Source organism: Oncorhynchus masou, chromosome 31 (genome assembly GCF_036934945.1).
Source record: "Oncorhynchus masou masou isolate Uvic2021 chromosome 31, UVic_Omas_1.1, whole genome shotgun sequence".
NCBI lineage: Eukaryota > Metazoa > Chordata > Actinopteri > Salmoniformes > Salmonidae > Oncorhynchus > Oncorhynchus masou.
The window spans coordinates 11,223,924-11,296,012 of NC_088242.1; the positions used below are offsets into that span (position 1 = coordinate 11,223,924).

Sequence of the window (72,089 nt, forward strand, 5' to 3'; positions counted from 1 at the left end):
GAAAAAAGGTTCAGTTGCCAGGACAATAAATACAAATTCCACCTAGACAATGTTGCCCTTGAGTACTCTTTACGGTTGTGAGGTCTGGGGTCCACTCACCAACGAAGAATTCACCAAATGGGACAAACATCAAATTGAGACTCTGCATGCAGAATTCTACAAAAACATCCTCTGTGTACAACTTAAAACAGAAAATAATGCCGAGCAGGATTAGGATGATTCCCACTAATTATGAGAATCCAGAAAAAGAGCCATTAGTTTCCACAACCATCTAAAAAGAAGCGATTTCAAACCATCCATTACAAACCCCTTATCTACAGAGAGGTGAAACTGGAGCTGTCATAGTGACTCCCCATCCCGCATGAGGGAGCGTAATCATCGACTGACACAAATTAGCATAACGCAACGGACATAAATATTCCTAGAAAATATTCCTATTCATGAAAATCACAAGTGAAATATATTGAGACACAGCTTAGCCTTTTGTTAATCACCCTGTCATCTCAGATTTTCAAAATAAGCTTGACAGCCAAAGCTAGACAAGCATTTGTGTAAGTTTATCGATAGCCTAGCATAGCATTTTTTCCAGCGAGCAGCAGGTAACTTGGTCATGGAAATCAGAAAAGCAATCAAATTAAATCGTTTACCTTTGATGAGCTTCAGATGTTTTCACTCACGAGACTCCCAGTTAGATAGCAAATGTTCCTTTTTTCCAAAAATATTATTTTTGTTGGCGAAATAGCTCCGTTTGTTATTCACGTTTGGCTGAGAAATCGCCCGGAAAATGCAGTCACGAAAACGGCAAAAAATATTCCAAATTAGCTCCTTAATATCGACAGAAACATGGCAAACGTTGTTTATAATCAGTCCTCAAGGTGTTTTTCAAATATCTATTCGATAATATATCAACTGGGACAGTTGGCTTCTTAGTAGGAAAGAGAGAAACAATGGCCGCATTTGTCCCTTACACACAAAACACTGAGAGACTTCAGCTGACCACTGACGCAATGTTGACGTTCAGGCTCATTTTTCAAAATAAAAGCCTGAAACTATGTATTGTGACACTAGGCACATTAGGGAAGCCATAGAAAAAGTAATCTGGTTGATAGCCCATTCACTGCTCAATAGGGACGCATAGGAACGCAGAGCCTTCTAAATAAGAGTCACTTCCTGTTTGGATTTTTCTCAGGCTTTCGCCTGCAATATCAGTTCTGTCATACTCATAGACAATATTTTTACAGTTTTGGAAACTTTAGAGTGTTTTCTATCCTAAGCTGTCAATTATATGCATATTCTAGCATCTTGTCCTGACAAAATATCCCGTTTACTACGGGAATGTTATTTTTCCAAAAGAAGTCCCTGGCCAGCATGTAAAACGTTGCCTGTACAGGATGGGAAGTCCCTGGCCAGCATGTAAAATTGCTGACAGGCAGATGGTTTAAAAAGTCCCTGGCCAGCATGTAAGAAGCGTGCCTGTACAGGATGGTAAATGTGGCCCATGAGAAAAGGTGCCTGTACAGTTATGGGAAAGTCCTGGCCAGCATGTAAAAAGGTGCCTGTACAGTATGGGGAAGTCCCTGGCCAGCATGTAAAAAGGTGCCTATACAGGATGGGAAGTCCCTGGCCAGCATGTAACAAGTTGCCTGTACAGTATGGGGGAGTCCCTGGCCAGCATGTAAAAAGTACTATGGGAAAGTCCCTGGGCAGCATGTAAAAAGTTGCCTATGGATGGGAAGTCCCTGGCCGTTGCCTGTACAGTATGGGAAGTCCCTGGCCAGCATGTAAAAAGGTGCCAGCATGGAAAGTGCCTGTAAGTATGGGAAGTCCCTGTACAGTGTGGAAGTCCCTGGCCAGCATGTAGATGGGAAGTCCCTGGTGCCTATACTCTATGGGAAGCCCCTGGCCAGCATGCAAGTTGCCTGTACAGTATGGTGGAGGGAAGTCCCTGGGGCCAGCAGTTGCCTGTGTGTAGGGGCGTGCTGCCACAGGTGTATGGGAAGTCCCTGGCCAGCATGTAAAAAGTTGCCTGTACAGTATGGGAAGTCCCTGGCCAGCATGTAAAAAGTTGCCTGTACAGTATGGGAAGTCCTGGCCAGCATGTGGAAAGTGAAGTCCCTGGCCAATGTAATTAAATATGGAAGTTGCCTGTACAGTATGGGAAAGTCCCTGGCCAGCATGTAAAAACTGTACAGATGGGAAGTCCCTGTACAGTATGGGGAAGTCCCTGGCCAGCTGGCCAGTTGGCCAGCATGTAAAAGCATGTATGGGAAGTCCCTGGCCAATGTAAAAGGTTGCCTGTACAGTATGGGAAGTCCCTGGCCCAGTAACAATACAAATGGGAAAACATAAAAGTTGCCTACAGTATGGGAACATGGGAAAGTCCCTGGCCAGCATGTAACAAGTTGCCTGTACAGTATGTTGGGAAGTCCCTGGCCAGCATACAGTATAAAAGAAAAAGTTGCCTGTACAGTTATGCCAGGTGCCTATACAGGATGGGAAAGAACGTTGCCTGTACAGTATGAAAGTCCCTGGCCAGCAGCATGTAAAACGTTGCCTGTACAGTATGGGAAAGTCCCTGGCCAGCATGCCTATACAGTATGGGAGTCCCTCCAGCATGTAAAAGTTGCCTGTACATATGGGAAAGTCCCTGCCAGCATGTAAAAAGTTGCCTGTACAGTATGGGAAAAGCATCCTAGAAAATATGCCTATTCATGGGAAAGTCCCTGGCCAGCATGTGAAATAATTGCCAGCTTAGCCTTTTGTTAAGTCCCTGGCCAGCATGTCAAAAGTTGCCTGTACAGTATGGGAAGTCCCTGGCCAGCATGTAAAAAGTTGCCTGTCAGTATGGGAAGTCCCTGGCCAGCATGCAGCAACAAGTTGCCTGTACAGTATGGGAAAGTCCCTGGCCAGCATGTAAAATCGTTGCCTGTACAGTATGGGAAGTCCCTGGCCAGCATGTAAAAAGTTGCCTGTACATTATTTTGTTGCCTGTAAAAAGGCCGCATTTGTTATTCAGGAAAGTCCCTGGCCAGCATGTAAAAAGTTGCCTGTACAGTATGGGAAAGTCCCTGGCCAGCATGTAAAAGTTGCCTGTACAGTATCTGGCCAGCATGAAAGTTGCCTGTACAGTATGGAAAGTCCCTGGCCAAGTCCCTGGCAGTATGGGAAAGTCCCTGGCCAGCATGTAAAAAAGTTGGGAAAGCCTTACAGTATGGGAAGTCCTGGCCAGCATGTGTTGCCTGTACAGTATGGGAAAGTCCCTGGCCAGCATATATCTGTAACTGGGCCACAGTTGCCTGTACAGTATGGGAAAAACCCTGGCCCATTTGCATGTAAAAAGTTGCCTGTACAGTATGGGAAAGTCCCTGGCCAGCATATAAAAGTCCCTGGCCAGCATGTAAAAAGTTGCCTGTACAGTATGGGAAGTCCCTGGCCAGCATGTAAGCCAAGTTGCCTGTATGGGAAGTATGTTGGTACAGTAAGTCCCTGGCCAGCATGTAAAAAGTTGCCTGTACAGGTATGGGAAAGTCCCTGGCCAGCATGTAAAAAGTTGCCTGTACAGGATGGGAAAGTCCCTGGCCAGCATGTAAAACGTTGCCTGTACAGTATGGGAAAGTCCCTGGCCAGCATGTAACAAGTTGCCTGTACAGGATGGGAAAGTCCCTGGCCAGCATGTAGTATGGGACAAGTTGCCTGTACAGTATGGGAAGTCCCTGGCCAGCATGTAAAACGTTGCCTGTACATTATGGGAAGTCCCTGGCCAGCATGTAAAACGTTGCCTGTACATTATGGGGGAGTCCCTGGCCAGCATGTAACAAGTTGCCTGTACAGTATGGGAAGTCCCTGGCCAGCATGCATGTACAGTATGGGAAGTCCCTGGCCAGCATGTAAAAAGTTGCCTGTACAGGAATGGCCAGCATGTAAAACGTTGCCTGTACAGTATGGGAAGTCCCTGGCCAGCATGTAAAACGTTGCCTGTACAGTATGGGAAAGTCCCTGGCCAGCATGTAAAAGTTGCCTGTACAGTATGGGAAGTCCCTGGCCAGCAGCATGTAAAAAGTGCCATACAGTATGGGAAGTCCCTGGCCAGCATGTAAAAGTTGCCTGTACAGTATGGGAAGTCCCTGGCCAGCATGTAAAACGTTGCCTGTACAGCATGTAACAAGTTGCCTATACAGTATGGGAAGTCCCTGGCCAGCATGTAAAACGTTGCCTGTACAGTATGGGAAAGTCCCTGGCCAGCATGTAAAAAGGTGCCTATACAGGATGGGAAGTCCCTGGCCAGCATGTAACAAGTTGCCTGTACAGGATGGGAAGTCCCTGGCCAGCATGTAAATACAGATGGGAAGTCCCTGGCCAGCATGTACAGTATGGGAAGTCCCTGGCCACATGTAAAAAGTTGCCTGTACAGTATGGGAAGTCCCTGGCCAGCATGTAAAAAGTTGCCTGTACAGTTGCCTGTACAGTATGGGAAGTCCCTGGCCAGCATGTAAAACAAGTTGCCTGTACATTAAGTCCCTGGCCAGCATGTAAAATGTAAAAAGTTGCCTGTACAGTATGGGAAAGTCCCTGGCCCATGTAAAAGTTGCCTGTACAGGATGGGAAAGTCCCTGGCCAGCATGTAAAACGTTGCCTGTACAGTATGGGAAAGTCCCTGGCCAGCATGTAAAAGTTGCCTGTACAGGATGGGAAAGTCCCAGTATGGGGAGTCCCTGGCCAGCATGTAAAAAGTTGCCTGTACAGTATGGGAAAGTCCCTGGCCAGCATGTAACAAGTTGCATACAGGATGGGAAAGTCCCTGGCCAGCAAAGTTGCTGTACAGTATGGGAAGTCCCTGGCCAGCATGTAAAAGTTGCCTGTACAGTATGGGAAAGTCCCTGGCCAGCATGCATGGAAAAGTTGCCTGTACAGTATGGGAAGTCCCTGGCCAGCATGTAAACTATAAAAGTATGGGAAAGTCCCTGGCCAGCATGTAACAAGTTGCCTGTACAGTATGGGAAGTCCCTGGCCAGCATGTAACACGTTGCCTGTACAGTATGGGAAGTCCCTGGCCAGCATGTAAAAAGGTGCCTGTACAGTATGGGAAAGTCCCTGGCCAGCATGTAAAAAGTTGCCTGTACAGTATGGGAAGTCCCTGGCCAGCATGTAAAAAGTTGCCTGTACAGTATGGGAAAGTCCCTGGCCAGCATGTAAAACGTTGCCTGTACAGTATGGGAAAGTCCCTGGCCAGCATGTAGTTGCCTGGGATGGGAAGTCCCTGGCCAGCATGTAACAAGTTGCCTGTACAGGATGGGAAGTCCCTGGCCAGCATGTAACAAGTTGCCTATACAGTATGGGGGAGTCCCTGGCCAGCATGCCTGTACAGTATGGGAAGTCCCTGGCCAGCATGTAAAAAGTTGTCCCTGGCCAGCATGTAAAACGTTGCCTGTACAGTATGGGAAGTCCCTGGCCAGCATGTAACAAGTTGCCTATACAGTATGGGAAGTCCCTGGCCAGCATGTAAAACGTTGCTTGTACAGTATGGGAAGTCCCTGGCCAGCATGTAAAAACGTTGCTTGTACAGTATTGTAAGTCCCTGGCCAGCATGTAAAACGTTGCTTGTACAGTATTGTAAGTCCCTGGCCAGCATGTAAAAAGTTGCCTGTACAGTATGGGAAGTCCCTGGCCAGCATGTAAAAAGTTGCCTGTACAGTATGGGAAGTCCCTGGCCAGCATGTAAAAAGTTGCCTGTACAGTATGGGAAGTCCCTGGCCAGCATGTAAAAAGGTGCCTATACAGTATGGGAAGTCCCTGGCCAGCGTGTAAAAAGTTGCCTGTACAGTATGTCAAGTCCCTGGCCAGCAAAAGTTTCAAACTACATCACAGAATTGGAAAAGGCTTATAGCTGTATCTTGTATGAAGAAGGAAACGAGCTGGGTTACTGCTACTAAAACACAAGGGATCCAGTGACTAGCTCCAGTCAAGACAATATGCCTGCATGCCATAGGAAAATAGTATTTTCTCTCCTCTCATTTTCATTTCCACCATCTTTAATTAGCCTACTGTACTTTCCTCCATAGAACACGACATGGGTCGCTATATAGTCCCCATTTGTGTCCCGCTTCAACGGGAAATACGCTTCTACACAGCATTCTTGCAGGACAGTTTGCGAGATGTTTACGAGTTACCGTCTTTGTTTCTTTCCCCATGAAATCTTAGTTCTGAGTTTCTGAACAAAAAACATCTGTTCTCCCGAAGCAGTCCTTCTTCTCGTTTGGTCCCTGTGTCTTTCTCTTGCTGATATCATCTTGAGTTTGCTGGCACCTATGAATGCGATGGATGCATAAAATACATCCTACAACGGCAGAGAATAATGAACGGTAGGCATGCAATTAGGCTCCATCTATTCTACATTGTAACAATCTGGATCATACTCTTGGTGTTGATGTAATTTACCTGACCACATACATGAAAGAGCCTCATTAACATGCAGTCTCATTTTAAAGGAGCTCGACGACTGCTGGAAAACCGGGTTCCGTGTATTGTAGATGTACTGTAATGAAACAGGCAGAACCCTCGACCTTTGAGCCCGAGGTCCGACAGTGCCGCAAAAGCATGCTCGTGCGGCAGAGTCGATTTCCGCGCTTATAAACCCAGGGTCTTTACAGCATTTTGTCCCCCCACACCAAACGCAATCATGACACGCGGGTTAAAATATCAGAGCAAACTCTGAACCAATTACATGAATATGGGGATAAGTTGAAAAGCATTAAATATGTATGGCAATTTAGCTAGTTATGCTTGCACTTGCAAGCTAATTTGTTCTATTTAGCTAGCTTGCTGTTGCGAGCTAATTTCTCATGGGATATAAACATTGAGTTGTTATTTTACCTGAAATGCACAAGGTCTTCTACTCCGACAATTAATCCACACATAAAATGGGCAACCAAATCGTTTCTAGTCATCTCTCCTCCTTCCAGGCTTTTTCATCTTTGAATTTATATGGTGATCCATCTACACTTTCATAGTATTACCACGACAACCGGCAAAACATTTCGTCTTTCAATCACCCACGTGGGTATCTGCTTCTATAAACCAATGAGGAGATGTCCAATGCATTTCAATCACTTCAAAGCATAGTTAATTTAGACTGAAATTTGTCATTACCTGATTTGATACCCACATCATTACCTGAGTGGCTTGGTGGTTATTTCCCTGAATGCTGATTGGCTGACAGCCGTGGTATATCAGACTGTATATGACAAAACATTAATTTTACTGCTCTAATTACATTGGTAGCCAGTTTATAATAGCAATAAGGCACCTCTGCTGCCCATGACTGGAACGAATTGCAAAAATCTCTGAAGCTGGAGACTCACATCTCCCTCACTAGCTTTAAGCACCAGCTGTCAGAGCATTTTACAGATCACTGCACCTGTACTTAGCCTATCTGTAAACAGCCCATCTATCTACCTACCTTATCCCCATACTGGTATTTATTTATTTTACTCCTTTGCACCCCAGTATCTCTACCTGCACATTCATCTTCTACCGATCTACCATTCCAGTGTTTAATTGCTATATTGTAATGACTTCGCCACCATGGCCTATTTATTTCCTTAACTTACCTCATTTGCACTCACTGTATATAGACTTTTTGTTTTATTTTGTTCTACTGTATTATTGACTGTATGTTTTGTTTATTCCATGTGTAACTCTATGTTGTTGTATGTGTCGAATTGCTACGCTTTATCTTGGCCAGGTCGCAGTTGCAATTGAGAACTTGTTCTCAAATAACCTACCTGGTTAAATAAAGGTGTTCTCAACTGGCCTACCTGGTTAAATAAAGGTGTTCTCAACTAGCCTACCTGGTTAAATAAAGGTGTTCTCAACTAGCCTACTTGGTTAAATAAAGGTCTTCTCAACTGGCCTACCAGGTTAAATAAAGGTGTTCTCAACTAGCCTACCTGGTTAAATAAAGGTGTTCTCAACTAGCCTACCTGGTTAAATAAAGGTGTTCTCAACTAGCCTACCTGGTTAAATAAAGGTGTTCTCAACTAGCCTACCTGGTTAAATAAAGGTGTTCTCAACTAGCCTACCTGGTTAAATAAAGGTGTTCTCAACTAGCCTACCTGGTTAAATAAAGGTGTTCTCAACTAGCCTACCTGGTTAAATAAAGGTGTTCTCAACTAGCCTACCTGGTTAAATAAAGGTGTTCTCAACTAGCCTACCTGGTTAAATAAAAGTGTTCTCAACTGGCCTACCTGGTTAAATAAAGGTGTTCTCAACTGGCCTACCTGGTTAAATAAAGGTGTTCTCAACTAGCCTACCTGGTTAAATAAAGGTGTTCTCAACTAGCCTACCTGGTTAAATAAAGGTGTTCTCAACTGGCCTACCTGGTTAAATAAAGGTGTTCTCAACTAGCCTACCTGGTTAAATAAAGGTGAAATAAAAATACATTTTAAAAAACCTTGGGGATTTGTGTTATATGGCCAATATACCACGGCTAAGGGCTGTATCCAGGCACTCCGCGATGCGTTGCACTTAAGAACAGCCCTTAGCCGTGGTATATTGGCCCTATACCACACCCTCTCATGCCTTATTGCTTAAATATGCTATTGTCACAAGATGGATCGGTAGATAAGTGGGTGGTGGGGCTGGTGTGATCAGAAGCACCTGCAGCGATTTAGCTAATCAGACAGGTAGCAGGGGATTGGCTGTAATTTCCTTTAAAAGGCCTGTGTTTTGGTGGTGTTTGGGGCTGGGAGTTGAGAATGTCTCTCCATGGGGCTTGGTCACCTATGCAAGTGCTCACTGCTGTCGCAGCACCAGAGTGAGATTGTAGTCGCAGCACCAGAGTGCGGTTGTAGTCGCAGCACCAGAGTGCGGTTGTAGTCGCAGCACCAGAGTGCGGTTGTAGTCGCAGCACCAGAGTGCGGTTGTAGTCGCAGCACCAGAGTGCTCACTGCTGTCGCAGCACCAGAGTGCGGTTGTAGTCGCAGCACCAGAGTGCGGTTGTAGTCGCAGCACCAGAGTGCGGTTGTAGTCGCAGCACCAGAGTGCGGTTGTAGTCGCAGCACGAGAGTGCGGTTGTAGTCGCAGCACCAGAGTGCTCACTGCTGTCGCAGCACCAGAGTGCGGTTGTAGTCGCAGCACCAGAGTGCAGTTGTAGTCGCAGCACCAGAGTGCTCACTGCTGTCGCAGCACCAGAGTGCTCACTGCTGTCGCAGCACCAGAGTGCGGTTGTAGTCGCAGCACCAGAGTGCGGTTGTAGTCGCAGCACCAGAGTGCTCACTGCTGTCGCAGCACCAGAGTGCGGTTGTAGTCGCAGCACCAGAGTGCGGTTGTAGTCGCAGCACCAGAGTGCGATTGTAGTCGCAGCACCAGAGTGCGGTTGTAGTCGCAGCACCAGAGTGCGGTTGTAGTGCCTTTTACCATATTTTTTGCAGTGCCATATCAGAATAATTCAGTGTGTCACTTTGCATCTCTGATATTTACCTGGGGGGAGGGGGGGTGTCTGTGAAATCAAACCGTCTGCTGTGAGAGGTGGGGAAAAGGGATCTAATTCATTTTAACCCATGAATTTAAAACAAAACTTACCTTGAGCATACTTACCTGTCCCGGTCTTCTGTGTTGGTTGTGTGCTGGAGAACATGACATCTTGTGTTGGATGGAGTAAAAAGGGGTTCACACTAAACTGTGACATTATCACTATCTTAAAGCCAATGTATGTTAATAAGGTATTCGTATAATGCAGAAAACACTTCATTTTCAGAGGAATTCACTGTACTTCAGCATTTTAATGGTCTGCCACATCTGACTCTTGCTTTTACCATCCCTAAAAAGTGATTATCAATCAGAGCCCTAATAAAGGTGCTTGTCAAACCAATGCCGGCCCAGAACTCCTTCTGATAAAGGCTTATGTAACTCCTGATCTGAGCAGATGATTTGATCAAATGCTGAGGGTATGAAACTACAGTATAGCTCTCACCATGTTCATAATTGCATGAAAAATCAACTCAAAGACTTGGTTGGAAGTTACTTCGAGGTCATTTGACCACAACTTTTGAAAATCACAAGCTTGCTATCACTCCAATTGTTTGTTTGTTTTTTGGCTAGTTCACTCAAGTTGGGAGTTGCTTTTGAAACAAATCTGAACCATGGATGTCTCTCTCCTGGCCTCATAGATGACATTCCGGGTAAATTACAAAAGAGTTTGAAATGAAGATTTCCTTTTACTATGTATTCATAGAAACTTGAAATATTGTCTGACTAAGTTTGAGGTTTTATATTAGAGGAATTTATAAAAACCAAAAGTGAAGTATTTGTACTTAGAAACATCATATTGATGATTGAATTTCCTTTGCTCCAGGCTTTTATCAACCACTTAGACATGTTTAATATAATTATCTCTTATCTAGCTTGTTGACTGTGGCCCTTTCTGCTTCGTTTTGCTCTTCTAAAATAAACAAGGAAGAAGGGCCATGGGTCATGTTAAATTGTGTAGAAATGCAAGAAATTAGCTATGGGTGGCAACAACAAAAAATCTGGGGGAAGACCCCCAGATCACCGCAAGGTTCTGAACCTCCCACATCTAAAACCGAAGTTGTGCCCTTGATTTAAAAGTAATAATAATGTTTAAACCGTTTACACGCTTTGCAAGGACAATATCCCTAAAAAATCTGTGTACATTGACACATCTGAAAGCAGGCTACCTGGTGGCACTCTGATAATTACAGAAAATCTCCAATCTACCACAGCGACGATTATATTTTCGGAATAATATTTGACTCTGGGTTTGGACATATAACGTTTGTATGTGAAAACTACTTCGCAAACATTTAGTTGTTCCGAAATCACTCGCGCTAAAGAGTGAGGCTCGCTCGGCTTGAATGTGTTTATCCTCCTGCAGACTTTAGACCATGCATATGCACAGTTTCTAGTGGTTAAACTTGTTTTCATAACAACAAAACAGGTAACTAAAGATAACATGATGCAATCATTTGCTTTTAGTGAAAATCGATTTATTTGATCCGTGACTTCTAAAACAATTACAAATCTATTCCCGACTATTAATTTAATTCCCATAATCATTGCAGAATAAATTCCACACGTTTTCTGACTGATGGTTTTAAGTCGCGAAATCGCTCATTTAATTGGGCCCACCGCACAGTAGTAATAGATAAACTACCGGTATTCACAATATGTTTGCTCTATGTGGTCGAAGCTACGTTTAATGGTAGAACGCTGATGTTTGTAGGCTACGTCTGAATACTGTGATGTCACATTTCTCGAGTTGCTTCGACAACATTTATAAACCTAATACATGTCATTAACATTGCATCTTTTCTGGCCACGATACATTCATAATCCCGCAGTAACCATACAACAAATTACCATGCGCATTTCTCATTTAATTGGGCTTATAAAATGGGCTATTATAATTTCAAGTTTTTGCTATATGCTATATGCATATTTTGCACTGAAGTGTGTAGGCTGCCACTATAAATAGGCCTAGGCCCTACTATGGTTTTACATGTTTTATTCAGAGTAGACAATGTTTGAGAATTTTCCGGGCAGTGCAGCATATTTTGGTTAGGGAGAAAGTAAATGCTCATAACAATTTGCTAATGTTTTTGTGTTTCAGAAACATTTTGCTACAGCAAATGTCACTGCAAAAATAAATACATTCTGCCAACAACTCCAACGACATTTGATCAAGTTCGTCATTGATATTTCCTTCAGATATACCGCATTGAGTTAATTCCAATACTTGCAAAGTATACAGCAAATAAGGGTGTTATTGTCACATTAAAAGATGAATGAATGATGGGCGTTATTGTCACATTAAAAGATGAATGAATGATGGGCGTTATTGTCACATTAAAAGATGAATGAATGATGGGCGTTATTGTCACATTAAAATATGAATGAATTGCAGGTCTGATTTATAACGGGAAACATGCGTATGTATGGCGTGAGCCAAATTTATAAATATAAATATGTTTTGTGGGTGTGCAGTCTTTTCAGAAATAGCACACGCAGATATTTAGTGGAACATTTACACAACGGGTTTAAATGAGGCTACAGGTGTTTCAATCGGCCTATGCTTAATTCAATTTTGCCATGATGTCCTATTAAGATAAGCAGAGTAAGGTATTTACATGACTATTGAAGAATCTTCCTACTGCCATAGTCAGTTTGTTATCTAATTATTAGTGTGCATGTAAACCTACTCAGTGGAAGGCCTTATCTATCTCATGCTATCTATGACATTGCGGTTGTTGTAACTTCATCATTGCCCTTGAAAGGAAAGTTGACTTGCATATAAAAACAGGGGTTGCCGTATAGACTGTCCAAAAACAAACAATCTGCCTACATCAGAATGCATAGACCTACAGGGTTGCCGTAGAGACTGTCCAAAGACTGCCTACATCAGAATTCATAGACCTACAGGGTTGCCATATAGACTCTCCAAAAACAAACGATCTGCCTACATCAGAATACATAGACCTACAGGGTTGTCCGGTGTATCTGGTATACATGAGACACGTAACAGTGGTAACAGTGGTGTGTTTGCGTGTGGATGGCCCCAGTGGTGATGTTGGGATATATAAAAACACATTCATCATTCAATAAGATTCATTTCAGGGTGTGTATCCCAAATTGTGCCCTATTAATGGAAGAAGAAAAAAAAGGCCTTTAGGCTACAGTGCAAGGGCCCATAGGCCTCTGGTCAAATGTAATGCGCTACAGTATATAGCTAGGCAATAGGATGCCATTTGGCACAGACACGTTTGGCCAGAGCTTTTAGACTCAGTAGGACGAACACATTAGGGAAATATTACATTCTCGGAACGGCAGATGTTTTATATAATATCATACAGTTATTTTTCTCTCTCACTTTTTGCCCCACTTTTTGGCTCCTTATGGCGGACATTAGTGTTAATTCCCACCAAGACCAGTAGAGAGTGCTACAGCCATTTAAACATGTCAATGATTATTTTTTTAAAGATTTAACCTTTATTTAACTAGGCAAGTCAGTTCAAATTCTTATTTACAATGACGACCTACCCCTGCCAAACCCGGACGATGCTGGGCCAATTGTGCTCCACACCATACCTGTGTGTGTGTGTGTGTCGAAACATACTGTAGCACAACATACTGTTAGTTGAATAAGCAATGATCCACTGTAGGCACTGTACTCATCGTACCCAGTTGATGCAGTGCTCCCATCCTGAATTGAATGAATTGAAATGGTATTGACCCTAACTCTGACAGTATGATCTGTATGTGTCCAGGAAACATCTGTTAGATGCTCCCGTTCTTAAACAGGTCACACAATATTCAATAAGTCACTCCAATGACCTGATGAAAGGGGAGGAGGGGGGTGGGAGGAAGAGGATAAGAGAGATGTGTGTGTGTGTGTGTGTGTGTGTGTGTGTGTGTGTGTGTGTGTGTGTGTGTGTGTGTGTGTGTGTGTGTGTGTGTGTGTGTGTGTGTGTGTGTGTGTGTGTGTGTGTGTGTGTGTGTGTGTGTGTGTGTGTATATAGATAGAGAGAGAGAGCGAGAGAGAGAGAGAGAGAGAGGATAAGAGAGAGAAAGAGAGGAAGAGGGGTAGAGGCTAAGAGAGAGAGAGGCACAGGATAAGAGAATGAGAGAGAGAGAGGGGGGAAAGGAGAGGGAGAGGGGGAAGGGAGAGGTAGAGGGAGGATAAGAGAGAGGAAGAGGGGTAGAGGATAAGAGAGAGAGAGGCACAAGATAAGAGAATGACAGAGAGAGAGGGGGGAAGGAAGAGGGAGAGAGGGAGAGGGGGAAGGGAGAGGGAGAGTGAGAGGGAGAGGGGGGAAGGGAGAGGGAGACATAGGAGGTTCCTGTAGGTGTAAATTAAGGGTTGACCAGAGACAGAGAGTCAAGGTCCAATGCAGAGGATGAAAAAGAGGGAGGAGTGGAAAGTGAGACGAAAAGGGAAAAAAGAGGGAAGGTTATAGGGAGTAGCTCCGATTTCACTGGTGAGCCTCAGAACTCTGAAGTGAAGACAGTAGAGGAAACATCCCTGTAATTCACTGTTTCCATTGGGGTTCCTCCACAGTAACCAGGGATTACCTCATTTCCTGCCTAAATATACCATGACCGGCAGTCCCGGAGAACAGACAGGAATGAGTTCAGGGTCAAAGGTTACTGTGCCAAAGAGAAGCCAGTGAACGGAGGTAGACCCCTACCCAGACCACTAAGTGTATCCCAAATGGCAACGTTTTCCTTACATAGTGCACTATATTTGACTAGATCAGATAGGCCCAGGTCAAAATTAGTGCACTGACTATAAAGGGAAAAGAGGCAAAAATGGTTACCAAACATTTCTATCAGGCTCCCTCTCCTATTGACTGTATATGAACAGAGAGGAAGACACAAAGCGAGAGGGTTTACACTGCCCAAAATCTTACTACGAAAATAAGACCATGAAGTGAGGAATTTTGGTATGGAGGTCAATGATAGAGTGTCAAATCAAATTCAAAAAATTGAATTGCTAATTTGCTACATGAGGCTTGTTTGATCGAATGTAAATTTTGCAATGGTTAGGTTGTTACGAATGCACTCATAATAGTGGACGCATGTGGCATTTCGGCCATTTTGAAAAAAAAATCAGAGTTGTGCCTGTCGTTCAGACGCGTATCTGCTCTCTCATTGGCTGCTCTATAACAGGACTGGAGAACAGTTACAATGCTTCTAAAACACATGCAGAGCTACAGCTTTAAAAAAAAAAATGTTAGACGGTACATTTATCTCCATAACAGCCTTGTGTATTTGACAGTATATTAAGATAAACACTCCACTGATCTTAGTGAGCTGCTGTGGTATGAAGATGCATCCCTCCTAATCCCCTGATAAATGAATGGTGATGATGCTAAGAAGGGTATAGTGTACTTTCCTCTAGTTGGTAGCTCCCCCTCATCTCTACACTAGACAGGGAAGGAAAATCAATCTGTGTGCATTCATTTAACATCCCTGTGAGTCCAAAATGGCATGCTATTATTTATAGTGCACTACTTTTGACCAGGCCTCGTATGGGCTCTGGTCAAAAGTAGTGCACTCTGTACAGAATAGAGTGGCATTTGGGATACCTGCTGTGTGCATGCATTTAACATCCAGTCTCAGGTCTTTGGGTTTCGAGAGCTGCACTCCACTTCAAATTAGAACAATCCTTTTGGGAAATATGCGACAAAGCTCGAGTCGAGTAAATAAAATCCCTAGGGACCTCCGTCTGTCTGTTCTTATCGATATACTGTTACCTGGATTCATGGCAGCTTATTGTTATGGATTTCTGAGAACTCTCTCTGAGCTAATACCCAGAAGATCATTCAAACGAAGGGAATATTGGTAAACTTCCTACAAATTGCTCAACATGTTCACTGTCAATACAAAGCAGCTGTTGCAATGTTCACGTGGAGGAACCATACAGCACTTCAGTTCTTGTCTGTAAATTGTTTATCTTTTGGACATCTTGGAGGAAATCTCTGGTAATCTGAACCCCTGAGAGGAGAATAAGTGGACCTCTAACCTCAATACGTGCACATCCACATTGATATACTATAGGCCGATGTTGTCCAGCTACATGGGCTTGCATCATCCTTCAAAAGGAACCACAGCCCCAGAAAGGCTGTCTCTGCCTCTCTCAGGGCACATAACAGAGCCAGGCTGTAGGGGAGAGACCCCAGCAGTGGGACTTCTGCCCTGGATCAAAGGAAAGTGTAGGGAGCCATCTATGTGAGTGGACCCCAGGCAGGGCCTGAACTCTGTGGGGAGAGTTGACCCCCCACTGGGCCCTGATGGTCCTATCTCCACAGGCAGGTCCTGGGTCTGTTTAGAATATCACAGATGTGCCTGGTTGAAGCTCAGACATTACAATACAAACACAATGTATGATACAACAATAAGCCAAAATCATTCACACAACCTCATATCATCCCAAAAGGCAACCGATTCCCCTACATAGTGCACTACCTTTGAGACGTATGTACCCTGGTCAAAAATAGTGCACTATATAGGAAATGGTATGCCATTGCAGACAGAGTCCATGACTCCCACTGTGTTCCTGTCTGACTAATCATCTACACCTAAACACATTCACATTCTTTACAACAGTCATAAGACCACTGCAGAGGCGTGAGGATGCAGGGATCATGTTTCATTTTGATTTAGGTTCCCTATTCCCAAAGTAGTGCACTACTTTTGACCAGGACCTATAGAGCTTTGGTTTAAAGTAGTGCACTATATAAGGATTTAGGGTGCCATTTGGGATGTATTCTTAGACTTGAGTATCCTGCTCTAAATGGACTATAGGCAGACAGTAAGGCGCAGTGGAGGTTGCTGAGGGGACAACGACTCATAATAACGGCCGGGAACAATGCAAATGTATGGCATTAAACAACTGGAAACCATGGAAACCATGCGTTTGATGTGTTTGATACCATTCTACTGATTCTGCTCCAGTCATTACCACGAGCCTGTCCTCCCTAATCAACCTGCTGTGCAGCAGGGTAAAGACAACAAACACACCAACAGACTGTTGAACCTGACTAACTCTCTGCAGATGTCAAAGCCAAGCTGGACCATTATTCTCACACTCTGCAGATCAGAGAAACACCCATCATTAAAAACAGGGTACTTCTTTGAGGACACAGATTTTGAGGTACACCACAGAAGGTTAGGTTCGTGGATAAATGGTAAAGCAGTCTGGTATGGCCTCTCGCTCACTTTTCTCTGTGACAATTCTCTGGGGGATAATGGTGGGAACAGTAGGAAGCCAGCCTGTGTGTGTGTGTGTGTGTGTGCGTGTGTGTGTGTGTGTGTGTGTGTGTGTGTGTGTGTGTGTGTGTGTGTGTGTGTGTGCGTGCGTGCGCGCGCGTGCGCGCGCGTGCGCGTGTGCGTGCGTGCGTGTGCGTGTGCATTCCTGCATGTGTGTGTGTGTGTGTGTTTAAGTAATGGTTCGATAGTATTGCAGTCATTTGTAAGTGACTAATGCAAAGTGGAAGAAAATAGCGTTTTGTCATTGATTTGAAGAATCCTCATTTGAGAGAATCCAACAGGAAAGGCTTGAGTCCAGAAACAGGCGCACAATGTTTAGAACTGTAACTTTATCAATCATTTGTGTAAATGTAAATATATATATATATATGGGAATTCAGAGTCAGAGTGACTAAATGGCTATTTTCTTCCACAGTGCATTAGTCACCTACAAATGACTGCAACTGCAGGCAAATCCCCGACATCGCAGCCGTTAGTTGGCATTTATACAGTAAATCGGTGAAGCAATGGTGCAGTGGCATTGTGCAACAATGGAGAGTAAGAGTTTGTTGCATCCCTGTGTGGAAATATTGAGTGTCAGTAAGGAAAGCAGTCAGGACTACTCCCCATGTGAACAAGAACCAGACCCCGAAACAAGGGGTTAAAATAATACCGAGCCATTACTTAAACACACACACACGCACACACACACACACACACACAGCACACACACGCACACACACACACACACACACACACACACACACACACACACACACACACACACACACACACACACACACACACACACACACACACACACACACACACACACACACACACACACACACACACAGACACACGTACACACAGAGAGAACCATTACATGCTAGGGTTACCAGCCCTTATACAAACTTGGTGTAAATGCCATACCTTAGTTGGCATATAAAGCACAGGCAGTGTCATGGGTGAGTCTTGACACATTGAAACACAAGTAGAAATTAACAACATAGATGAGACAACGCATTATATCATCACAGTAGACATTTTTAAATTGTTGAGGTTATGTGATATAAGCTACTGGTAAAACAATGAAGAAGAACGTAATTGTTGTTTAAATACATAATTCGATGTGATGCTATGGGTCATTAAACACATTGAAAATGCGTTTGCTGTATACTTTGACATAAATAATAATAGACTTAGCAGTCTTATCAGTTCAGCTGTGTCCCTGTCTTCCCGAGTGGGAAGGGTTAAAAGTTTCCTTGCTCGTTTACTAGGTGAGGGGGAGAGGAGAGTCTCACAGCCCCTCCCCTCTTTAGCTATTGATATCCTCAGCATGATTCTCCAAGACGTTGTAGACCAGATCATGGAAAAGAGACACAGCTTTCTAGACATGACTGCGCTCGTTTAGAACATCCGCTGCCTGCACCGTACACGGACACCGTACAGAGAGATTAGAAGTTGAGTGAAATAAACGGTGCTAGGCTATATAATATATCTAATTCTGGGAAAACCTCTTGCGCATATAACACATTTCCATGCGCTCGTGTGAAAGGTAAACAGGAGAGTCGTATATTATATCTGTATTTGGAGGGGAAAAAACTAACTAATAATGGTCAAAAAACGAACGGATGACATGACAGACAACTTCAAAAACGAGATGAGAGTGAACAGGCTGACGGTCGCATTCCGTTACTCCAAAGACGCACTCGAGAACGTCAGAGAATGAACAGAGCTCCAGAATACAGTAAGTTTAACTGATTTATTTGACTTTAAATGGTGACATTCACAGTTATTACTTGCATTGAATATCATATCCCTGAAACTACAATATGTGCATGGGTTATGTGTCAAATATGGGAACAGTCGGCATCTAAATGTTGATAAAGAGATTCATTTTTATCGACAGACCCCAAAAAATCTCCATAACGCGCGTGCTCGAGCAAGACTTCGATATATTGCATCGCATCTCAGTGGACATCGACAGAGAAGTTAAGGGTTGATGACATATGCTACATCATAGATGTTTTAATGGATTTTAACATCTTCCATTTCATCATTAGAGCAGACTGTTCATGAAATTGACCGGCTCTGGTTTCACGGAGGTCGCCTAACGTTGCCCGCAGTTCTCCGGGGAATTTGACAGTTATGTTGCACATTGTAAAGGCCTCAAGTTCAACTGCCAACGATGCATCCGGTGGAAATATTACTGCCAGGGCATAGGCTATGCATAAGCACAGAGACAGGCCTAGACCTGGCCATTCTACCACCCAAGGCGAGACACACAAAAAATCCCGCCCTCCTATACTTAGAATAGTCCCAGTAAGCAAAATGACGTTGAAAAGACATCTAAAATACATATTTTTCCAGACATTGAAGTTAGGTTCATTTTAGGATCTGAATGAAAGGTGAAAATAAAGGTCATTAGAGTAAAGTAGTGTACAATACAGTACATTATACTCTAATACTCTACTGTGCTGTACTATTGTACTGTACTGAACTATACTTTAACTTCTATTTACTGTACTGTTTAAGTTTAATTTATTTGCACCAAAGAAAACAAGTGATAAAACAAAAATACATATACCTTTTTTTTGCTGTAGTATAGAGTTAGGAAGCAAGCCTGATGAACCAAACCACTAATCTTTCTGAGGACACCAGCCAATTTCATAACTTTGCTGCAGACAAATTGAATATGATCTTTACAGGAAAACTTTTCATCAATTAGAAAACAAAGGAATCTAGTGGATGTGACCCACAATTGAGATTCTGTCTCTCTTTTTTTTTACAATATTTATTATTCTTACTAGTGAAAATAAGGAAATTTGATTTTTTGTTTTTACATTTAAAGATAATTTGTTAATCTGGAACCATTCAGAAAATTCAGAGTTGGCTTCATTAATTAGTGAATCAATCAATTGGTATCATCAGCAAAGAAAATGTTAAGTGATATAGATTCGGAATTAACAAAGGTCCAATTATCCAACCCTGTGGGATGCCACAGAATATCTTGGCTCTTGCAGATGCACATATGATTGCATTAAAAATTGTTCTCTATCATAAACATAACTATATAACCAATTATATGTATAATCATGAAAACCATAATAATGCAATCATGATCAACCGTGCCAAACTGTTTGGATAAATCTAAAAACATGCCAAGAGCGTATAGAGGGGTTGGGTTAAACGCAGAAGACACAGTTGAATAGATTCAGTTGGACAACTGACAAGGTATCCCCCTTTTCCTTTCACTTTGCTTTCCCTTTTATTGTTGTTCAGGACTGTAAAGATTGTATCCACAAGTTGCAAAAGAGACATATATCTGTGGAGTAGTTTTTATGAAAACCATATTGGTGAGCAATCCAAATCAAATCTTATTTGTCACATGCGCCGAATACAACAGGTGTAGACCTGTGAAATGCATACTCACAAGCCCTTCACCCTTCACCCTTCATAACAATAGCATGGCTATATACACTGGGTACTGGTACAGAGTCAATGTGGAGGCTATATACAGGGGGTACTGGTACAGAGTCAATGTGGAGGCTATATACAGGGGGTACTGGTACAGAGTCAATGTGGAGGCTATATACAGGGGGTACTGGTACAGAGTCAATGTGGAGGCTATATACAGGGGTACTGGTACAGAGTCAATGTGGAGGCTATATACAGGGAGGGTACAGAGTCAATGTGGAGGCTATATACAGAGTCAATGTGGAGGCTATATACAGGGGGTACTGGTAGAGAGTCAATGTGGAGGCTATATACAGGGGGTACTGGTACAGAGTCAATGTGGAGGCTATATACAGGGGGTACTGGTAGAGAGTCAATGTGGAGGCTATATACAGGGGGTACTGGTACAGAGTCAATGTGGAGGCTATATACAGGGGTACTGGTACAGAGTCAATGTGGAGGCTATATATACAGAGTCAATGTGGAGGCTATATACACGGGGTACCGGTACAGAGTCAATGTGGAGGCTATATACACGGGGTACTGGTACAGAGTCAATGTGGAGGCTATATACAGGGGGTACTGGTACAGAGTCAATGTGGAGGCTATACAGAGTCAATGTGGAGGCTATATACAGGGAGGTACAGAGTCAATGTGGAGGCTATATACAGGGGGTACTGGTACAGAGTCAATGTGGAGGCTATATACAGGGGGGTACAGAGTCAATGTGGAGGCTATATACAGGGGTACAGTACAGAGTCAATGTGGAGGCTATATACAGGGGGTACTGGTAGAGAGTCAATGTGGAGGCTATATCAATGTAGAGAGTCAATGTGGAGGCTATATACAGGGGGTACTGGTACAGAGTCAATGTGGAGGCTATATACAGGGGGTACTGGTACAGAGTCAATGTGGAGGCTATATACAGGGTGTACTGGTACAGAGTCAATGTGGAGGCTATATACAGGGGGTACCGGTAGAGAGTCAATGTGGAGGCTATATACAGGGGGTACTGGTACAGAGTCAATGTGGAGGCTATATACAGGGGGTACTGGTACAGAGTCAATGTGGAGGCTATATTCAGTGGGTACTCGTAAAGAGTCAATGTGGAGGCTATATACAGGGGTTACTGGTACAGAGTCAATGTGGAGGCTATGTACAGGAGGTTCCAGTACAGAGTCAATGTGGAGGCTATATACAGGGGTACTGGTACAGAGTCAATGTGGAGGCTATATACAGGGGGTACCGGTAGAGAGTCAATGTGGAGGCTATATACAGGGGTACCGGTACAGAGTCAATGTGGAGGCTATATACATACCTGGTACAGAGTCAATGTGGAGGCTATATACAGGGGGTACCGGTACAGAGTCAATGTGGAGGCTATATACAGGGGTACTGGTACAGAGTCAATGTGGAGGCTATATACACGGGGTGGTACAGAGTCAATGTGGAGGCTATATACAGGGGGTACCGGTACAGAGTCAATGTGGAGGCTATATACAGGGGGTACCGGTACAGAGTCAATGTGGAGGCTATATACAGGGGGTAACGGTACAGAGTCAATGTGGAGGCTATATACAGGGGTTACTGGTACAGAGTCAATGTGGAGGCTATATACAGGGGGTACCGGACAGAGTCAATGTGAGGCTATATACAGGGGGTACCGGTACAGAGTCAATGTGGAGGCTATATACAGGGGGTACCGGTACAGAGTCAATGTGGAGGCTATATACAGGGGTACTGGTACAGAGTCAATGTGGAGGCTATATACAGGAGGTACTGGTACAGAGTCAATGTGGAGGCTATATACAGGGGGGTACAGAGTCAATGTGGAGGCTATATACAGGGGGTAACGGTACAGAGTCAATGTGGAGACTATATACAGGGGGTAACGGTACAGAGTCAATGTGGATGCTATATACAGGGGGTACCGGTACAGAGTCAATGTGGAGGCTATATACAGGGGTTACTGGTACAGAGTCAATGTGGAGGCTATATACAGGGGGTACCGGTACAGAGTCAATGTGGAGGCACAGGGGGTACCGGTACAGAGTCAATGTGGAGGCTATATACAGAGTCAATGGAGGTACTGGTACAGAGAGTCAGGGTTTACTGGTACAGAGTCAATGTGGAGGCTATATACAGGGGTTACTGGTACAGAGTCAATGTGGAGGCTATATACAGGGGTACTGGTACAGAGTCAATGTGGAGGCTATATACAGGGGTACTGGTACAGAGTCAATGTGGAGGCTATATACAGGGGGTACCGGTACAGAGTCAATGTGGAGGCTATATACAGGGGGTACCGGTACAGAGTCAATGTGGAGGCTATATACAGGGGGTACTGGTACAGAGTCAATGTGGAGGCTATATACAGGGGGTACTGGTACAGAGTCAATGTGGAGGCTATATACAGGGGGTACCGGTACAGAGTCAATGTGGAGGCTATATACAGAGTCAATGTGGAGGCTATATACAGGGGGTACCGGTACAGAGTCAATGTGGAGGCTATATACAGGGGGTACTGGTACAGAGTCAATGTGGAGGCTATATAGGGGGTACTGGTACAGAGTCAATGTGGAGGTACAGGGGGTACTGGTACAGAGTCAATGTGGAGGCTATATACAGGGGGTACTGGTACAGAGTCAATGTGGAGGTACAGAGTCAATGTGGAGGCTATATACAGGGGTACTGGTACAGAGTCAATGTGGAGGCTATATACACGGGGTACCGGTACAGAGTCAATGTGGAGGCTATATACATGGGGTACCGGTACAGAGTCAATGTGGAGGCTATATACAGGGGGTACCGGTACAGAGTCAATGTGGAGGCTATATACAGGGGGTACCGGTACAGAGTCAATGTGGAGGCTATATACAGGGGGTACTGGTACAGAGTCAATGTGGAGGCTATATACAGGGGGTACTGGTACAGAGTCAATGTGGAGGCTATATACAGGGGGTACCGGTACAGAGTCAATGTGGAGGCTATATACAGGGGGTACCGGTACAGAGTCAATGTGGAGGCTATATACAGGGGTACCGGTACAGAGTCAATGTGGAGGCTATATACAGGGGTATACAGAGTCAATGTGGGGTACCGGTACAGAGTCAATGTGGAGGCTATATACAGGGGGTACTGGTACAGAGTCAATGTGGAGGCTATATACAGGGGGTACCGGTACAGAGTCAATGTGGAGGCAGGGGTACCGGTACAGAGTCAATGTGGAGGCTATATACAGGGGTACCGGTACAGAGTCAATGTGGAGGCTATATACAGGGGGTACCGGTACAGAGTCAATGTGGAGGCTATATACAGGGGGTACTGGTACAGAGTCAATGTGGAGGCTATATACAGGGGGTACCGGTACAGAGTCAATGTGGAGGCTGTATTCAGGGGGTAACGGTACAGAGTCATTGTGGAGGCTATATACAGGGGTACTGGTACAGAGTCATTGTGGAGGCTGTATTCAGGGGGTACTGGTACAGAGTCAATGTGGAGGCTATATACAGGGGGTACTGGTACAGAGTCATTGTGGAGGCTATATACAGGGGGTACTGGTACAGAGTCATTGTGGAGGCTATATACAGGGGGTACTGGTACAGAGTCATTGTGGAGGCTATATACAGGGGGTACTGGTACAGAGTCAATGTGGAGGCTATATACAGGGGGGTACAGAGTCAATGTGGAGGCTATATACACCGGTACAGAGTCAATGTGGAGGCTATATACAGGGGGTACTGGTACAGAGTCAATGTGGAGGCTATATACAGGGGGGTACAGAGTCAATGTGGAGGCTATATACAGGGGGTACCGGTACAGAGTCAATGTGGAGGCTATATACAGGGGTACCGGTACAGAGTCAATGTGGAGGCTATATACAGGGGTTACTGGTACAGAGTCAATGTGGAGGCTATATACAGGGGGTACTGGTACAGAGTCAATGTGGAGGCTATATACAGGGGTACTGGTACAGAGTCAATGTGGAGGCTATATACAGGGGGTACCGGTACAGAGTCAATGTGGAGGGGGGCTACAGATTCAATGTGGAGGCTATATACAGGGGGTACCGGTACAGAGTCAATGTGGAGGCTATATACAGGGGGTACCGGTACAGAGTCAATGTGGAGGCTATATACAGGGGTACTGGTACAGAGTCAATGTGGAGGCTATATACAGGGGGTACTGGTACAGAGTCAATGTGGAGGCTATATACAGGGGGTACCGGTACAGAGTCAATGTGGAGGCTATATACAGGGGGTACTGGTACAGAGTCAATGTGGAGGCTATATACAGGAGGTACTGGTACAGAGTCAATGTGGAGACTATATACAGGGGGTACTGGTACAGAGTCAATGTGGAGACTATATACAGGGGGTACTGGTACAGAGTCAATGTGCGGGGCACCGGTTAGTGGAGGTAAATGAGGTGATATATACATGTGGGTAGAGTTATTAAAGTGACTTATGCATAGATAATAACAGAGATAACAGCAGCAAGTAGTCTGGGTTTTCACTTTGACCTTTACTGTCTGTAAACATGTCATATTCATATCGAAGGCCATTTGTTATTTGATGGGGAGACATTTAGATTAGGCTATTTGATCATAGAAACGATGTAAAACGTGTCTGTCTCATGACGTTGTCGTACATTTTTATCTCCTCTCCAGCCTGTAGAAAGAAAAGGCCCATATACTCGTTATGTTCCATTATTTTTTGATATGAACTTTGGTGGAGCGTCACAGCGGTGCGTCTCTCCAACAGCACTCTGGAGAGGCACGCTCAGCATGCACAAGCAAAATATTTCATACCCCTACTTTTGACAATGTGGGCACTGCTTATCACACTGCTTATCAGCGCTCACCTATAGCCCATATGCTACTGGGTGAGAGAAATTGACATTCTTTCTGGGCATACAGTGCATTTGAAAAGTATTCAGACCCCTTGGCTTTTTACTAATTTTGTTACGTTACAGCCTTATTCTAAAATTGATTGCAATTTTATTTTTCCTCAACTATCTACACATAATACCAATAACGACAAAGCAAAAACAGTTTTTTTTTGTTTTTTTTGTGCACGTTTATATAAAAAATATTTAAAAATAAATAAATTAACATAAGTATTCAGGCCCTTCACTCATTATTTTGTTGAAGCACCTTTGGCAGCAATTACAGCCTTGAGTGTTCCTGGGTATGACGGCACAAGCTTGACACACCTGTATTTGGGGAGTTTCTCCCATTCTCAAGCTTTGTTTCAGGTTGGATGGGGAGTATTGCTGCACAGCTATTCTCAGGTCTCTCCAGAGATGTTCGATCAGGTTCAAGTCCAGGCTCTGGCTGGGCCACTCAAGGACATTCAGAGACTTGTCCTGAAGCCACTCCTGCATTGTCTTGGCTGTGTGCTTAGGGTCGTTGGCCTGTTGGGAGATGAACCTTTGCCCCAGTCTGAGGTCCTGAGTGCTCTGGAGCAGGTTTTCATCAAGCATCTCTCTGTAATTTGTTCCATTTATCTTTCCCTCGATCCTGACTAGTCTCCCAGTCCCTGCCGCTGAAAAACATGCCCACAGCATGATGCTGCCACGGCCACGCTTCACCGGAGGGACGGTGCCAGGATTCTTCCAGACGTGACACTTGGCATTCAGGCCAAAGAGTTCAATCTTGGTTTAATCAGACCAGAGAATCTTGTTTCTCATGGTCTGAGAGTCCTTTAGGTGCCTTTTGGCAAACTCCATGCAGGCTGTCATGTGCCATTTACTGAGGAGTGGCTTCCGTCTGGCCACTCTACCATAAAGGCCTGATTCGTGGAGTGCTGCAGAGATGGTTGTCCTTCTGGAAGGTTCTCCCATCTCCACAGAGGAACTTTGGGTTCTTGTTCACCTCCCTGACCAAGGCCCTTCTCCCCCAGTTGCTCAGTTTGGCCGGGCAGACAGCTCTAGGAAAAGTCTTAGTGGTTCTAAACTTCTTCCAAATACATAGGTCTTGTCCAGAAGGGATAGGGCAGTGTGCAGTGTGATGGCGATTGCATTGAGGCAGTACGCAAATTGAAGTGGGTCTATGTTGTCAGGTAAGGTAGAGGTGATATGATCATTGACTAGTCTCTCAAAGCACTTCATGATGACAGAAGTGAGTGCTACGGCATCTATGCCTCGACACAATCCTGTCTCGAGGGCTCTACAGACAATTCCATCCACCTCATGGCTTGGTTTTTGCTCTGACATGCACTGTCAACTGTCGGACGTTATATAGACAGGTGTGTGCCTTTCCAAATTATGTCCAATCAATTGAATTCCAATCAAGTTGTAGAAACATCTCAAGGATGATCAATAGAAACAGGATGCATTTGAGCTTAATTTTGAGTCTCACAGCAAAGGGTCTGAATACTTAAGGTATTAATAAGATATTATTATTATTATTATTTGTTATTTTTCGCAAAAATGTATAAAAACCTGTTTTTGCTTAGTCATCATTGGGTATCGTGTGTAGATTAATGAGGAGAATATATTTTTTGTAATTGATTTTAGAATAAGTCTGAAAAGTAGCAAGATGTGGAAAAGGGGAAGGGTTTTGAATACTTTCTGAATGCACTGTAATTATGTGAGGTTTTATGTATTTTTGGAGGTGCGTCTTGGTCAGTTTAGCAAAATGCCGCCCTTGTCAAGCAGCCGCGATAGGCAGCCGCGATAGGCAGCCGCGATAGGCAGCCGCGATAGGCAGCCGCTATAGGCAGCCTTCAATTAATTAATTTCAATGTGCACAGGCTTCAATTCAGTAAATTGTGCTCTGTTCACATCCTTTATAGTTGTCCTATGTCATAAAGTATTTTCTGGGTGCTCTGTTTTGTTTTCAATATGACTAAAATGTCTTTTTCTCTCTGTAGGCCACACAGATTGACAGGTTGACCACTGAAAGTCAAGATGGCCCACCTTTTCCTAGCCAGCAAAATCTCTATTCCAGATGACTCTATCAATAAAAATGCACCGAAAGTCCCCAAAAGCGCCATGAAGATGTCCACATCTACCTCTGAGAAAGTCACTACAGAGAAATCCAACAACAACAACCACAACAAGAAGGACCGTAGCGTTGTTGTGACGACCGTCCCATTAATCAACGAGGTGCAGCTGACAGCGGCCACTGGCGGGGCAGAGATGTCGTGCTACCGGTGCACCGTGCCATTTGGCGTGGTGGTCCTTATCGCCGGTATTGTGGTAACGGCCGTGGCGTACACGTTCAACTCCCACGGCTCCACCATCTCGGTGCTGGGGCTGGTTCTGCTGTCGGCTGGGCTAGCCCTCCTGGGGTCCAGTGCTGTCTGCTGGAGGGTCCGGCTGGGGAGGAAGAAGGACCGGAGGAGGGAGAGTCAGACGGCCCTCATGGCCAACCATGGACTATGCGTGGTCTGAGCCCTGAGGGAAGAGAGGGACTGTTAAAGTTTGAAGTTTCAACAATTTGTAGTCAAGGTGGCGCTGTGGCCTGAGGGGACGACATGGACAGTGGGACTGTTTAATGGAAAAATTTGAAGTTTGAACAAAAAAGGTATCGAATGACAAGAGACTGGAGAGAGTTGAGGGATGTCTGAGCTGGTTGGGTATGAAGGACTCACACATTATCGAAAACAGATGCTTAGCTGAAGGACTAGAATGGGCTAGAAAGTCTAGCTGCTTTGTAGGTGAGATACTATCCGTAGGGACTATATGCCTAGAAAGCAGGAGTTGGAACTGAAATTGATTTCCAAATGTTGACCCATGTTTTTTTCATTCTGTTCCGCTGTTACGACCAGCAAAATAAAGTTCTGAACTGGTTTGAACCCCAAAAAAGTACAGTTTTATATCGTTCCTTTCTGTTCCTTTAAATCAACAGTTGTTTACATTTAGCTCATTAAATTACTTTACCAATCAGTGTGGATAGAGCAGGCAAGCTAGGTGACAAACAAGTGGCGTAAAATGCGACTGAAATATTGCGGAGAGAGCGACAGAGGGTTGAGGAAGAGGCTTAAAGTGCTAGGCATCTTGTTATGACATGCATGATCTGAATTTAGGTCCACAGAATTATACCTATGAGGAGCGGCTTCTATGGAGGAACATTGAATGCCGTTTGAGCTAGTTAGCTAACAAGTTTGAGCTAGCTATCTAACAAGCTTATATATGCACCAGAATTAAAAAATATGTCTTACCTTTTTGTAGTTAATAAATCCAATGTGAAACGTGATAACTAGGCATTGAGTATCAAGCATTGAACAAGTTCATCCATTCTTCTCTAACTGATTAAAAATCTCTCTCCCTATCTTCTGAATTCCGCTTGTAATGTCAGTCAGTAGCCTATGCTAATGTCAGTACAGTAGCCTATGCTTCGGAGGGGGGAGGGGCAGATAGCCTAAACACACACACGGGCAAATTTTCAGTTTGCAGGCAGACACTGGAATAGGTTTCTGAGTGACAGAGTGAGGGCTTTGCATAGGTGCTTTGTTGTGTTTAGAAAAAACTTTTAAAAAAATGCTTGGAACATAAAATAACGTTATTAACCGGTTCCCATGCTTTTAAAATAACGGTTCTGTTCCGGAACTGTATGGATCCCTTTCATTCCCGGTTCTGTTTTTGTTCCTTGTAATATTACGTTATTTTCCATTTTTTTCAGTTCTGTTCCCTGAACCGGTTCCAAACCCTGCTAGAAAGACTAGCTGTTCTGTAGCTAAAATATACTATCTGAAAATCTGGTGGTTTGTTCTCCCTGGACATTTGAAAAGACCAGGATCAAGATCATGGAGGTAAATAGGGAGTATCCAGAGATGAGTTATTGGAAAGTAAGGATGAAGTAGTGTGAAGTTGCCCCTAGATTCTAATCTTGAGTCATTTTTTGCATTTTCCTCACTAATGGTTAAGGTTAGATTGGGGGAGGAGATGCTGATCCTAGATCTGTACCTAGGAAAAACTTCCTCCTGGAGCAGAAAGGATTGTTACACGGTGAACCATGATTCTCCATTCTACTATTCTCATGCACATCACGTGATGTATCTGTGACTCTATTGCTGCTCTGTTGATGTTTCAAGTGAAAATGTAATAGGTACTCAATGTTAATGTTTTAGATAAGTAGTAGACTGGATGACTTTTCACGGTCAAAGCTCACTATGACAATGTAAAGTGAACTTGTAGGAAGTGATTGCCTAATGAAGTCAAAGTATCTCTCTCAAGTTCGATATGCACAGCTTTTAATGCTTCCTTTTAAAACAGTGCTCATAATTTTAAATAACAATACAATATACCTTTGTAACTGCCTAGTATGCATAAAATCGATTCATTTAATACATGTTGTGCCAAATGTGCAGTTTTTCATTGTTAGGCCAGAGCTGTGGTTAAGCAAGTTGTGGTTTTGAAAATAGTTAACAAATATAGCATTGTACTCTGGTAAAGTTGTATTTTCATGCTATTTATGCCATATACATTGACATATATTTGGAATATTTGTGCCAATAAACTTAAGACACAAAATTAATGTGGCAATCATCAATCAATCAATTAACTAATCATATTATATTTTATTTGGATGTCTCTTTTAACAAAAATGTCAGTATCAAACGGACATTTTGCTTTACTTTCTAGGTTTTGTAAATGTAAGTCATGTTTGGGGAGTGGGAAGGGACTAGACAGTGGGGAAGTGGGAAGGGACTGGACAGTGGGGAAGTGGGAAGGGACTGGACAGTGGGGAAGTGGGAGGGACTGGACAGTGGGGAAGTGGGAGGGGCTGGACAGTGGGGAAGTGGGAGGGGCTGGACAGTGGGGAAGTGGGAGGGGCTGGACAGTGGGGGAGTGGGAAGGGGCTGGACAGTGGGGAAGTGGGAGGGGCTGGACAGTGGGGAAGTGGGAGGGGCTGGACAGTGGGGGAGTGGGAGGGGCTGGACATTCAATGGGGAAGTGGGAGGGGCTGGACAGTGGGGGAGTGGGAGGGGCTGGACAGTAAAGTGGGAGGGGCATGGACAGTGGGGGATGTGGGGGGGCTGGACAGTGGGGAAGTGGGGGGCTGGACAGTGGGGAAGTGGGAAGGCTTAACAGTGGAAAGTGGGAGGGGCTGGACAGTGGGGGAGTGGGAGGGGCTGGACAGTGGGGAAGTGGGAGGGGCTGGACAGTGGGGAAGTGGGACGGGCTTAACAGTGGAGAAGTGGGAGGGGCTGGACAGTGGGGGGTGGGAGGGGGAGGGGACTGGACAGTGGGAAGTGGGAGGGGGCTGGAAGTGGGTTAGGGGAGGGGGCTGGACAGTGGGGAAGTGGGAGGGGCTGGACAGTGGGGAAGTGGGAGGGGCTGGACAGTGGGTTAGTGGGGAGGGGGCTGGACAGTGGGGGAGTGGGAGGGAGCTGGACAGTGGGGGAGTGGAAGGGGCTGGACAGTGGGGGGGGGTTGGACTGTGGGGGAGTGGGAGGGGCTGGACATAGGTATAATTCTGTGGACCTAAATTCAGATCATGCATGTCATAACAAGATGCCTGGGGGGGAGCTGGACAGTGGGGTAGGGGGCTGGACAGTAGGGAAGTGGGAAGGGCTGGAAAGTAGTGGAGGGGGCTGGACAGTGGGAAAGGCTGGAAAGTAGGGGAGGGGGCTGGACAGTGGGGGAGTGGAAGGGGGCTGGACAGTGGGGAAGGGGAGTGGGCTGGACAGAGTGGGAGTGGGAGGGGGCTGGACAGTGGCTTAGTGGGAGGGGGCTGGACAGTGGGTTAGTGGGAGGGGGCTGGACAGTGGGGAAGTGGGAGGGGCTGGACAGTGGCTTAGTGGGAGGGGCTGGACAGTGGGGGAGGGGGCTGGACAGTGGGGGAGTGGGAGGGGGCTGGACAGTGGGTTAGTGGGAGGGAGCTGGACAGTGGGAGAGTGGAAGGGGCTGGACAGTGGGTTGGACTGTGGGGGAGGGGAGGGGCTGGACAGTGGGGGAGTGGGAGTGGGCTGGACAGTGAGTAAGTGGGAGGGGGCTGGACAGTGGGGAGTGGGGGGGCTGGACAGTGGGGGAGTGGGAGGGGGCTGTACAGTGGGGGAGTGGGAGGGGCTGGACAGTGGGAGGGGGCTGGACAGAGGGGGGTGGGAGTGGGCTGGACAGTGGGGGGAGTGGAGGGGGCTGGACAGTGGAAGTGGGAGGGGCTGGACAGTGGGGTTGGGGGCTGGACAGTGGGGAAGTGGGAGGGGCTGGACAGTGGGGGAGTGGGAGGGGCTGGACAGTGGGGGGGGATTGGACAGTGGGGGAGTGGGAGGGGACTGGACAGTGGGGAGTGGGAGGGGACTGGACAGTGGGGACTGGGAGGGGCTGGACAGTGGGGAAGGGGACTGGACAGTGGGGGCTAGTGGGTGGGGGGCTGGACAGTGGGGGTGGGGGCTGGACAGTGGGGGAGTGGGAGTGGGCTGGACAGTGGGGGAGTGGGAGGGCTGGACAGTGGGGAGTGGGGGGGCTGGACAGTGGGGGAGTGGGGACAGGGGCTGGACAGTGGGGGGTGGGATGGTGGCTGGGAGTGGGGAGCGGGCTGGACAGTGGGGAAGTGGAAGGGGTTGGACAGTGGGGGAGTGGGAGGGGCTGGACAGTGGGAAAGTGGAAGGGGTTGGACAGTGGGGGAGTGGAAGGGGTTGGACAGTGGGGGAGTGGAAGGGGTTGGACAGTGGGGGGGGAGGGGCTGGACAGTGGGGGGGGGTGGAGTGGGCTGGACAGTGGGAAAGTGGAAGGGGTTGGACAGTGGGGGAGTGGAAGGGGTTGGACAGTGGGGGAGTGGAATGGGTTGGACAGTGAGGAAGTGGAAGGGACTGGACAGTGGGGGAGTGGGAGGGGCTGGACAGTGGGAAAGTGGGACGGGCTGGACAGTGGGAAATTGGAAGGGGTTGGACAGTGGGGGAGTGGGAGGGGCTGGACAGTGGGGGGGGGGGGTGGAGTGGGCTGGACAGTGAGGAAGTGGATGGGTGCTGGACAGTGAGGGGGTTGGAGTGGGCTGGACAGTGGGGAAGTAGGAGGGGACTGGACAGTGGGGGAGTGGAGAAGGGGGTTGGATGGGCTGGACAGTGGGGAAGTGGGAGGGGCTGGACAGTGGGGGAGTGGGAGGGGCTGGACAGTGGGGGAGTGGGAGGGGCTGGACAGTGGGGGAGTGGGAGGGGCTGGACAGTGGGAAAGTGGAAGGGGTTGGACAGTGGGGGAGTGGAGGGGTTGGACAGTGGGGGAGTGGGAGGGGCTGGACAGGGGGGGGTGGAGTGGGCTGGACAGTGTTAGGAAGTGGATGGGGCTGGACAGTGAGGGGGGGAGTGGGCTGGACAGTGGGTTAGGAGGGGCTGGAGGGTAGGGGAGGGGGCTGGACAGAAGGGGGGTTGGATGGGCTGGACAGAGGGGAAGTGGGAGGGGCTGGACAGTGGCTTAGTGGGAGGGGCTGGACAGTGGGGAGTGGGAGGGGCTGGGAGCGGGGCTGGACAGAGCGGGGCTGGAGGGGGCTGGACAGAGTGGGAGTGGAAGGGGGCTGGACAGAGGGGGGTTGGAAGTGGGCTGGACAGTGGGAGGGGTTGGACAGTGGGGGAGTGGAGGGGGCTGGACAGAGGGGGGGGGGGGGGTGGAGGGGGCTGGGCAGTGGGTGAGGGGGAGGGAGCTGGATAGTGGGGAGGAGGCTGGACAGTGGGGGAGTGGGAAGAAGCTGGACAGTAGGGGAGTGGAAGGGGGCTGGCCAGTGGGGGAGGGGGCTAGACAGTGGGGAAGTGGGAGGGGACTGGACAGTGGGGGAGTGGGAGGGCACTGGACAGTGGGGGACTGGGAGGTGGCTGGACAGTGGGCAAGGGGACTGGACAGTGGGGTAGTGGGAGGGGACTGGACAGTGGGGGAGGGCGCTGGACAGTGGGGAGGGGAAGGGGGCTGGACAGTAGGGGAGGAGGGAGCTTGATTTATATAGCCCTTCGTACATCAGCTGATATCTCAAAGTGCTATACAGAAACCCAGCCTAAAACCCCAAACAGCAAGCAATGCAGGTGTGGAAGCACGGTGGCTAGGAAAAACTCCCTAGAAAGGCCAAAACCTAGGAAGAAACCTAGAGAGGAACCAGGCTATGTGGGGTGGCCAGTCCTCTTCTGGCTGTGCCGGGTGGAGATTATAACAGAACATGGCGAAGATGTTCAAATGTTCATAAGTGACCAGCATGTTCCAATAATAATAAGGCAGAACAGTTGAAACTGGAGCAGCAGCACGGCCAGGTGGACTGGGGACAGCAAGGAGTCATCATGTCAGGTAGTCCTGAGGCATGGTCCTAGGGCTCAGGTCCTCCGAGAGTGACAAAGAAAGAGAGAAAGAGAGAATTATAGAGAGCACACTTAAATTCACACAGGACACCGAATAGGACAGGAGAAGTAATCCAGATATAACAAACTGACCCTAGCCCCCGACACATAAACTACTGCAGCATAAATACTGGAGGCTGAGACAGGAGGCATCAGGAGACACTGTGGCTCCATCTGAGGACACCCCCGGACAGGGCCAAACAGGAAGGATATAACCCCACTCACTTTGCCAAAGCACAGCCCCCACACCACTAGAGGGATATCTTCAACCACCAACTTACCATCCTGAGACAAGGCCGAGTATAGCCCACAAAGATCTCCGCCACGGCACAACCCAAGGGGGGGCGCCAACCCAGACAGGAAGATCACATCAGTGACTCAACCCACTCAAGTGACGCACCCCTCCTAGGGACGGTCTGAAAGAGCCCCAGTAAGCCAGTGACTCAAGTGGGAGGGGACTGGACAGTGGGGGACTGGGAAGCAGCTGTTACTGCAGGGTAATGTTACTGTATGGTAATGTACCTGGAGGGTAATGTAACTGGAGGGCAATGTTACTGGAGGGTAATGTAACTGGAGGGTAATGTTACTGGAGGGTAATGTTAGTGGACGGTAATGTAACAGGGGGGTAATGTTACTGGAGGGTAATGTTACTGGAGGGTAATGTTACTGGAGGGTAACGTTACTGTATGGTAACATAACTGGAGGGTAATGTTACTGGATGGTAATGTTACTGGAGGGTAATGTAACTGGATGGTATTGTTACTGGATGGTAATGTAACTGGAGGGTAATGTAACTGGGGGGTAATGTTACTGGAGGGTAATGTTACTGGAGGGTAATGTTACTGGATGGTAATGTTACTGTATGGTAATATAACTGGAGGGTAATGTTACTGGAGGGGAATGTTACTGGAATGTAATGTTACTGGAGGGTAATGTAACTGGATGGTATTGTTACTGGATGGTAATATAACTGGAGGGTAATGTTACTGTATGGTCATGTAACTGCAGGGCAATGTTACTGGAGGGTAATGTTACTGTAGGGTAATGTTACTGTATGGTAATGTAACTGCAGGGCAATGTTACTGGAGGGTAATGTTACTGTATGGTAATGTAACTGCAGGGCAATGTTACTGGAGGGTAATGTTGCTGGAGGGTAATGTTACTGTATGGTAATGTAACTGCAGGGTAATGTTACTGGAGGGTAATGCAACTGGAGGGTAATGTTACTGGAGGGTAATGTTACTGGAGGGTAATGTAACTAGAGGGTAATGTTACTGGAGGGTAATGTAACTGGAGGGTAATGTAACTGGAGGGTAATGTAACTAGAGGGTAATGTTACTGGAGGGTAATGTAACTGGAGGGCAATGTAACTGGAGGGTAATGTTACTGGATGGTAATGTTACTGGAGGGTAATGTTACTGGAGGGTAATGTAACTGGAGGGTAATGTAACTGGAGGGTAATGTAACTAGAGGGTAATGTTACTGGAGGGTAATGTAACTGGAGGGTAATGTTACTGGAGGGTAACAAAACATTGATTAAATGTGAAGTGATACAGTTGTAGGTAAGTCCTGATGTCATCTGTAGCCCTGGGTGAACCCTAAGGGTCTATCCCAAATTCCACCCTATTCCCAATATAGTGCAGTACTTTTGACCTGGAGTGCACTACATTGGGGGGGGGGCAATTTGGGATGTACACTAATACCAAAAGTGTGATAGTCAGATACAGTATAACCCTATATATTCACGCTAGCCTGAGTTCCAGTCTGCTTGTGCTATTATGCCAACTGCCCGTCACTCATTGTCATGACAATGACAACAATGGAGTACACAAGAGCACAAACTGATCTGGGACCAGGCTATAACCCTGCTGGTCTCTCTAAAGAAGATCATGACTATGAAAAGTACAGCCAAGACACAAACGACTTGACCCGCTCTTCAGAGGTACTCGTTTCAAAGCGAATCCATTGCAGAGTATCGGTTTTTCAAACCGCTTTTAAATTCATTGCGTACTCCTTTTACAAGGTACAAATGAACATAGGAAAACAGGAAACTCCTGGCCTTTTCCCAGAGGCGTGGTGTGAAGTTCCTCGATATGAGTGACAGATATACTGTCTGACTTGAGTTGAGTTGTCATTCTTGATTGACCCATTGTATTTTTGTTGGAGAATAAGTGTGTGTGTGTGTGTGTGTGTGTGTGCGTGTGTGTGCGTGTGTGTGTGTGCGCGTGTGCGTGTGTGTGTGTGTGTGCGTGTGTGTGCGTGTGTGTGTGCGCGTGTGTGTGTGCGTGTGTGTGTGTGTGTGTGTGTGTGTGTGTGTGTGTGTGTGTGTGTGTGTGTGTGTGTGTGTGTGTGTGTGCGTGTGTGTGTGTGTGTGTGTGTGTGTGTGTGGGAGGGAGGGAGGGGATATCCCTGTTCCCTCCCTTTACTGAGAACCTTGTTGGTGTCGGATTCAGGAGACAGAGGTGTGGCAGCAGCGTTCCCCATCCCTATCACACACACCTCGTTCGCTGGGAAAGGGCCTGGCACATTACAACAGGGAAATGGAAAAGGGTTTGATGGGGGACTAACTATTAAAAGGGCTGAGGGATCAGAAAGAGAACAGGAAGTAGGTTAGTGAGACTGTGAGACTATACACCCTTTACCAAAACTTTGAACAATGCCCCTCCGCTCCACCCCAAGGCCCTACCCCTCTACCCCAAGGCCCCACCCCTCCGCCCCAAGGCCCCCAGATGCCCATTGTCAGCGCTGGGCACTGCCGGGAAGCCCTCTATTTATTTAAGTGAATACGATCCTTAATAAATCGCTTCACACCTCTGCAAAGGGATTTAAAATAACCCCGTTCTCAGTCAGCATTGGTTATATAAGTATAGTTATATCAGTGGAGGAGGACTATGACACAGTGCTATTCGCAATCTGACGTTTGCTGCAATTCGACAAAAGTCTAGATTCGACGTGAGTTTGTGAGAAGATGCATTTATAGTGTTATTATAAAGTATTCCGTTAGTTACATGTTTGCAATATTACACAGCAAACCAGATTCTGTGTATCTGAGTTTTCCCATTGCTTGTCTCCGGCAAGTCCAGTTGCTATGAAGTAAGAACACACCTGCTCCTCTCCTCTGCCAGGGTCAAGGCAACCATGTCATAATAGGAACACAGTGTCTGACCAATTAACTGTGTGTGAGTGTGTAAGTGTGTGTGGGAGTGTGTACGTGTGTGTGTGTGTGAGTGTGTAAGTGTGTGTGTGAGTGTGTACATGTGTGTGTGTGAGTGTGTAAGTGTGTACGTGTGTGTGTAAGTGTGTGTGTGAGTGTGTAAGTGTGTGTGGGAGTGTGTACGTGTGTGTGTGAGTGTGTAAGTGTGTGTGTGAGTGTGTAAGTGTGTACGTGTGTGTGAGTGTGTAAGTGTGTGTGTGAGTGTGTAAGTGTGTGTGTGTGTGTGTGTGTGTGTAAGTGTGTGTGTGAGTGTGTAAGTGTGTGTGTGAGTGTGTGTGTGTGTGTGTTTGAGTGTGTAAATGTGTGTGTGTGTGTGTGTGTGTGTGTGTGTGTGTGTGTGTGTGTGTGAGTGTGTGTGTGTGTGTGTGTGTGTGTGTGTGTGTGTGTGTGTGTGTGTGTGAGTGTGTGTGTGTGTGTGTGTGTGTGTGTGTGTGTAAGTGTGTGTGTGAGTGTGTAAGTGTGTGTGTGAGTGTGTGTGTGTGTTTGAGTGTGTAAGTGTGTGTGTGTGTGTGTAAGCGTGTGTGTGTGAGTGTGTAAGTGTGTGAGTGTGTGTGTGTGTGTGTGGTGTGTGTGTGAGTGTGTGTGTGTGTGTGTGTGTGTGTGTGTGTGTGTAAGTGTGTGTGTGAGTGTGTAAGTGTGTGTGTGTGTGTGTGTAAGTGTGTGTGTGAGTGTGTAAGTGTGTGTGTGTGTGTGTGTGTAAGTGTGTGTAAGTGTGTGTAAGTGTGTGTGTGTGTGTGTGTAAGTGTGTGTGTAAGTGTGTGTGTAAGTGTGTGTGTGAGTGTGTAAGTGTGTGTGTGAGTGTGTAAGTGTGTGTGTGAGTGTGTGTGTGTGTTTGAGTGTGTAAGTGTGTGTGTGTAAGCGTGTGTGTGTGAGTGTGTAAGTGTGTGTGTGTGTGTGTGTGTGTAAGTGTGTGTGTGAGTGTGGCGATTGTCCTATGATCTCTTTCACATAATGTAAAGACATGCTTTACAGTATATCAAGTCAGTGTACAGGGATAGCAGAAGTTTCTTATCTCGGGTGGACGTACTTGTTCATATTTAAAAAAAAAAATGTTTATATTTTGTATTGGTTGTATTGATGCTAAAGCATGGTTACACTGTTATTTATTGGTGTGTTTAAGGTTATTCATGAGTGTGTGTGTAGCATCCGAAGATGTTTATATGTAAACTCATGCTGTTGAATGTTAATTGAACAGGATGTGAAAGGGCTTCTTCCCATTGGTCAGACGCATGATGATGGGTATTGGTATTGAAGACACAGACAGAGACAGACAGGGTTGGTGTGCTACTGGGTACAGGAATGATTGAAGCCTGGCTTTTCGTTTGAGTTGATGAGGCTTTCAGTTCATCGTCCTGTTTGTTTGTTTTTGTAACTTCTTCTACAGTCACCGCCTATAATAATAATAATTCTTCACCTGCAAATAAAAAGCCTCACTTTGGCAAGAAAAAAAATCTTCCTCATCTGCATCCTCACTGTTCCAATCCAACCGCATGGTCAACCCCACAGTGTGTATGCCTGCGTGCCTGCCTGCCTGCCTGCCTGCGTGCCTGCCTGCCTGCGATCCTGCGTGCCTGCTTGCCTGCGATCCTGCGTGCCTGCCTGCCTGCCTGCCTGCCTGCCTGCCTGCGTGCCTGCCTGCCTGCCTGCGTGCCTGCGTGCGTGCCTGCGTGCGTGCCTGCGTGCGTGCCTGCCTGCCTGCCTTCCTGCGTGCCTGTGTGCGTGCCTGTGTGACAGCGGCTCAGTGTAATGGTTGCTGATGGTAATCCATCCTATCACAGGGAATCAGCGGGGGGACATCCTGAGTTGGAGGTCATTCTCATTAACTTCCTGTTCCTGTTTTCAAACTTCAGTCACCATGGCGATACAGACCCCTCAAATTACACCACTATCCCAGAATTCATTCAGTGGTGATTTGGAAGAGAATAACACAGATTAAGTTCACTTAGGCACATAAGCCTAAAGGAGAAACATTATAACGATGCTGTTAAAGACGGGGGGGGGGATACTATAATGAAAGTAGCAGTTTGGTGTTGTGTACTTGTGTAACGTTAACCAGAGTTCACCAGATGTTCGTCACCGACTGTTCACAACATGTTCACAGGAGGATTGCCGGCTTGCTGATTTCTGTTTATAAAATGCATTAGTACTTTTTTTTAATGTCAAAGCACATCAAAAGTGAGAGCATTTGAGAGCATGAGAGAACTCTCAACGGTTGTGCCAAAAATTCCTTTTAACTTTTGAGATTTCCTCACATCTGCACTTGAGCTGCAACCTTGTTTGTGGGTTTTCTTTCAACAGCTTTTTATTTTGGGCCGAGCAGGGAGGGATGTAGGCATTGCTCGTTCTCCAAGACAGAGGAGGTCTGTGGCTGTGTATCCCAAATGGTTTGTCCCAAAGGGCTCTCTGGTCAAAAGTCGTGCACTATATAGGGAATATGGTGCCATTTGTGATGTACACCAAGTCTGTAAGTTCAGCTGTGACCTCCAGAATTGTAATTAAATGTATTTAACCTTGAGTTAGCCAGACGAGACCGTTTAAGTTAAGAACAGTCTTGAAAAAGGATTGCTTGTTAATGTTTCGGACGATTGGACAGCCAGGGTTCAAATTGACATTTCCGTCTTTTGATTAAAACGTTTGTAAAGGGTCTGTTTCCACAAGGCTTCTCTGATTCAGACAAACTAAACAATCTGAGATACAAACAGTACAAGGAAATAGAAAGTACACAGAATCCTTATTGGCATGATCTGATTCTTTAGGGACATGGGCCAATATTCATAAAGCATCTCCAAGTAGGAGTGCTGATCCAGGATCAGGTTCTCCATGTCTGTGTAATGTTATCCATTATGATCTAAAATCCCAAACTGATTCTACATCAGCCCTCTACTCCAAGACTCTTTGTGAATACGGGCCCAGATGCTTAGCTTCCAAGCTTTTTACTACAGTAATGGCCTTCACGGGGGGGGGGGGGGTTAAAGTATGTCCAATTCCAGCAGTTCACATAGACAAAAACTTGTTCATATGCTTTTGCTTCAAGCTAAACTGTGACGTAAACTGCTAAGGACCATGCAGTGAAGACCTGCAGAAATGCTTTTGGCCTGATCATGTAAAGCTGCACATATCTGGGTCTCCCTGCCTGGCAACAAGAGATCTATAGGGGAAATGATCCAGACGCTGATAGAAATAGACAAAGCCTCTTCAGTGGACCAGCCCAGACCAGCACAGACCCAGAACCTGTCTGATCTGATACTACCACGGAAGGGTTGAACTCCAAACCCAACAATAGCCAGACCCACCATAGAAACTCCTATTCACAAGAGAGTGGTCTTTCCCTTACTAACATTATTTTTCGTGTTAAAGGTCCAATGCAGCAGTTTTGTTCTCAATATCAAATCATTTCTGGGTAACATTTAAGTGCCTAACTGCGATTATTTTCAATAAAAATTGTCAAAAATAATCAAAAATAGCTTTTTAGCAAAGAGCAAAGCAAGAATTTAGCTAGCACTGTCTGAGTGAGAGTGGTTTGATTGGGGAGGGGAAACAGAAAATTTAGCTGTTATTGGCAGAGAGGTTTGGAACTCTCTTATTGGTCTATTAGCTAAATTACCGCATGTTACCATGAAAGTCCAAAACTCACTCCCACCAAAACAGGTTGAAATATCAGGGGGTCTTTTCAAACAGCTCTTACACTAAAAGGGCTCGATCATCATTTTCATAATTTCACACTATTATTCCCAACTTCACAGTGAAGAAATATATTTAAAACATAGGAAAAAAATCACATTTTTGACTGCACTTGGCCTTTAACATTTTTACATCTCTTTCTTTTCTTTCATTTATCGGTGTAGTGATTTACTGTGAACTGTGAACTCTAAGGTGTATTGTATCTGGGACAGCATTATGGGTGGAGTTTGTGGTTGGCACTGTGGTGCCACCTGGTATCAGGAAATTCACATTGTGTTAGGAAAGAATGGCAGGTCCATTAAACATGTGATTACCATCAGTTACATTGTCATTCTCCCGTGCTTCACCGTAGAGGAAGGATCATTCACAATAGAAACAACTTGGACTGTGCCAGTCTGGTCTAATGGTAGCCGACTATGAAACCTCATACATGCCACTTGTGACGGGGCTACGAATCTCGCCTTGAGCCCTAATCTCTGTCTCCTTCTGTATTTGTCTCCTTCTCTACCTTCCGACCATAAACAGTCAAATAGAAACAACAAAAAATTGCTTTGACTCACACGCCTCGTGCTCCTATGGCTGGGCACACTCTACCTCTGCTTAAGTCAGCTCTTATGTTGATGTCTTGCCAAAGAACACAACACTTTTATTAATTTGCGTGTTTATCATGCAGTCGGGCAGTCGCCCTCATAAATTCAAGGCCTATAAAGCACTAATTTCATGCATTATCAACTCAATTGTCCACCAGTTGCAGAACTCGGCGAAGCGAAGGTCTGTGCCATGTATAATCCCCTTAAAAGACCTTTGCTTGAAAAACAAGAAAGAACAGGCAATATTACTGTTCGTCCCTCTTGAGACGCCGTAACAACGACACAGCTAACAGAGCCTTCAGAATGTATTCACATCCATTGACTTTCTCCACATTTTGTTGTGTTACAGCCTGAATTTGAAATTGATTCAATTGAGATATTGACTCCCTAACCTACACACAATGCCCCATTATGTGAAAGTGGAATAAAGTTTTTCGAAATGTTTTCTAATTTATAAAAAATGTATTGAGTCAATAAGTATTCAACCACATTGTTATGGTAAGCATAAATAAATTCAGTAATATAAATGTGCTTAAACAAGTCACATAATATGTTGCATGGACTCACTCGGTGTGCAATAATAGTGTTTAACATGATTTTTGAATGATTACCTCGTCTCTGTACCCCGCACAAACAATTATCTGTAAGGTCCCTCAGTCGAGCTGTGAATTTCAAACACAGATTCAACCACAAGACCAGCGAGGTTTTCCAATGCTTTGCAAAGAAGGGCACCTATTAGTAGATGTGTAAAAAAAAGAATTAAAAGCAGACCTTGAATATCACGTTGAGCATGGTAAAGTTATTAATTACACTTTGGATGGTGTTTCACCAAGTCATTACAAAGATACGGACGTCTTTCCTAACTCAGTTGCCAGAGAGGAAGGAAACTATGAGGCCAGTGATGCCATGAGGTCAAGGGTGACATTAAAACAGTTCCAGAGTTTAATGGCTGTGACAGGAAAAAACTGAGGATGGATCAACAACATTGTAGTTACTTCACAATGCTAACCTAATTGACGGAGGGACAAGAAGGACGTCTGTACAGAATAAACATATTCCAAAACATGCATCCTGCTTGCAACAAGACACTAAAAAAATTAACAAAGTGTTATGTTTGGGGAATATTCAATACAACACATTACAGAGTACCACTGTCCATATTTTCAAGCATAGTGGTGGCTGTATCATGTTATGGGTATGCTTGTAATCATTAAGGACTGGGGAGGTTTTTAAGGATAAAAAATAAACGGAATGGAGATAAGCACGGGCAAAATCCTAGAGAAAAACCTGTTTCAGTCTGCATTCCTCCAGATGCTGGAAGATGAATTCACCTGTCAAGCAGGACAATAACCTAAAACATGAGGCCAAATCTGCACTGAAGTTAATACCAAGAAGACAGTGAATGTTCCTGAGTGGCCGAGTTACAGTTTTGACTTAAATCTACTTGAAAATCTATGGCAATACTTGAAAATGGTTGTCAAACAATGATGAACAACCAATTTGACAGATATTGAAGAATTTTTAGAAGAATAATGGTCAAATGTTGCACAATCCAGGTGTGGAAAGCTCAGCTGTAATCACTGCCAAAGCTGCTTCTGCAAAGTATCGACTCAGGGGTGTAAATACTTGAATTAGATAATGTTGTGTTTAATTTTTAATACATTTGCAAAAATGTCTCAAAACATTTTTCATTTTGTCATTAGGGGGTATTGTGTGTTGATGTGTGATACATTTTTTTAAATACATTTTTAAATCAGGCTGTAACAACAAAATGTGAAATAAGTTAAGTGTTAAAGAATACTTTCTGAAGGCACTGCACATTTCCTCAATAATCTAAGATAAATCAAGAAACCTGTAATTAATTATGACGTTTTTACAGAGGAGGTCTTAGTTGTGCAATTTTACACCTAAGATGTTTGGTGCAATATTTCTCAAGTAATGTGCATGAAAACTAGTAATCTCTCATTTAAAAATAACAAAAACTGAATTGAAGAATCCCATCCATGGTTCCCACTCCTCCAGTAGTACAATCACCAACGAAGAGGTGTAGACTTCGGCTACTAATCTTTGACGTGCCTCAAGAAAAATGTTGTATGCGTGAACAAACAAAAACCTGCTAAACACCAAAACGAACAAAAACGTCACAAAATGGGTATCATGCTACAAGCATTATGATCCAGGAGGGACTTCCATCAAAGTGCTTTTGGTACTTTCTGTCCCCAATAGGCATCAGTCCAGTGATCTCTTCCTTCCAGACATGATTTCCGTTCTATAATCCCTTGTGGTCGTCATCACAGCTCACGGTCAACACAGCAGAGTGTTTTGGCCTGGTGGTCCAGTCCACACTACATATGCACACACTCACTTTTGCAATAAGCCTAAAATGTTTGCCCTTAAACTGTGTGTGTATTTGTCACACTGGGATGTGAAACTCTACAGATGGTCCCAACACAGATTACAAGTCTCCACTTTCACTCTATTTTTTATTTTTTGTAAATTTAACCTTTATTTAACTAAGCAAGTTATTTAAGAACAAATTCTAATTTACAATGATGGCCTAGGAACAGTGGGTTAACTGCCTTGTTCAGGGCCAGAATGACATATTTTTACCTTGTCAGCTCAGGGATACAATCTAGCAACCTTTCGGTTAGTGGCCCAACGCTCTAACCACTAGGCTACCTGCCACCCCTATTACACCAAACACATATGTTTTTCTCACACACACAAACCACTTTAAGTCTCAGTGTTCAGAGGGAACACCATACAAGGAGAACAGGTCAGAAGAGGACAAGTTATTTTGTTCCAGGTTTTCTAAAGTTGATTAGATTGAAAATAACGCTTTTGTAAAGTCACTAAGTAAGTCACTATGATTCGATGGCGATATATTGGGTTGGCCTTCGATCCAAAATAGAGATTTGGCTTCATGTTCACAGTTTGCCTTTACACCGAACAAAAAATATAAATGTAACATGTAACAATTTCTACAATTTTATTTACAGACCATATAAGGTTACAGACCATATAAGGTTACAGACCATATAAGGTTACAGATCATATAAGGTTACAGACCATGTAAGGTTACAGACCATATAAGGTTACAGATCATATAAGGTTACACACCATATAAGGTTACAGGTCATGTAATGAAATCAGTCAATTTAAATCAATTCCTTAGGCTCTAATTTATGGATTGCACATGACTGGGAATACAGATAGGCATCTGTTGGCCACAGATACCTTAAAAAATGGTAGATCAGAAAACCAGTCAGTATCTGGTGTGACCACCATTTGCCTCATGCAGTGCGACACATCTCCTTCGCATAGAGTTGATCAGGCTGTTGATTGTGGCCTATGGATTGTTGTCCCAATGGCTGTGCAAAGTTGCTAGGTGTAGGCGGGAAGTGGAACACACTGTCGTACACGTTGATCCAGAGCATCCCAAACATGCTCAATAGGTGACATGTCTGGTGATTATGCAGACCATGGAAGAACTGGAACATTTTTAGCTTCCAGGAATTGTATACAGATCCTCATGACATTGGGCCCGTGCAGGGTAGCCTAGTGGTTAGAGTGTTGGACTAGTAACCGAAAGGTTGCAAGTTCAAATCCCCAAGCTGACAAGATACAAATCTGTCATTCTGCCCCTGAAAAGGCAGTTACCCCACTGTTCCCAGGCTGTCATTGAAAATAAGAATTTGTTCTTAACTGACTTGCCTAGTTAAATAAAGGAAAAAATAATAATAATTATCATGCTGAAACATGATGTAATGGCGGCAGATGAATGACACGACAATGGGTCTCAGGATATGGTCACAGTATTTCTGTGCATTCAAATTGCCATTGATAAAATGCAATTGTGTTTGTTGTCTGTAGCTTATGACTGCCTATACTATAACCCCACTGCCACCATGGGGCACTGTGTTCACAACGTTGACATCAGCAAACCACTCACCCACACAACGCTGTATCTGCGCAGAAACTCTTCAGTTGTGTAAACCCACAGTTGCATCAGCTGTCCGGGTGGCTGGTCTCAAACAATCCCGCAGGTGAAGAAGCTGGGTGTGGAGGTCCTGGACTGGTGTGGTTACAAGTGGTCTGCGGTTGTGAGGCCGGTTGGACGTACTGCCAAATTCTCTAAAACGACGTTGGAGGCATTGTGTTGTGTGACAAGACTGCACATTTTAGAGTGGCCTTTTATTGTCCCCAGCATAAGGTGCACCTGTGTAATGATCATGGTTTTTAATCAGATTCTTGGTTTGCCACACCTTTCAGGTGGAAGGATTATCTTGGAAAAAGAAAAATGCTCATTAGCTCGGATGTAAACAAATTTGTGCAAACAATTTGAGAGAAATATGCTTTTTGTGCATATGGACAATTTCTGGGATCTTTTAATTCAGCTCATGAAACATGGGACCAACACTTGTGTTTATATTTGTGTTCAGTATAAGTTCATTCAAATTCTATATCCAAATATTAATCACTGCTAGCGACATAATAAATCCATAAATCCATTTTTTTAACACATTACATGAGCCCCAAAATCCCCCAAATCCCCATTGGCATGTTCATGGCAAGCTGACCGGTTTGTGTGTGTGTGTGTGTGTGTTGACAGTCTAAAAACCATCATCTCTTCCATTGAACCCAATTTAGCTTCCAGCCCTGCTATGGTATGTGAAGTTGGCAAAATGGTGGCTTAAGTTATTAAACTGAGCAGTTTTAATCATTGGTTGCAGGAATTCAAGGTTGGCAGAGAGGAGTGGATTAACACGATGCACAAAGCCTTCATATCCTTTCTGATCTGTGGGCCAGAGCCTGATGTCACCCACAGCCTGCCTCGCTCTCTCTCTCTCTCTCTCTCTCTCTGTCTCGTTCTCTCTCTTGCTCTCTCTCTCTCTCTCTCTCTCGTGATCCCTTCCTTGCTCTTTCTCCCTGCTGCCATCGTCTACTAGCTGTTGCTCTCCCTCTCCAGCTATCTAACTGTCTTCCTGTCCATCTCTCTCTATTTCTTTGGATCTCAATGGGATGGTGCAGGCTATAGCTGTCGCTCTCTCCCTCTCTGATTCTCTTCATCCCTTCATCCTAAGGCTCTGGCTCCTCCAGCCGGTGCCCCGTCATTTTCCCGTGGGCGGCAGCGAGATATGAAGCGTCGTCATGGGTTTCATGGAATTCTACTTGGAGATTGACCCCGTGACCCTGAACCTCATCATCCTGGTGGCCAGCTATGCCATCCTCCTCCTTGTCTTCCTCATCTCCTGCATCCTGTACGACTGCCAGGGGAAGGACCCCACCAAGGAGTACGCCCCCGCACCCCCCGCACCCCCCAGCCAGTCGCCCATACGCCTTGTGGTCATGCAAAACTCTCCTGCCTCGTCTCGCTATGAGCAGCAGAACCAGAACAACATGGCTGCTCCAGAACCCAGCAGAAAGCCAGAACCCAGCAGGAACCCAGAACCCAACAGGAAGCCAGAACCCAGCAGGAACTTGGAACCTAGCAGGAACCCAGAACCCAACAGGAAGCCAGAACCCAGCAGGAACTTGGAATCTAGCAGGAACCCAGAACCCAGCAGGAAGCCAGAACCCAGCAGGAACTTGGAACCCAGCAGGTACCCAGACCCGAGCAGGAAGCCAGAACTCAGTAGGAACCACTACGAGCACAGCAGGAACCACTATGAGCACAGCAGGAACCACTTCGAGACGCCAGCGCTGACGCCCACCCCCGACCTGGGGAGGGAGAAGAGGAGCACCCTGGTCTGATAAGGAGAAAGGGAGGAGGTGGGGGGGGTCCATGACTTAAGAGAAGAGAGATGCTAAGTGCTGGATTTGACACCGTGGAGGAGAGAGGGAGGAGGTGGGGGAGTCCATGACTTAAGAGAAGAGAGATGCTAAGTGCTGGATTTGACACCTAAGTGTGGAGACACCGTGGAGGAGAGAGGGAGGAGGTGGGGGAGTCCATGACTTAAGAGAAGAGAGATGCTAAGTGCTGGATTTGACACCGTGGAGGAGAGAGGGAGGAGGTGGGGGAGTCCATGACTTAAGAGAAGAGAGATGATAAGTGCTGGATTTGACACCGTGGAGGAGAGAGGGAGGAGGTGGGGGAGTCCATGACTTAAGAGAAGAGAGATGCTAAGTGCTGGATTTGACACCGTGGAGGAGAGAGGGAGGAGGTGGGGGAGTCCATGACTTAAGAGAAGAGAGATGCTAAGTGCTGGATTTGACACCGTGGAGGAGAGAGGGAGATGGTGGGGGGGGGTCCATGATTGAAGAGAGATACTAATTTCTGGATTTGACACTGTGGAGGAGAGATGGAGGAGAGGGGAGATTTGGTTGTATAGAAAAGGCCTGGCCTGGACTGGACTGGACTGGATGTAAATTGCTGCTGTTTTGTTTAGTATTTTGTTTTTGCTCTGTAGATGTTTTTTATTTTGATCGTTATGTATGATGTTGGTATCTATATCGCTGAGAAGGTAAGTCGGCAGGGGTTATTGGTGTGTGTGTGTGTGTGTGTGTGTGTGTGTGTGTGTGTGTGTGTGTGTGTGTGTGTGTGTGTGTGTGTGTGTGTGTGTGTGTGTGTGTGTGTGTGTGCGCGTGCGGGTGCGTGTGTGCGCGCGTGCGCGTGAGCGTGCGGGTGTGTGTGTGTGCGTGTGCGTGTGTGTGTGTGCGTGCGCGCGTCTGTACATTTCAAGGACATCTATCCACTACATGTCAAACTATACATGTCACAATGTATGAATTGGTGAATGCATGTAATCACAACACAGAAATCAGTGTCTAAATACAGATGTTTCCACTGGGTTTTCATGTCAAATCAATCCAGACTGTTACCACAGTGCGTGAGTCATCAATGTGATTGGTTAATTGAACACATTAGTTTATTGGAAGGAGACATGCATGAATTCAATAACCCAATTCCCTTTGTAGGATGTTTTAAATATGTAACTAGAATATCAGCACTAAACAGTAAGGTGCTTTTAACATTGAGTCTTGCATGTAGGCGAAGATGTCCTCATGATGTGAATGACTTCAGCAGAGGTTCATATGAACCTCTGTGTTTTCTGCAGGTGGGACCTGGCAGGCAGGGAGGCTGCTGTAAGGGAATCTCCCACCCACATGCTCGCAGAAAGATAAACAGGAACACACTCGCATGTACTTGCACACACACTTACACTTGCACACTTGCACACTTGCACACACACACACACACACACACACACACACACACACACACACACACACACACACACACGTAAACACGCACGCACACACACACACGCACACACACACTCACAAAAACACTCGCACACACACACACACTCACACAAACACTTGCACATGCACACACACACACAAACACGCACACACACACAGACACGAACACTCTCACACACACTAACAAACACTCGCACACACACACACACACACACACACACACACACACACACACACACACTCGCACACACTCAAACTCGCAAACACCCACACACACTCGCATCCCACCCACACACACCCACACAGACACACCGATTGGCACGCAAAAGGTAATAAATGAATGAATGATGGAATAGACACATGATGAATGCTTTAAAGTGATCTAAGGAGAGCAGGTGGACAGTCAGACACTCCCCTATGATAAGAACATTCACTGACCACCAGACCCTACTAACATCCCCAACCCCCACTACTATACCAAGCCTCAGTCGCGTATCACTCTGCTTCTGTTTAAACCTCTGTCTATCCTCTGCCTTTTAAATCCCTCTTTATCCCGCAGGCACGAACTCCATCAGTAAAAATGAATGTGGCCCAAGAGCACAAAGCCTCCCAGTCAATGAATGAATGCATGCTGGCTTCACTCTGTCCATGATTGACATATATTAGGCTTTGACATATTGAATATGAGTGGGATGTGAAAGCACGGTGAAAACATTGGCTGCCATTGTGATAGAGTTAAAGCCAGACACAGGCTCTTATCTAGAGTGTTGTAGAATACGTGTGTTTATATGAGGAGGCTAAAAACCAGACAGGTTGTGTCCCAAATGGCACCCTATTCTCTACATAGTGCCCTACTTTTGACCAGCGCTGTGTCGGTGCCATTTGGGAAACAGTTAATGTCACTGGTGAAAAAGTGAATAACGAGCTTTCCACAAATGCAACCTTGCAAATTTGAAAGCATCTGTTTTAGTGATCAAAAGAGAGAGCCGACATCACAGATGAGTAGTTATAAACCCTCTGTTGTGTCGTGTTGAATTGAACGTTTCCTCCGTCTTTATCTCTCCCCAAGGCATCAGCAGCAGTCTGGTGACAGCTGGGACGGATGTGCATATCTTTAGTATATAGAAAGGTTTCATTTACACCAATATATGTGCCACAATGGAGCCTCAGTTCCATCATAACTGTCTGGTGTTGAAGGTAACGTCTCCTCCCACTGTCTTTCCCCAGGGCAGCGGATCAGTATGGAGTCGCCACCATTCAGAAACCACCTCTGGCATTATGGAATCACCCTCCTCTCTCTCCTGATCACCCCATCGCTACATCGTTGGGCGTGACGATGCCAAAGGACCAATAGACGACACCCTGCCACACCTCACTAAGAATGATCCACATTGGGATCAGGTTCTACATGTATAATGCTGGAACTATGAACTAATGGAGAACTGCAATACCCAATAGCTTCCATGTAGTCCACACTACTTCATAGAAACTGGAGGAGACATCCAAGCCACAATGGTACAACAACTATCATTAAGACCAGCTACTTCAATGAAGAGACTGGCGGTTGATTGGAGCAGGATGTCCTGTGACCACATCAAGCCTCAGTCATGTCAAGTCACCTGCTCTGTTCTCCACTCAGCCACATCAAGCCTCAGTCACGTCAAGTCACCTGCTCTGTTCTCCACTCAGCCACATCAAGCCTCAGTCACGTCAAGTCACCTGCTCTGTTCTCCACTCGGCCACATCAAGCCTCAGTCACGTCAAGTCACCTGCTCTGTTCTCCACTCAGCCACATCAAGCCTCAGTCACGTCAAGTCACCTGCTCTGCCACGACTTTGAATCAACCAACAGTCAGAGAGTTGTGATACCGAGGGACTTGACATGCTAAAGCCTCTTATGTAAAAAAAAAAACAAGGGCCTTGTCAGCTCAGTGCCCATCGAGACCAACCAATGACTTGACCAATCACAGAGCCCCATTTGCAATATGAATAGCAGCAAATGATACATCCCCCATGTTTCATGTTAGAGGGATTAGAGTCCAACTCAAGTATTATGGGAGAGCGAGGGTTACATATTCTTTCTGGTGTTTGCTCTGCTTTGCTTTGGTCCTCTCTGCAGGGTAACATACGTTTCTTCTTGTTAACAGACCAAAAACATTTTGGTCATATTCTGGATTTGACGTAGGTGGTAGTGGGACTAATAAGGAGTGGACATCAGTTAAGGGACTTAGTCTCGGGATGGAGATATTTGTGGCACGCAAGGATTTAAAGGAGGGAGGATTTAAAATCAAACTTGACTTGAGCCAACGTTCAAGTGAACTTGTAAGCCTGGGGCATATTCATGAGTTCTGAAATAGAAACAAACAGGTTGAAACAGGGTGGGATTTTCCCAATAAGAAACAGTTGTTGTCTTTTTCTGTTGCAAATCATTTCGCTATGGTGTACACTAATGAATAACACCCAGGTTTTGGGGAGAAGTCAGACATGTTTCTCTCAAAACACAGTATATCCTTCATAAAATGTAATATTTATGGTACATTATTAACATACTGCAAGAATATATAGCACATTAAATAAAAGTATCACAAAAGTATCACCTTTGCCCAAGCCCCTGTAAATAACATTGTTTAAAAAAAAGATTAATAAAAAAACTAAAAACTAAACTAGTTGATGTGTTTGTACGTATGCTGAGAGAGAGAGGTAGACAGCACAGTGCAGCATAACACACACACACACACACACACACACACACACACACACACACACACACACACACACACACACACACACACACACACACATTGTGCTAGCCTGTCTAATCATTAAATGTCACGCCAAAGAATGTACGGCTGAATTACAGATGTGTTGGCTCCAGCACATAACACAGTAGTATAGTAGTACACTATGATATGGGACCAGGCTATTGAAGTTCTGCCATGGATAGAGAGCGCCCTCCAGTGGTTACCTTTGGAAAAACTACTCTCTCATCTGACTCTTTAAAAACATATATTTCTGATGTATTTTTCTCTTTTGTGAGATACAGATAGTTATTGCATCATGTCTTGTCTTGTTTCTTTTTCCCTCATCTGATACCACACAGGGAAACCACCGAATCCAACCAAGAGCTTGTGGATTGACAACATTGTTTCATTCCAAATCAACCCGTAGTATATGGGGCTTTTGCCTCATATACTACCCACCATTGCGACCTGTACGTTCTCACTGGCTCCAGGTCATCTACAGGTCTCTGCTAGGTAAAGCCCCGCCTTATCTCAGCTCGCTGGTCACCATAGCAGCACCCACCTGTAGCACGTGCTCCAGAAGGTATATCTCACTAGTCACCCCCAAAGCCAATTCCCTTTGGACACCTTTCCTTCCAGTTCTCTGCTGCCAATGACTGGAACGAATTGCAAAAAACACTGAAGCTGGACACTCATATCTCCCTCACTAGCTTTAAGCACCAGCTGTCAGAGCAGCTAACAGATCACTGCATCTGTACATAGCTCATCTGTAAACAGCCCATCCAACTACCTCATCCCCATACTATTTATCTTGCTCCTTTGCACCCCAGTATCTCTACTTACACATTCATCTTCTGCACATCTATCATTCCAGTGTTTAATTGCTATATTGTAATTACTTCGCCATCATGGCCTATTTATTGCCTTACTTCATATATCCTACCTCATTTGCACACACTGTATATAGACTTTTTCTACTGTATCATTGACTGTATGTTTGTTGTATGTGTCGAACTGCTTTGCTTTATTCTTGGCCAGGTCGCAGTTGTAAATGAGAACTTGTTCTCTACTAGTTAAATAAAGGTGAAATAAAATAAGAAATAAATCAAATAAACCCCCACTTGTTTTATCATCAGAAAGAACACATAACGAGCAGATGATTTCAACGGTTTTATTTTGATCATGAAAAACAAACAACAGACAAGGGAGGAATTCTTGGAAAAACACAGATTTTAATAACATATCAGCATATAAGTATTCTGTCTAGTGAACCCTACACCAAGAGGAAAGTAGGAATAATCACACAAAAGGGAGAAGTTAAGAAGAGACATGACATAAGCGCTTGCTGTTGGGATTTGACTTTCTTCTAAAAACCAAAACTACATACAATACAAATAAGAATTTAAAAAGGGATGCCAATATCAATCTTCCTCTTAGACTACAGAGCTTCTGCTTCTGCAAAGCAAATAAACAACGCAACAAAACATACAAAACTTTTCAAAACGAAAACAGCAAAGCGTTTTGAGTTTGTCTGTGGGGCTAAAGAGTGAGACTGACTACACTTTCATGTGGTCTGTAAAACAGCCTGTCACTTACATTGGTAATGTTGTCTTGAGTAATGCCCATGCAAAGTATCTGACAAACAGCATCGGTAGAGGTGAATATATATATAGTTCATTTTTTAAATACACAGGAGATATATGAACGGGAAAAAAATACTGTACAAAAACAAGAACATCTTTGTAAAAACAACAAAACCTTTCATATATTAACATATCCTTTCTATACTGTAATCTTTTGGTCTGTAGTAAAGAGATATATAAAGTGATGCGGGTATATTCCACAGTACTGTATAGGCAACACCATTCATTTGCCCAACGTACACTGTGTTAATTTGTTATATACAGTAGTACATCTGTTACATTCATCTCTCATGGGGTCATGGGGAGAGCATCTGTACGGTGTTAATATTAGGACAGCCTCATTCTCAGCGGGAATTCTTTCAATCTCGGCAGGACTGAGAGGCAGTCCTAATATGGACAACCGGACCTCTGTAGACAAGAGCATGACACAGAGAAGTAATGCCTGAGAAAAGATAAAGAACACAATAAAAACTACTGCACAGATGCTGATAATGTTCACATTTGAATGCTTGAACAACAAATAGAATCATGCCTGATTTTATGTAAAGACATAAATATCATAATATCACCTGATAAAAGCAATTACAAATTGGTTACGAGCTAAAATAAAGAGGGCAGGTCCATGCGTGTCTGTGACAGTAGGCTTGGTAGAGAGGAGACCAAGAGCTTATACTGCCTTATTGCTTTAGCTTCCCGAACTTGTTCTGTTCAACAGAGTGATCTGGTGACAAGGAACTAGAAACAAACCTTTGTTATACATAACACTGCTATAAGAAGAACATGAGAACGACGACGCTGACATCATAATAGCCTGGCGGCCGGGTCTGTCTCTGCTTTATCCTACATGTTGTCGCCTCACTAAGGCAACAACGTAACGCCGCTTAATGCAGAAACAGTCGGATACCCAGGCTAGCGGTATGTAGGCATGGGAGAGGTTTTAAAGTATGAGCAGTGCAGTGGTTGTTTACACTGTTACAAACAGCTTATATCTGATGGAGAAAAAGACGGGGAGGGAGGTGGATAAAGTGGGACAGGTAACGCCAGGTAACGTCCATTTACACTATGGAAACCAGAGAAAAACCGAAGCAACCTTTAACACAAGATGATTCACAGACGTTATGAATCAAGAGGGAGAGGGAGGAGGGTAGGTAACATAAGATTCAACATACACATTCATAACAAATTAACACCACTGTAAAAGCCATGAAAAATGCAGAAAATAACACAAAAGCCATGTGTGGACAGATACACTACATCAGAAAGAAAAGAACCAAACACACAGAGATCGGAAATAAAATAAACCCATTCCGTTTCTACCCGCTTTCCCTCACAAGGGCCAATCACAGAGAGACATGGATGAGGATGAAATATATGGTATAGAAAATAAGTAGAAATGTGCTAGTGAGCCTAAATCATTTTGTCCTTCAATCTGTTGATACGAGTTGTGAGATGGTAGGAGGCAGTTCCTAGGTTGTGTGTGGGGGCAGTTTTCGAGCAGGGAGGACATTGATTGGGTGGTAGCCTCAGGCAGGTGTAAGCTCAGCCCCTCAACCTCATGCTTCTGGGGGTGTTCAGGGATGAATGAGGGCCTGGGCAACAGGGCCGGGTGTGTGTATGTGTGTATGTGTGTGTGTGTGTGTGTGTGTGTGTCTATTCTCCATGTTTGTGAGTGTATTCTGTCTCAGTCCCATTACAGAGGCCCCTGTGTGGCCTGGTACTCGGCCACAATGTTCTTTGTGCGTCCAAGCTCTCTTCTCAGATCGGCCACCTCCATTTTCAGGGCGGAGTTCTCCTTCTCCAGGAAACCCGCTCGGATGGCAATCTGGTTTTCTTTGAGTCGACGGGCGTCACGTGACCTCTTGGCAGCCACGTTGTTCTTCTTACGCCTCACCCAATACCTGTCATCCTGCTCGAGAGGTGCAAGGGAAGAGAGCGGGTATTAAAAGAGGGGAAATGTACTTAATTATATACTGGGTGGTTCGAGCCATGAATGCTGATTGGCTGACAGCCATGGTATATCCGATCGTATACAAAACATTTAGTTTTACTGCTCTAATTACGTTGGTAACCAGTTTATCCGCGTTGCGCCGCTACGAAGATCAGCCCTTAGTCGTGGTATATTGGCCATATACCACAACCTCTAGTGCCTTATTGCTTCATTATACACTACCGATGAGCAATATGATAATTTAAAAAATAATCACATATTTGATATAATCGTGTTAACTGGACTGGTAGCTTTAGACAACTTTTTTTAAACTTATTTCTGTGTTGAAAACACACCCATATGTTAACTGTCAGAGACAGATCTCTCCCAATTAGAAAATTACCCCTCCTCTCAGTCTGGCAGCTAGAGGAGTTTTCAAAAAACCTTTGTATGGCTACACAATCAGCTTTCAGTCAATTCATTACTGGACTAAAGACATGCATGGATACACCTTTATGTGAATACATAAAATAAAAAAAGGCAAATCCCCTTAGTCTGACAGAGGAGAGAGAGAGAGAAAGAGATAGAGAGAGACAGAGAAATAATGAAAGAGGGAGAAAGAAAGAAAGAAAGAACAGGAGAAAGAGAGGGAGCGCGAAAGAAAGGAAGAGCAGGAGAGAGAGAGGGAGAGAGAGAGAGAGAGAGAGAGAGAGATTAATCACACAGGGTGTTCTTGGGATGAACACAAGACCAGTTAAGCCTCTTATCTGGACCACACCCCTTAGGTCAGATCTAACCAATGGGAAGGGTGCAAATAGGGTCAGGGTCAGATGAGAGCTGATGGAAGCAGCTAGTGAGAAGAGAGACAGAGAGAGAGAGAGAAAGAGAGAGAGAGAGAGAGAGACAGAGAGAGAGAGACAGAGAGAGAGAGAGACAGAGAGAGAGAGACAGAGAGAGAGAGACAGAGAGAGAGACAGAGAGAGAGAGAGACAGAGAGAGAGAGACAGAGAGAGAGACAGAGAGAGAGACAGAGAGAGAGACAGAGAGAGACAGAGAGAGAGAGAGAGAGAGAGAGAGAGAGAGAGAGAGAGAGAGAGAGAGAGAGAGAGAAAGCAGCGTGGTAATCAAACAAACCAGAGTAGATGGCTCCCATGTGAACAAATTATAGTCTACTACACACTATAGTCTACTACACACTATAGTCTACTACACAGGATAGTCTACTACACACTATAGTCTACTACACACTATAGTCTATTACACAGGATAGTCTACTACACAGTATAGTCTACTACACACTATAGTCTACGACACACTATGGTCTACTACACACTATAGTCTACTACACTAACTCCACACTATAGTCTACCACACACTATAGTCTACTACACTAACTACACACTATAGACTACTACACACTATAGTCTACTACACACTATACTCTACTACACACTCTGGTCTACTACACACTATAGTACACTACCCACTATAGTCTACCACACCATATAGTCTATTACACACTATGGTCTACTACACAATATAGTCTACTACACACTATAGTCTACTACACACTATAGTCTACTACAAACTATAGTCTACTGTATACTATAGTCTACTACAAACTATAGTCTACTGTATACTATAGTCTACTACACACTATGGTCTACTGTATACTATAGTCTACTACACACTATGGTCTACTACACTAACTACACACTATAGTCTACTACACTAACTACAAACTATAGTCTACTACACACTATAGTCTACTACACAGTATAGTCTACTCTATACTATGGTCTACTACACACTATAGCCTACTACACACTATACTCTACTCGACACTATAGTCTACTGTATACTATAGTCTACTACACTAGCTACTACACACTATAGTCTACAACACACTATATTATACTACACTAGCTACACACTATAGTCTACAACACACTATGGTATACTACACACTATAGTCTACTACACACTATAGTCTACTACACACTATAGTCCACTACACACTATAGTCTACTACACTAGTTACACACTATGGTCCACTACATTAACCCCACACTATAGTCTACTACACACTATGGTCTACTACACACTATGGTCTACTACACACTATGGTCTACTACACACTATGTTATACTACACACTATAGTCTACTACACACTATAGTCTACTACACATTATAGTCTACTACACACTATGGTCCACTACACTAACCCCACACTATAGTATACTACACACTATAGTCTACTACACATTATAGTCTACTCCACACTATGGTCCACTACACTAACCCCACACTATGGTCTACTACACACTATGGTCCACTACACACTATAGTCTACTACACACTATAGTCTACTACACACTATAGTCTACTACACACTATGATATACTACACACTATAGTCTACTACACACTATAGTCTACTACACACTATAGTATACTACACACTATAGTCTACTACACACTATAGTATACTACACATTATAGTCTACTACACACTATAGTCTACTACACACTATAGTCTACTACACACTATAGTCTACTACACACTATAGTCTACTACACACTATAGTCTACTACACACTATAGTCTACTACACACTATAGTATACTACACATTATAGTCTACTACACACTATAGTCTACTACACACTATAGTCTACAACACACTATAGTCTACTACACTAACTACATGCCATTCACTCACGTTGATTATCATTTATTAATCTATTCATCAATAACAGCAGATGGCTGGATCTAGCTGTTTCATAATCAGGGATAACACAGATAGTCTGATAGATTAGAGACACAGGGAGACACACACACACATACCTTCATGTCATCTGGCAATAACACCTTGCGGGCCTTCTTGAACATGGGCTGTGGTTTGAGCTCCTCGGGGGCGAACTTGCGTTTGCGGGGGTCGAACATCTCCTGTCCCGGTACGCTGGACAGGGCCAGGTCAGCAGGGTCAGGCACATAGCTCACCGGCACCTGGATGGACTCTGGGTCGATGGGGCTGGGAGTGTTTCTGGACGGCAGGGCTGGTGAGGGAGAGTAGGAGGACAGAAGGATGTTAGATACATGGAAGCAGGTTATAGAAATGTATTTGATAGAATTAGAGAGATTACCACTACATATTTTTTTCGGGGGGAGGGTTGGTGGTTTAGTGCACTATTCTGAAGACATTCAAGATAAAAGTTCAACTTGAGCTAAATCAATGTGACAAGGTGAAAGTAGTGCGTTTTTATTCCTTGCACCATGAATAGTCACATTGTTATCGTAATGTTTCCAGTAGTAGTGACAAACTGCAGCCACTGGGGGGCACAAGACACAAAGCTAACACACAACCTAAACCAAAGTTTGCCCGTCTGCGAAACATCTAGTACCCCGTGTGTACCTACAAACTCACCCCTCGTCTTCCCCCTCCATTTCCCATCCAGAACTAACTACTGGACAGAAAAACACTGGTTTGAAAATGGTTATGTGGACAGGATTTAAATTATAAGTCTGTATTCATCTGTCTCTGACCACTGTCCTTACACAAGCATTATGCATGTAAGTATAGATTTGCCTGAGGCTGGAGGCCAGCTGGTGTGAGATGGGCGAAAGCGATAGTGCCAGAGTCCCCTGCTCCTTTTCAGTGTTCAAATTACATCTCAACCTCAATCTGAACCTGATGTGACGACTAGGCCCTTCAATAACATGAGCCGTGGTGGAATAGTTGTATAGAGAACCTTATAGCCTTCGCACTCTAACTAGTGACCTGTACAGGCGGTTTACTTGTTGATCAAGCTGCCTTACACTACAGAAACAGGAGACAGGTCCCTGTCCCTATGGGCTGTTCTGGCTCGGACCGGGCTTATTTGTCAAAGGCTTAAATACTTACCTAACTAACCTCGTCCCCAGGCTCAATTGCTACCAGAGACAGAGCGAGAGAGAGAGAGACAGCTGGTGGAAGAGATGAATTACACTGATGCTGCCTGAGACATATACAGTGCATTCACAAAACTTGTTAGGTTACAGCCTTATTCTAAAATTGATTGAATAGTTTTTCCCCTCATCAATCTATACAATACCCCATAATGACAAACCAAAAACAGGTTTTAAGACATTATTGCACATTAATAATAATAAATCAAATGGAAATATCACATTTACTTAAGTATTCAGACCCTTTAGTCAGTACTTCGTTGAGGCACCTTTGGCAGCTATTACAGTCCAATCAATTTAATTTACCTCAGGTGGACTCCAACCAGTTGTAGAAACATCTCAATAAAGGGTGATCAATGAAAACAGGATGCACCTGAGCTCAATTTTGAGTCTCATTGCAAAGGTTCACATAAATATGTAAATAAATCTTATTTTTAGTATTATTGTAAAAACCTGTTTTTACTTTGTCATTGTGAGGTATTGTGTGTAGATTGATAAGGAAAAAACATAAACGGCTGTATGTTACAGAATAAGAATAAGGCTGTAAGGTAACAAAATGTGGAAAAGTGAAGGGGTCTGAATACTTTCCGAATGCAATGTAGATAGATCTATACGTAGTTCAGCTCAGATGTACTGGGAAATATATGACTTCCAAGAAATATATGACTTCCAGCCCCAGTGTGAAGATTTCATAAATCACGAGAAGGCAATGCATGCTTTATTAGAACTGTGTGTGTATAGCACCTGATAATCAACAGCTGCCTCTCAGAACCTGCTAATCAACAGCTGCCTCTCAGAACCTGCTAGTCAACAGCTGCCTCTCAAAACCTGCTAATCAACAGCTGCCTCTCAGAACCTGATAATCAACAGCTGCCTCTCAGAACCTGATAATCAACAGCTGGCCCTCAGAACCTGCTAATCAACAGCTGGACCTCAGAACCTGGTAATCAACAGCTGGCCCTCAGAACCTGCTAGTCAACAGCTGCCCCTCAGACACTGCTAATCAACAGCTGCCTCTCAGAACCTGCTAATCAACAGCTGCCCCTCAGAACCTGCTAATCAACAGCTGCCCCTCAGAACCTGCTAATCAACAGCTGCCTCTCAGAACCTGCTAATCAACAGCTGCCTCTCAGAACCTGATAATCAACAGCTGCCTCTCAGAACCTGATAATCAACAGCTGACTCAGAACCTGCTAATCAACAGCTGGCCCTCAGAACCTGCTAATCAACAGCTGGCCCTCAGAACCTGGTAATCAACAGCTGGCCCTCAGAACCTGCTAGTCAACAGCTGCCCCTCAGACACTGCTAATCAACAGCTGCCTCTCAGAACCTGCTAATCAACAGCTGCCCCTCAGAACCTGCTAATCAACAGCTGCCCCTCAGAACCTGCTAATCAACAGCTGCCCCTCAGAACCTTCCCCTCAGAACCTGCTAATCAACAGCTGCCTCTCAGAACCTGCTAATCAACAGCTGCCTCTCAGACCCTGCTAATCAACAGCTGGCCCTCAGAACCTGCTAATCAACAGCTGGCCCTCAGAACCTGCTAATCAACAGCTGGCCCTCAGACCCTGCTAGTCAACAGCTGCCCCTCAGAACCTGCTAATGCTAATCAACAGCTGCCTCTCAGAACCTGCTAATCAACAGCTGGCCCTCAGAACCTGCTAATCAACAGCTGCCCTCAGACCCTGCTAATCAACAGCTGCCCTCAGAACCTGCTAATCAACAGCTGCCCCTCAGAACCTGCTAATCAACAGCTGGCCCTCAGAACCTGCTAGTCCCCTCAGAACCTGATAATCAACAGCTCAGAACCTGCTAATCAACAGCTGCCTCTCAGAACCTGCTAATCAACAGCTGCCTCTCAGAACCTGCTAATCAACAGCCCCTCAGAACCTGCTAATCAACAGAACCTCAGAACCTAATCAACAGCTGGCCCTCAGAACCTGCTAATCAACAGCTGCCCCTCAGAACCTGCTAATCAACAGCTGAACCTGCTAATCAACAGCTGCCCTCAGAACCTGCTAATCAACAGCTCAGAACCTGATAATCAACAGCCCTCAGAACCCTGATAATCAACAGCCCCTCAGAACCTGCTAATCAACAGCTGCCTCTCAGAACCTGCTAATCAACCTGGTAATCAACAGCTGCCTCTCAGACAGAACCTGCTAATCACACAGAACCTGAATAATCAACAGCTCTCAGAACCTGCTAATCAACAGCTGCCCCTCAGAACCTGCTAATCAACAGCTGCCCCTCAGAACCTGCTAATCAACAGCTGCCCCTCAGAACCTTCCCCTCAGAACCTGCTAATCAACAGCTGCCTCTCAGAACCTGCTAATCAACAGCTGCCTCTCAGAACCTGCTAATCAACAGCTGCCTCTCAGACCCTGCTAATCAACAGCTGCCTCTCAGAACCTGCTAATCAACAGCTGGCCCTCAGAACCTGCTAATCAACAGCTGGCCCTCAGAACCTGCTAGTCAACAGCTGCCCTCTCAGAACCTGATAATCAACAGCTGGCCCTCAGAACCTGGTAATCAACAGCTGGCCCTCAGAACCTGCTAGTCAACAGCTGCCCCTCAGACACTGCTAATCAACAGCTGCCTCTCAGAACCTGCTAATCAACAGCTGCCTCTCAACAGCTAATGGCCCTCAGAACCTGCTAATCAACAGCTGGCCCTCAGAACCTGCTAATCAACAGCTGGCCCTCAGAACCTGCTAATCAACAGCTGGCCCTCAGACCCTGCTAGTCAACAGCTGCCCCTCAGAACCTGCTAATTAACAGCTGCCTCTCAGAACCTGCTAATCAACAGCTGGCCCTCAGAACCTGCTAGTCAACAGCTGCCCTCTCAGAACCTGCTAATCAACAGCTACCTCTCAGAACCTGCTAATCAACAGCTGCCCCTCAGAACCTGCCCCTCAGAACCTGCTAATCAACAGCTGCTCCTCAGAACCTGATAATCAACAGCTGCCTCTCAGAACCTGCTAATCAACAGCTGCCCCTCAGAACCTGCTAATCAACAGCTGCCCCTCAGAACCTGCCCCTCAGAACCTGCTAATCAACAGCTTTCTCTCAGAACCTGCTAATCAACAGCTGAAGGGATGTAAAGTGAGGGATTTGACCTCCAGGGGGAAGATTTCACTTAAATCAAGACAAGGAAATCTATGCTTTTCAGAAGTGTCTAAGACCTGCCTATCAAAACAGAAGTGCTTAAAATGAGTGACTAAAGAACAGAACAGTACGCTAATTAGTTGAGATAGTGGGGTCGCGACCAGGGTCTGCCATTTTCAATGGCGAAACTGGAGCAATTAGGGGTAAGTGCCTTGCTCAAGGGCACATCGGCAGATGTTTCACCTTGTCGGCTCGAGGATTCAAACCCATAACCTTTCGATTAGGGGCATAGACAGAAGAAACACACACACACACACACACACGGGTCACGTCATCACAACATCTGAATTTCACACCTTTTCCATTCTGGGTTTGAGGCCTCTTCTAAGAAACCTAATAAAGTAGTCCTACTTTATTCTTCCTGAGCTGTGGTTGATATTGTATTATATGAGCTAGAATTGTCTTTCAGATGTTCTCTGTACAGACAAACAGAGGATGTGGGTGTTATCCTCTTTTTCTTGTGTGTGTGTGTGTGTGTGTGTGTGTGTGTGTGTGTGTGTGTGTGTGTGTGTGTGTGTGTGTGTGTGTGTGTGTGTGTGTGTGTGTGTGTGTGTGTGTGTGTGTGTGTGTGTGTGTGTGCGTGCGTGCGTGCGTTCGTGCGTGCGTGTGTTTTACACACCTGCTCTGGCGAGGCTAGGGAGACAGTTCTGTGTGCCCATGCTTGTGTGTACCGACGTTGATGCGCTGGCATGGTTGCTAAGGTCGATCACCGAGGGCAAGGCTTGTGACATGATTGACGTCTGGTGCTGGGACTGTGATTGGTACTGGTTGGGGTGGGTGGAGGTGGCGAGTTCAGAGGGGAGGCCGTTTTCCGACAGGAACTCGTCCAGATCCATGTACTCCAGCTGGAAGTTGTCTCCATCGTAGGGGAGAGTCTTGTTCCACAGCGTGGGCCCCAGGAAGGCTGACTGGGGGGCACTCCTCTCCTCATCCAACTTCTTCTCCTTCTCTTGCTCCTTCTCAAATCCTAAAGAGAACATGGGGGGGAGGTCCACAGTAAGTACCAAGACACCAAAAAAACAACGCTCATCTATACATACAATGGTAGCGCTTTACTTCGAGGTACAGAAATTAGATTACAGAAACAGTCAAATAAATTGCTGCACAATCGTGAGGCTTCTATTCTAGTATTGAAAGTGCTATGCTAGTATTGAAAGTGCTATGCTAGTATTGAAAGTGCTATGCTAGTATTGAAAGTGCTATGCTAGTATTGAAAGTGCTATGCTTGTATTGAAAGTGCTATGCTAGTATTGAAAGTGCTATGCTAGTATTGGAAGTGCTATGCTAGCATTAAAAGTGCTATGCTAGTATTGAAAGTGCTATGCTAGTATTGAAAGTGCAGCATCTATTTATTGCATTTGTTATTTGGGAGACTAAAGTATGCTCTATGGTTTGCAGCAGCTCATCTTCAGGGTTAACTGGTTTGGATAACTGGTTTTGAGGAGCAAAAAAAGCTGATATTCGGAAGTGAAACCTGCTTTGATAACGTTACTTCAATAACAATATCTATTGCTACATCACTACCTCTCAAATGATCATACTTTCAATCAATCAATCCATTGCATCAACATACATCACTGATCACTGGGCTAGCTATATAATTCAATACATTCATGTAGGAATAATAAGGAGAAGTGTGGTAGTTAATTGCTAGCTAATGAATTTGTCAAGTGTTGTCAGGTGAATAATATCAGAAAACATAGCTACTGTAGGCCTACTAGTGGAGCCGGTTTGGGCACATACAGACAGGCACACACGTATATAGTAACCTTATATGAACTATATCCATATGCCTGTATTTCGATAGGTAAGGACGCTGAAGCAAATCATTATCAATTTGATCAAAGATTTCAAAAATTAATGTTGGCTATAGGCCTTTCGAGAATAGTTCAAAATGCATTATTTACGCTATCTATCTGGAGCAAAGCGAGTCCATAGATACTAGTATATTTTCCAATAAACTATTCAATATATAAATAAATAATGTAAATAAACAAATTGTCTCTATAAAAATAAAGACAATTTAAGTTTGAGATAAGTAATTATATATTCTAGAATAGAATAGAACAGAGTAAAACTAACATAGGCTATTTTTACCTTCATGTTGTTGTTCATGTTGTTGGAGGAGGAGGGGTAGTTTCATGGGGTTCTCCAGTAGAGACTTCAATACCCAGTGATTCGACATAGGTAGAAACCTTGGATTCCCCGGGAGATGTCTGGACACTATTTTATCCATCTCGCCTCCCTTTTCAGCTGTCAAAAAAATCACTTAACCTGGTCCTGGTGTGCTAATACAAAATCCAAAACCTTCAACTGTATCGAAAAAAATAAATCGAAATCACAGGTCGATTTCGACCTCAACAACTGCCGATATAAAACCCAGTGGGAAAAGCTGGTTCCTGTGACACCTGCTATTCCAACAGCTCTGTAGTCTACAGTAGAAGGCAGAGATAGCCTCGTCCCGTTCACCCATTCATACCATGTGAAAACCGAGATATGTGACGTCAAACCCTGAGATACCGCCCATTTGATCTCTCTCTCTATCGCTCTCTCGTGTGTGTGTGTGCGTGTGTGTGTGTGTGTGTGTGTGTGTGTGTGTGTGTGTGTGTGTGTGTGTGTGTGTGTGTGTGTGTGTGTGTGTGTGTGTGTGTGTGTGTGTGTGTGTGTGTGTGTGTGTGTGTGTGTGTGTGTGTGTGTGTGTGTGTGTGTGTGTGTGTGTGTGTGTGTGTGTGTGTGTGTGTGTGTGTGTGTGAGTGAGACACTGACAAGTCAAGACACCTTAGTCCCCTAGCTATTAGGATATTTTATTGACGGAAGGAGGAATATAGCCTATCAACAACACTGTTTCTACATAGCCCATTGCGTTTCCAGACTAATTTGTATGGAGGTTACCTACTAGATTAGAATAGACCAAGTACTAGGACCTACAGACTATAATTTCTCGAATTTAAATCCTGTCAAGGAGAGTTCAGAGAAGCCGGCAAAGTAGGGCTATTTATCACATGCATGTGCACAGAGAGTAATATTCCGAATAGCATTATATCCGAGTTTGTGTGTGCACTATGATTACATTATGTAGGCCTACATTGGCCGTTGTTCAAAATAGGTACAAGGTGCGCGTCCTCATATGTGAAACACGTGACAAATTATACTAAAGTTAGGCAAACCGTTTTTTCCCGACATATACATACATAGATGGACTAATTGCACAATGAGGTAAATGGACATCGCTGTAGTCATGTTCCAAGCGAGGAGCTATGAGAACATTTTTTTTGGGGGGGAGTGATTTTTTGAAAGAGTGCTTTTTCGTCTGTCACGCATTGAGCGCACGGACCAAACCCCTTCACCCTTAGCCTAGAAAAGGGTGGATGGAATGACGGGTCACGTTAGTGGGCGCGGTTGACCTACTTTTGTCCAATAGCGGAGCGAGATATCCTGCGCTCGCTGCTCACCACCTCCTCGGGCCTAGGCGGTTCTCACATTGAACCTCATGTGCTTTCAGCGGGGTGAAAACAACACAATCTAACACACAGCAGCCTACTGGGAAGAAAAAGCTCCTGTACTATTTGTACAAATGAAACAAGGCGTTTCGGCCTACAAAGTGAACAACTGCAGGATCTTCATCCACCCGAGTCCTGCCTTCTGCTGCCAAAATGCAGACAGTCACTCATAAAAACTATACAAAAACACCTCTTTCAGAAAGCCAATGGTCTTTGATTGATTCTGTCCTAACCCCTATCCCCTTCTGTCCTTGAAATTGCAATATTAATTGGTTAATTGTATTATTAATTGCTCTATAATTTGATTCAACCTGCACTTGATTTTATGTAGCCTACTTTTGCCCTTGATTGTCCTGCAAGGCCTCTATCAATTAATGTATTATTATTATTATTATTATTTATTTTTTTTTTTTTTTAAATGTAACCTTTATTTAACTAGGCAAGTCAGTTAAGAACAAATTCTTATTTACAACGACGGCCTATCGCTATAGAAACTCAATGTAGTATTTTATTTACGCAATAAGGCCCGAGGGGGTGTGGTATATGGCCAATATATTATTGTTAAGGGGTGTTATTAAGCACGACACAAAGCGAAGTGCCTGGATACAGCTCTTAGCCATGGTATATTGGCCATTTACCACAAACCCTCAAGGCGCCCTATTGCTATTATAAACTGGTTACCAACGTAATTAGAGCAGTTCAAATACATGTTTTGTCATACCCGTGGTATACGGTCTGATATACCACGGCTGTCAGCCAATCAGCATTCAGGACTTGAACCATCACGTTTATAATCTTGTTTATACCATGGCATTGTTGAATACTCCTTTCTGATTGGCTTGATGGGCATTCAAGAGCGTGCATTATTTCCCTATAATGCACAGTATATTTGCAGGTAGAATTCAATGGTTGTAGTTAATTTTTACATGTTTTGTTAGAGATGGTTTTGAAAGCAGTCGAATTGAACATATTATGGGTACTGTTGAATTTGATTTTCATAAACTAGCAAGTCTGTTTGTTTGGTTACCATGGCTACCATGGTTACTACTAGTACTGTAGCTAGCTAGTAACCTTGCTAGCCACTTGAGTGGATGTTGAACACCTTTCTACTGGCAAATGAACACATATTTCTAGTGGCAAATTATAGCTAAAGAATACAAGGGATAATCAACTCAGTCAGTTCCACTCCGGCAGCGTGTTGTGGAACACACCTTCCACTTCATTCTTTATTTTCCATAGAACGCATAGCGCCCCTCATTGACTATCCCTTTATTTTTTGTTTATATGAGAATATAAAGTAGTAAGCTCTTGCCACTCTCATATCCACTAGCAGTCAAAAGTTTGTACACACCTACCCATTCAAGTGTTTTTCTTTATTTCTACTATTTTCTACATTGTAGCATAATAGTGAAGACACAAAAACTATGAAATAACACATATGGAATCATGTAGTAACCAAAAAAGTGTTAAACAAATCAAAAAATATATTTTTAATTTGAGATTCTTCAAAGTAGCCACCCTTGTGGGAGCTATAGTCCTTTGTCTGCCTATGTCTGAAAAAGTGACATTAGAGACAATGTTAGCTCACACAAATACGTTAAACAAATATCTATTTTCCTCTCCTAAACTCTAAACACTGTTGACATCCTTGACAACAGAGGTTGCTAAAGCATATGTTGTGACAACCTTTGCAAGAGAAAAGTAGGACATTGCTTAGCCACACCTGCTCCCCTGGGCTAAAACACTTCCAGATATGTGCACATAGGATCCAACAGTGCTAACGATGTTTGTACATGATGTCAATTAAATGTCTCTGAAGGAGTCAGTGACACTAGCTTGCTTACAGTGTGTGATGAGTGATGTTGCATAAAATATATACCTATGCTAAAAAAAAAATAACATTTTGGCTACAGATGCAGTTGTATGCAGTTGGATGTATTAGGGATTTAGGTCGATTCTTTTGCGGGGGGTTGGGGGGTCATTTTGAGCACCTTCCCCTTACAAAGATCTATGCACAGCCCTGAACACTTGAAAAAGTGAGTGGGTTAGTCACTGCATGTACAATATTCTCCTGAGCGCTGGCACACGAAAGTAAAGTTGTCCGATTTTAGCTTTAGGCAGGCTAAAAATCATTTTAGACAGAAAGGGATCTGTTTGCAGTATTTACATTACTATGTTTTAATCAAACATGAGATATTGCAACTCAGAACAATGGAATTAGAACTATTACGAATATCCTCTTTAACCTGAAGGTAATTATAGTATATCTTCCTTACACACACTCCAATCCAATATCGTGTGTGCGTGTGTGTTTGTACCAATAACAGATTGAAAATGCGATTAGCATGACCAGCAGTGACCTAAATTAGCCAGTGTGTTATGTACTGTAAGATCTTGAGCCTACTTTGCCCAACACACACACACACACACACACACACACACACACACACACACACACACATACCTGGCTGAAGGCCACCGCTCACACAAGTTAGGGTTGCCAAGATTCAGTTGTATTAAAACTACTGTACCTTGACCTTTTCTGCCTCTGATGAAATTGTTTGATCTTTACCTTCTTTCACTACTTTGCGTGGTTAATCTTTCCTTAACAGAGACTATGTCAAGAGAATGAGAATGTTGTAAAAGTAATATAACAGAAGGCTGAAACAGCAACTGTCTGCCTCTGCCTCCAATTGCACCCAATTCCCTATATTGTAACGTCTCTCGTCAGAATGAGGATCGGACCAAAGCGCAGCGTGGTAAGTGTTCATGATAATTGATTACTCAAAACACTCGAACAAAATAACAAAGAGAAAAACGAACAGTTCTGTAAGGCAAATCAACTATACAGAAAACATCTACCCACAAAACACAGATGGGGAAAAAGGCTGCCTAAGTATGATTCCCAATCAGAGACAATTATAGACAGCTGCCTCTGATTGAGAACCACACTCGGCCAAAAACAAAGAAATAGCAAACATAGAAATAAAGAAACTAGAATTCCCACCCTAGTCACATCCTGGCCTAACCAAAATATAGAATAAAAGCCCCTCTATGGCCAGGGCTTGACATATATAGGAACTACTATAGTGCACTACTTGGGCTCTGGTCAAAAGTAGTGTACTATAAAGGGAATAGGGTGCCATCTGGAACGTAACACTGACTCTCGTTTTTAGTAGAACATTTAGTAATGCAAGACCAATTAGAGGAGTCAGCCAGTCAGTCACTTCCTGTTGAACGCGGAACGAGGGAGAGCTCGTTTTGGTGTTTTGGAAAGTTTGTTGTTTTGAAAGTCTATTGAAACTCTTTTGAGTTTCAATTCCACAACCCGGTTGGCATCAGTTGCTGGGACTGCTACTATCTGTCCAGTGATGCTGCCGACCAAGGCCGGTTCTGAGTAGCTGTTTGGCATATCAGCTAGCCTAGCTGCTAGCTAACTAGCTGCCTATCAAGCTAGCAGGGTTTTCTTGAGGGCTTGAACGCAGCCCATGATGAGGTTAGCCATTGTGGCTGGGAAGCGGATTGTCCCAAGCAGATGTTACAAAAACAAGAAAATAGCTTCAAGTGTTGTGTCCAAATATTGGTGGAGTCAGTAAATAAAAGAATAGACGACCTGACCAGAGAAGCCCAGAACATGAAGAACAGTTTGCAGTTCTCCCGTGGTCAGAATGATGAGTTTAAACAGGAGAACGGCAAGATGACAGCAATCTGTAAGTCATTGAGAGAGGACATCAGTTCTGTTTGTGAATCCCTGATAACAATGACAGAGAAATCACATTATCTCGAGGGACAATCAAGGCAGAACAACATTGTTGTAGATGGATTTGCAGAATCCACATGAGACCTGAATGAAGTCTGAGGATAAAGTGAGGGAAATGGTCTCGGAGAAACTGAAGATGGACCACAGGAAGATTAAGGTGGAGCGCGCCCACACTGGGACAGGTAACAGGCCCTGGCCAATAGTGGTCAGGTTCCTAAGGTTCAAGGACAAGGTAGCTGTTCTGGAAAGAGCCAATAACTTGAGAGGAACGTACATCTTCCTCAACAAGGACTATCCTGAAGCTGTGCACCAGAAGAGGAAAGAACTTATCCCAGCCATGAAAGCTGCCATAGTGTGTGGGGACAATGCTTGCATCCGCTATGACAGGCTCTTTGTCCACCCTCCCTCTCAAAAGCCTGGAAGGGATGAGAGAGCCAAGCCTATGGGTTGTAGCTTCAACCCTGCAGCACACACACACACACACACACACACACACACACACACACACACACACACACACACACACACACACACACACACACACACACACACACACACACACACACACACCAATTGAGTAAAGGACTGCTGAGGGTTTATCTTTTTGTCTCTTGCTTTGTTTGCTCTTTTCCATATTATGTTTATCTCTGATAAGCTACTAATATTAATATATGTAGCCTTCGAAATAAGGTTCATGAAATCAATAACTTGCTAACATCAGATAACATTCATATATTAGCCATTTCTGAGACTCACTTAGATCATTATTTGATGAAATAAGCAGTAGCAATACAAGTATATAACATCTATAGAAGAGACAGAAATGCTTAAGGGGGAGGTGTTGCTGTATATATTGAGCCATATCACTGTAACGCTTAGAGAAGATCTTATGTCAAGTGTTACTGAAGTGTTGTGGTTGCAGGTTCACCTGACACACCTAAAGCCTTTTCTTTCGGGGTGTTGCTGTAGGCCACCAAGTGCTAACAGTCAGTATGTAAATACTATGTGTGAAATGCTTGATAGTGTATGTGATGTAAACTGAGAGGACTACTTTCTTGGGGACCTGAATATTGACTGGTTTTATTCAAGCTGCCACTCAAGAGAAAGCTTCTCACTGTAACCAGTGCCTGTAACCTGGTTCCGGTTATTAATCAACTTACTAGTGTGTTTACAAACATTACAGGATCAAGATCATTCACATGTATTGATCTCCTGTTAACTAATACTGTAGAACTTTGTTCTAAAGCTGTATCTGTACCCATTGGATGCAGTGATCACAATATAGTGGCTATATCCAGGAAAGCCAAAGTTCCAAATGCTGGGCCTAAAATAGTGTATAAGAGACCATACATTTTGCTGTGACTCTCATGTGAACGATGTCAAAAATATTTGTTGGTCTGATGTGATTTATAAGGAGCATCCAGACGCTGCACTTGATTTATAAAATTGCTTCTTCCAATTATTGATAAACATGCACCTGTTAAGAAACTGACTGCTAGAACTGTTAAGGCTCCATGGTTAAATGAGGAATTGAAAAACTGTATGGCTGAAAGAGATGGGGCAAAAGGAGTGGCTAATAAGTCTGGCTGCACATCTGGCTGACTGACTTAGTGCAAATTGAGATATGATGTGACAAAACTCAACAAAAAGAAGAAGAAACTGTGGTTAGAGCGTTGGACTAGTAACCGAAAGGTTGCAAGTTCGAATCCCCAAACGGACAAGGTACAAATCTGTCGTTCTGCCCCTGAACAGGCAGTTAACCCACTGTTCCTAGGCCATCATTGAAAATAAGAATTTGTTCTTAACTAGCTTGCCTAGTAAAATAAAATACAAAAAATGGAAAAAAATGAAAACAAGATCAATGATATAAAGAATGATGGAATTTTTTTGGAGTACTTTAAATGAAATTATGAGCAGAAAGACAAATTCCATCTTTCATCGAATCAGATGGCTTATTCATCACAAAACCATTTGTTGCTGCTAATTATTTTAATGATTACTTCACTGGTAAAGTGGTCAAACTTAGGCAGGAAATGCCAACAGCGAACAGTGAGCCATCATATTCATGAATAAAAACGAATAATGAAAGAAAAGCATTGTAAGTTTGAATTTTGTAAAGTTAGTGTGGAAGAGGTGGTGAAATTATTGTTATCGATCAATAATGACAAACCTCCTGGCATTGATAACTTAGATGGAAAGTTACTTAGGATGGTAGCTGACTATATAGCCACTCTTATTTGTCATATCTTTAATCTGAGGCGAGAAAAAAATATTTATCCTCAGGCCTGGAGGGAAGCCAGAGTCATTCCGCTACCCAAGAGTGGTAAAGAGATCTTTACTGCAGACCTATCCGCTTGCTGTCTGCTCTTAGAAAACTGTTTGAAAAAATTATGTATATAATTACAAATGCAATGCTATTTCTGTCACGGCCGTCGTAAGAAGTGGACCAAAGTGCAGCGTGGTGAGTGTTTCCTTTTTATTTTAATAAAACGTCTCTCTAAGGTCAGGGCGTGACAATGTCTCTGTAAACAAATTAACAGACTTTCAGCATGATTATAGATAAGAGCACACAACATGTACCACACTGACGCAAATGTCTGATGATTGGTTGAAAGAAATTGATAATAAGAAGATTGTGGGAGCTGTACTGTTAGACTTCCATGCAGCGTTGGATATTATTGACCATAACCTGTTGTTGAAAAAACTTATGTGTTATGGCTCTTCAACCTCTGCCATATCATGGATTCAGAGCTATCTATCTAATAGAACTCAGAGGGTTTTCTTTAATGGAAGCTTCTTTAATGTCAAACATGTAAGGTGTGGTGTACCGCAGGGCAGCTTTCTAGGCCCTCTACTCTTTTCTGTTTTTACCAATGACATGCCACTTGCATTAAACAAAGCATGTGTGTCCATGTATGCTAATGCTTCAACCATATACACATCAGCAACCACAGCTAATGAAGTCACTAAAACCCTTAAGAAGGAGTCGCAGTCTGTTTTGGAATGGGTGGCCAGTAATAAACTGGTCCTGAACATCTCTAAAACTAAGAGCATTGTATTTGGTACAAGTCAGTCCCTAAGTTCTAGACCTCAGCTGAATCTGGTAATGAATGATGTGGCTGTTAAACAAGTTGAGGAGACTAAATTACTTGGTGTTACCTTAGATTGTAAACTGACATGGTCAAAACATATTGTTCAATGGTTGTAAAGATGGGAAGAGGTCTGT

The 72,089-nt window shown here is 44.4% G+C and overlaps 4 protein-coding genes across 4 annotated transcripts; 2 read left to right on the forward strand and 2 right to left on the reverse strand.

Moving 5' to 3' along the window:
- The first annotated feature begins 18,093 nt into the window (after positions 1-18,093).
- LOC135523406 (transmembrane protein 100-like) lies at positions 18,094-29,703 on the forward strand. The gene is made up of 2 exons (XM_064950055.1): positions 18,094-18,514; positions 27,099-29,703. Exon 2 carries the CDS (start codon positions 27,136-27,138, stop codon positions 27,619-27,621), a length of 486 nt encoding a protein of 161 aa, XP_064806127.1. The 5' UTR covers positions 18,094-18,514; positions 27,099-27,135; the 3' UTR covers positions 27,622-29,703.
- A 1,190-nt stretch (positions 29,704-30,893) lies between these two features.
- LOC135524895 (uncharacterized) lies at positions 30,894-39,524 on the reverse strand. Its single transcript, XM_064952746.1, has 2 exons — positions 39,425-39,524; positions 30,894-32,404 (listed from the first exon to the last, which is right to left on the reverse strand). The coding sequence occupies exons 1-2, from the start codon at positions 39,522-39,524 to the stop codon at positions 30,894-30,896; spliced, it is 1,611 nt and encodes a 536-aa protein (XP_064808818.1).
- Positions 39,525-46,124: 6,600 nt separating this feature from the next.
- Positions 46,125-46,727, forward strand: si:ch73-256g18.2 (small integral membrane protein 36). Its single transcript, XM_064952857.1, has 2 exons — positions 46,125-46,379; positions 46,668-46,727. The coding sequence occupies exons 1-2, from the start codon at positions 46,125-46,127 to the stop codon at positions 46,725-46,727; spliced, it is 315 nt and encodes a 104-aa protein (XP_064808929.1).
- Positions 46,728-52,076: 5,349 nt separating this feature from the next.
- Positions 52,077-64,099, reverse strand: LOC135523407 (hepatic leukemia factor-like). The gene is made up of 4 exons (XM_064950057.1): positions 63,701-64,099; positions 62,223-62,570; positions 57,336-57,547; positions 52,077-54,468 (listed from the first exon to the last, which is right to left on the reverse strand). Exons 1-4 carry the CDS (start codon positions 63,837-63,839, stop codon positions 54,253-54,255), a joined length of 915 nt encoding a protein of 304 aa, XP_064806129.1. The 5' UTR covers positions 63,840-64,099; the 3' UTR covers positions 52,077-54,252.
- Between the last annotated feature and the right edge of the window lie 7,990 nt (positions 64,100-72,089).

Coding starts and splice junctions, on each gene's coding strand:
- LOC135523407 (XM_064950057.1), bottom strand. CDS start 63,839: ATGGATAAAATAGTGTCCAGACATCTCCCGGGGAATCCAAGGTTTCTA. Junction 62,571..63,700: donor ACATGAACAACAACATGAAG/GTAAAAATAGCC, acceptor TGTTCTCTTTAG/GATTTGAGAAGGAGCAAGAG. Junction 54,469..57,335: donor TATTGCCAGATGACATGAAG/GTATGTGTGTGT, acceptor CCTCTCGAGCAG/GATGACAGGTATTGGGTGAG.
- si:ch73-256g18.2 (XM_064952857.1), top strand. CDS start 46,125: ATGGGTTTCATGGAATTCTACTTGGAGATTGACCCCGTGACCCTGAAC. Junction 46,380..46,667: donor AGAACCAGAACAACATGGCT/GCTCCAGAACCC, acceptor AACCACTTCGAG/ACGCCAGCGCTGACGCCCAC.
- LOC135523406 (XM_064950055.1), top strand. CDS start 27,136: ATGGCCCACCTTTTCCTAGCCAGCAAAATCTCTATTCCAGATGACTCT.
- LOC135524895 (XM_064952746.1), bottom strand. CDS start 39,524: ATGGAGAACCTGATCCTGGATCAGCACTCCTACTTGGAGATGCTTTAT. Junction 32,405..39,424: donor CATGCCAATAAGGATTCTGT/GTACTTTCTATT, acceptor CCCCCTGTCCAG/CCCCTCCCACTCCCCCACTG.